The sequence below is a fragment of the Poeciliopsis prolifica genome, unplaced genomic scaffold (assembly GCF_027474105.1).
Source record: "Poeciliopsis prolifica strain line A6 unplaced genomic scaffold, Auburn_PproV2 SCAFFOLD005, whole genome shotgun sequence".
In the NCBI taxonomy this organism is placed as follows: Eukaryota; Metazoa; Chordata; class Actinopteri; order Cyprinodontiformes; family Poeciliidae; genus Poeciliopsis; species Poeciliopsis prolifica.
Window position 1 is genome coordinate 24,527 of NW_026562380.1, and position 72,089 is coordinate 96,615.

Consider the following 72,089-nt stretch of genomic DNA (forward strand, 5'->3'; position numbering starts at 1 on the left):
GAGGGAGGCAGTTTGAGTTCTGTCCCAGTTTAATCAATATTGCAGCTGTCACTTTATGGCTCCAGCTAATTAGGCACACATCATCACAAGTCACAGTCCACTGGAGCAGGTGACGTGTAAAAAGGCTGAGGTGTTTTTTTTTTAAAAGGGGCTCCTCCTGGTGGCCATTTAAATACTGATTATCAGATTTTATAAGACTCATTTAGGTTAGAAACTTGTTTAAGTGAGCTGGAAGAAGAATGTAAAATGAGCTGGCATAATTATTCTTGCTGTAAAACATCAACAAAAACAGAAGTGCATAAGGTCCAGAATCAAATCCATCTGTTCTCTGTTCTTTTTCCCTCATGCATTGAAGCAGAGAGCTGAGCAAAAAACAGAAAGTTCTTGAAGGCATGTCCGTTATAAGTTGGTGGTGGGGGGTAAATGGCTGCAGTATATCAATGTCCCCACACACCAAGCCTCCCTGCCTACCTTGTCTCCCCATTAATCAGATAAACGCATATGCAGGGTGTAGCCTGGAGCACGAACACCACATAACTGCTGCCGCAGCATGACAGCTGACAAAACGGCAAAGATCGAATGCGTGTATGAAGTTCCATTTTTCTACAGGTTAAGCAATTACATGGGAATGTTGGGTTGTTTTCTCTGCTCCATTAATTTCAAAAAGCTTAAGGGTCACCAAGGCTTAGTTACTCCAATTAATTTTTCTCTGTAATATAAAAGAAAGGTTTAAATCAAGAGCTCTTTGGAAAATTTTAATTTAAAACGGCTAATGGCTCACACAGCTTGTTAAAAGCATGGCTGATATTTGTTTTCTTCCAAAACCTTTTGTGTGAAACACTGGAAATCACAAACAAAACAATATAAACTATTGTTAACTAATGGGGTAACGTGGACAGGCTGATTAGTGTTTGTTTTTCACCTAAACTCACATATTTTGATCTTAAACTTTTCTGGTTTAAGAGCTTAAGATCAGTTAATTTATTAATTACATCAATTTAAGATCTTACTCTAAACTTTGAGCAAAAACAGTTTTATGTGAAAACTAAAAATTTACGGGACCAAAAACTGAGCCTTGCGGAACACCATAGTGTAAATCCTGTAGAAAGTCCTCTATTGGTTATGAGATGGAGATGTTGGGGCAGATTGAAGAATTTTATAGGTTATATTAGAGTTTGGCCATCGTAATTTATACTCCAGCTAACACCTTGGAATATGTATAAAATCTTGAACTATCTAAACTTGTGAAAATGTTTGTATGTGTAATTTTATATTCTCTTTTTCTATACAATAAGGCAGATTGTTACATATTCAAAAACAACTAAATAAGTAAAAAATATTATTAAAAAGTTGAACTGCTTGGAAGAAAAAGCACCAATGAAGCTGTTCTGACGTTTTTGTTCTTGTTCATGTTAAAACTAATGTTTAAAGTCAGCAGAGATGAATCTGTTTGCTGTACATTTTGAGAGTTTTATTTAAAAATCTCAAGTGCTAATTATCCAGAAACACATAAAATGTCATTATTTTTTATGGTGAAAAAAAAATGCCAAACTTCCCAAACTTTTCTTTTTCCCTTAAAGTGTCTGAGGATTTTCAGGGAAAGTGCTGAGACAGGTTGATGTGTTTATATCTAACATGCATATTTTTTCACAATGTCAAAGAAGTTTTAAAAAAATTAACGGAATCTGCCACCCTACAGGACCAATTAAAAAAGTTTGACAGGTGAACCAGTGGTTTATTATTTTGTTTACCATGGCTGCATTATGATTATGGCTTCTAATGCAGATTTAGGCTGCAGTACTTATGGAAAGTCTTTGCTAATCCACTCAGTCCATGTGTGCATGTGGCATCTGGAGGGGAGAAAATGTTAGTGCAACAGATGCAGAGTGTTGTCGACTCAGCTGGAAACATCTCCTATATGACACCAGGTTAGGTTGTTAAATTGGAAAACATTACACTGAAAATATTCAATCTATAATAAAAAAGCGAGAAATTAGCATAGCAGTGCCCTGAATCATCTTTTCCATTTGAAAACGACCCAATTACTGTGTTGTACTTGTTGTTTGGGATGCAATGTGCTCACAACACAGCCTTCCACAGCACCAGTCAGCCGTAAAACCTATGGAGTAACAAGCTTGAATTTCCTATTTGTTGCACGCTGAGAGGAGAGCCCAGCTGTTTGTGTGTGTGTGTGATGTAAAGGGTCGTTTTCTACCCATGTGCAGCAGTAAACAGGTCAGCGCCTCTCAGGGGCGAGCCGGGCTGAAGGCTGCAGGTCTGCTGCAGGACCACGGCCGGCGCAGTGACCTCACATTTCAGCTCAGCTGGAGGAGAGAAAAAGCAAACGTAAATGTGCTAAAGTCCAACTCTGCCGAGTTCGTAGCCTGAATTTCACTCTCTCCAACTTTAGTCCTCATATAGCAGCAGCCACTATTTTTTATTCAGGCGTAGTGCATCGGTGGAATGATTCAGCTGGTTGTTATTTTATAGATTAGTTTTTTTCCCCTTGCATTGCAAGTCTTATAGATATTCCCTGATCATAGATTTTATACCTTGGCTTTCCTTTTGCTAACCTCAGTGTCCAGAATGGAGGAAACTAAATACCCAAACTCATAAGACTTGATACTGACTCTTGCAACAAATGCATTGATACAAAACATTTAATATTCAATGATTTTGTGCAGCTTTCAACTGCAGTTCAAGAATTATTCAAATTCGTCTAATTGTTATTACTGATATCACTTTGTAACCACATTCTGTGCTCAAATCAGCTTTTATTTAATTTAGTAAACTATAGTTTATAAGTGAGAACAAATCTGCAATTTGAAAACTGAATGTCTTTCTTTTGTGTAAAATCTTTTTAAATGAATGAGATTCCTTTCCTGCGAAATAAAAAATAAAACAACAATAAAATAAGACTACTTTATTTGATTGTTTTTGTAGTTTTGCATTAAAGTAAAAAAAGTGATTTTAAAAAATTGTTGGTGCAGAATCAACAAAATTATGTGATAAAAACATAGCAACATGTTCTTTGATTTAAAAAAAATATTTTTTACAAATAGTGACAGTACATTTGTTGCTATTTGTGTTTTTTTTTTTTATCAAATCAAAATGTTAAAAAGGTTTCCTAAACATAATGTTGCAATGTTACAATTATAGTAATTTGATACCAGTTGCATACACACAACTGGAAGTACAGTTTTATGAACAAAATGAATCACAATTTTAAATAATGATTGAATAAACTTAATTTTCTTTCACTGTGATGTCAAAGAAAGCATCAGCAGCCAGCTCCAGTTCTTCTGGAGGATTTTATTGTTTAATCATTTTGTTTTCTGACATGATCTATCCTGAGGATCCTACGTTTTAAACCAATGTAACAACACACCTGCACTTCATTAGACCATATCGTGACAGAACAGGTCAAACCAAACAACAAAATCTAAACAAAGAAACAAAAATGAGATTATTAATCTAATTTACAAACTCATCTACATAAATAAACGATCTGCAAAGTAAAACGTGTAATACAGAGCAACTCAAAAGGTTAATTTAAAGAAAACAATACAAAACAACAAAGAAACCCCTCCACTGGTAAAAGCCAGTGATGTAATCAGTGACATCATCAAACAGGAAGTGCTGGTGCCTCCCATACACCAGCTCAGGTTTTAGCAGCTGAATGTTCAAACAGTGGTGAGTAAAAAGAAAACAACACCTATCTAGTTTATGAATAAACTAAATTACAATTTTAAATTGTAGAAAATTAAAGCAATTATTGGAAAGTTTTTAAACTTTTCACCAGTTTAATTGACAGATTAACCATTTATTTTTTATTTTTTTTACAGTTTATCTGGGAGTAACTGAAAACTGACCAACTATTGAAACTAAAAAACAACAAAAAGAATCAATACTTTATTTAAAAGTAGCTAAAAAAAGTTTTGCACTTTAGTTCATTTTCTGTATCAACTGAAATCTGTTCGTATGATGTCCGAACTAATGACCACAGAAACTGTTCAACTTTCCAGTACAGAAAATTTTTTCTAACAGGGAAAGTAAAATGTCAGAAACTCTAAATGAAGGAAGAAGATTCCCACAGCAGATTCTGTTCTGGTTCTAACACATATGAATGATGCTGGGACGTTTTGTTCTGTGACGCTAACAATAATAAACCCTAAAAATAAATTGTTGGAGGGAACGAATCACACTAACCTGATTTTCAAAGATGAGCAATTTGAGAGGAGACAGACCATTTCTGTTAAAAAGTGATACATTGGAATCACTGCAGTGTGCAGATGGACCAAATTATAACCTTCTGTTCAAACCTTTTATTGCTTTTTCTCTTTGGACATGAAGGCAGCTGGATATTGTTAACTTGACTTCATGTCCACCTCCAACACTCTTTTTGTTGTTCTATATTTAGCAGCTGTCTTTTCCTGGAAATTGCTGACTATTAGGAATAATTCATAACGCCAAGAAATTTCTCATAGCTCCTTTTTCATGGTTTTTCAGTTTGTGCCTATTTTTAAAAATGTAATTAACCACATGGAGGCCGTTAGCCTGTAGCTCTGCTCATGTTGGTCTTCACCTCATCTGCATGCAGGGCTCTAGTGTCTTATTTTTTTCTTTAGAATACTCCAAAGATTTTCTGTTGGCTTTGATTGGGCCATTTGGCTGACCAATTAAGAATAGTGATACACATTGCCATTGAAGCAATGTGTATCCGGCTCCCTGTAGCTCAGAGAATTGACGTTAAAGAACTGTTGTTAGCTTATAAATCACTAAATGGCTTAGCAACAAAATGAATCAAAGATCTGCTGTTGTACCATCCGATCAGGTCTCCTGGTTCTGGTCTGCTTTGCACCAGAACCAAACATGAAGATGTAGCATTCAGATTCTATGCACCAGAAATCTGGAACAAACTTCCAGAAAACTGTAAAACAGCTGAAAAACTGAGCACCTTTAAATATATCTGCTTCCAAAAACAATCCATGTGCTTCAAACAGCCACCCAGCTGTTTGTTGGGAATAAGTTTATGTTTTTTAGTGTCTGGAAAAGGAGCCATTTCAAATCAGCTGTTACTTAGCAACCCCAGAGAAGCCCAGCCTGTTACCTAGCAAACCAAGCTGAGCTCCCGGACATTTGATCAGCTGCTGTACGCGCTGGACAATGGCTGCTGGAAAACACAATGGCTGCTGGAAAACACAATGGCTGCTGGAAAACACAAGTGCTTTGTAGTTGACTTGCCATTCAGAAACCATTCTTGTTGGCTGTGCAGGAGGCTCCACTTCTGCTTTTCAAAGATGTACGGTTGTAGAATTGTTCATCATTTCCACATGAGTGTAAACTTTGAGACAAACGCCCTAAAACAGCTCAACATAGGCAGAACTGACCAGATTAAAATCATTATCTAAATAATTTTGTGTAAAAATTTAATGAATATGTTTGATATTGACCACAGATCTATGCTGACCTGCTGGAGAAAGCAGAATAGGTCACCTTTAAAACCTTTTATTATTTACAATTTAAATGCGTTGTCGTTTTGAATCTATATTTAAAAAGATTTTTGATACAATGAGAGATGAAGCAAAGTGTTAAAGAGAAGAGGGCAATCATGAAACAAGTAGGAAATTAAACTAAGAGAGTAAAAAGCATTATAATTATTGTACAATTAAATAAAAATAATCACAAAAACTGATCATCAACATGATCAGTTTTTGTAATATAACTTTATATTTTTGTGATAAAATGATCTGTGAAAACGTGAATTAGACACTCAGGACTCAGAGAGGTTCAAACTTTGGCAACGTGATATGAAAACATTTCTATGTTTTCTATTTTGACTTTATTTTTGTTTTGCACTCTTCAGGTTTGATTAAAGTAATTAGCTCTTTAAAGCCATGGAAAGATGTAAAATTTTGGCTCCTGGCTGTGGATATTTCATGCTAACATTAAATTTTACTTTTGGAAAAAAAAGAAGGTACTATCACCACAGAGCCTCTTACAAACATGTGGAAACCGTCTCCTGCATCTGTGCGTGTGTGTGTGTGTGCGTGTGTGTGTGTGTGTGTCCAAGAGAAAAGCAACATGCAGAAGGTTCTAGACAGAGACACTGATGGAGAAAAGACAGACAGAGGAGTGAAATGGAGCATGCGGTTATCTCTATCTGGTTTTCCTTTATGGTTGAGTGAAGAGAATCCTCACCTGGCATATTTTTTGCGCAACCTCATTTTCTCTCCTTTTCTTATCAGCTCCTCTCGTTGTAAAGCTTCACAATGGTTAATATGTCGTATCTTACGGAGGGAGGAAAAAGCTGCTCCTCTCTCCTACGTTATCCTCCAGCCTGCCTTAACCTGTCCTTGCCTTCATCCCTTTAGGACGCGTTTGAAGTTCTGGCGGAAAACTACGAATTCAATGACATTGAGGGACGGTGCCTGGCCTTCAGGAGGGCGGCCTCTGTGCTGAAGAGTCTTCCCTGGGCGGTGCGGAGTATCGGGGCCACGCAGGACCTGCCATGCCTGGGTGAACACACCAAGGCTGTCATGAAGGTAAGACCCAGAGAGGCTTGCTTCTTCGTGCAAACTGAGCTTTGATACAGACACTTCAGTGCAGCACAGTAGTAAATAATTAGTCAGTGGAAGGAAATATGTAGATGTTGAAAATTAAAAAAGTGACATGCTTTTGTATTTGAAGCTGCAGGATGTAATTTTTATATAAAAGCAGCATTCAGCTTCAATGCATCACAGATCTGGAACAAACTTCCAGAAAACTGCTAAACAGCTGAAACACTGAGTTCCTGTACATCCAGGCTACAAACCCAGCTGTCTGGAGTTGTTTTTAAAACATAACCCATGAAACATTAATCAACCCTCTGATGTGTAACGATGGTAAAATGTTTCAGTTGTTGACTGTGTGTTTTACGACTGTATTTTTGTGTTTTTCTGATGTAAAGTTCTTTGAATTGCCTCATTACTGAATCTATGCAATAAAATTGTATTTGATTATATGATATTTGTTGAAACTGGTATTTTGTGACAGTATGGTATGTTGCAGATGATTTGTGGAAAAATTGAGCTCCTCTACCTTCTCCCAGTGCTCCCATTGCTAACTAGAAACAACCAATCACAGCCAGGAGGCGGGTCTTAGTGCTGGCAGTCACAATCTTTTCTGGCATTGCTCATCCTCATAGCCTGCTATTAGCATAACCACTGGAGAAGTTGCAAAAACGGTTGTTCTGTTTCTCCTCAATTAGGAACATTTGGCAGTGCGTACCTGAGATTAATTGACTGCGCTAAGACCCGCCTTCTGGCTCTGATTGGCTGATTTTGGTTGGGAGCGAAGCATTTCTTCTGACAGCAACAGTATCTTATGAAGGAGTTGGAGGAGATAAATCTTTTTCACAGTTTGTCTCACAATAAACTGTCAAGACGTGGTGCAAATATGTAAAAAAACCCTTTTTCTCCTGTTACATACTGCAGTTTAACTCTTCAGTTCTTCACTTCAAATCAAATGACATTTCGTTTGAGCCGCTTTTGTTTTTAAGATACTAATCAATGTTTATGCAGCACAATTGATTGACACCATGCTTTGTTTGATTTTGCAGCTGTGGACTGGCTGGCTGACCTTTGACCTCTGGAAACATTTATTAGTATCTTTAAAATGATAGGAGCACAAAGAAAAATGTTTGTTGCTGAGACTAAATTACATGCACACAATTTTCTTAAGTGATATTTCCTGGTAGTTGTACTGAATTTGATTTTGATTAGATTTTTTTAACTTTTCCCCTTTAAAAAAACCAAGATTTGTGATGAAATGAGTAAGATTATTCTTTCAAAGCAGTGCAGAAATGTTTATCTTTTATTATTTGAGAATAACATGAATTGAAAATATAAGCCACTAAGAGTGAGATATTCTCCTGTGATTAGTTTCTCTGCTGATTTGGAATCAAATCAGAAGGAAAAGGGCAGAGAGTGGTCAGTGGTTTTAATAATGTGTGTGATTCAGTGGTGGTGAAGGACCCAAAGGAACATTTGTTTTTTGTAGTAGAATATGACCTTGAGAGTGTTTTTAATAATTCATTAGAAGAAGAAAACCATGATTGTAGTTTTAAAACTTATCTCTGACTCCTGCATCACTACTCGATCAATTATTAACTTAATATACATGTTTAATACTAAACTAAAAGCATTCCTTTACCAATACGCTGATTGAAAAAAACTTTTTCTTACACCTACTTATGGTTTCTCTGACAAGTTAGAGGGAATTTTTTATTGTTTTTTCATCATTTTCCGTTCAGTTGTAAGTAGTTTTAACAGATTTGTTCTGTTTTTTTTTCTGAATATTTCAGATCATAAGAAAAACTTTGACATCAAACAAAAATAATGAGATTAAAATGACATAAAATAATTTGTCTCCAAACAAATTCTATCTATTATCTATAAATCTATTGTCACTCTTAGAAACATTCATATTCATATCATACAGATCAGAAAAATGCTCCTCTATTTTGAAACTTTATTGAGGTTTCAGATTTGATTGCACAAGGCCAAGTCACTGTACTCACAATGCCCCAGAGAAAGTGCAACAATCATTCAGTGCACACATGGGATGACGTAAAGCAAATTCACAATGAGCGGTTATGAAAAACGCGGGGAGGGGAGCTGTGGTTTAGTCACCAGGAAGGCCGAGGCGCGCCAGGCTGTCTCTGCCTCGTGTTAACCTTGATGGCTGCTGCTGCTCAGACTGCTTTGTGAAAGTCATTCAGACTGTTGACGTACAAAGCAGCAAGCGCCTGTCAAAGCGCCGTCTCTCACAATGCGGCTGGCTTCTGGTTTCGGCCTTCTAAACCGTACCGACATTTCATGCAGTCAGAGCTTTCTTTATCCTGAACACCATCTTTGTTTTCTGCATTCTTGTACAAGAGACCACCGAGGCAACAGAAGAAGGACTTAGTTTATGGCGTGGCCTTGCCAGCCTGCAGGCCTGAGTCCAAAAGGAGAAACAAAACCTAAAAGTTTGACCAAACACAACGGCTGTTTTCACAGTTACAAAATTGTGTTGGTTTTCTTTACATTAGCAGAATATTGACAAAAGTTCGAGCACATTTGTAATGAAAACTTATCAACAGTTCAGTTCTCTTAAACACTTTGACATGACATTTGTTGTGAATGAGCTCTACACAAATAAACTGAATTGAATTTTTACAGATCTGATTTATTTTAAGCTTGCTCAATTAAATGAAAAATTTCTCAAAGTAGAAATTCAGAAAAGACAAATTTATTATCTGTCGAACTGAAATCTATTTACTTCATTGTAAATTTAGCGTACAGAATTACACAGTTTGTAGAGGACATGTATAAACCACTTTCCGTGTGAAAGAAGGCAGAAATAAAATGAACAATAATTGACTTTGAGTGAAAGTGCGGCTGTCCTCTTGGTTACCACACAGTTTGTTGGGTTTCTTGCTCTGTAAAATGAATATGAACACACTAATTACAGTCATTTGGTCCCAAATTGCTGCACGAGTTGGACAGTTGAGGATGAAAAAGGCTAAACATAAACCACACACAGAAAGATGAAAACATGCAAATATGACAAGCACACAAAGCCAATCGATGGTTTTCATCCTTGGAAGAAGAGGAGAACTCATTTCAGGGCTGATCAATTCAGATCCAAACACATAAATCACAAAATCTTTACTATATTTACTCTATACTCCATTTTGTTCATGACAAAGCAGAACACATTCAGCACATTTGGCAACAAATCTAAAGTGTGATAAAAACATGATATGCATGATCTTTAAAGGCACGAATAAAAACATATGAGGGATAAATTTACATAAAAACACTTACATCACTGCAGACGGGGTCTGGACTGCAGGGACGGCTCATAGTGAGTGTTGTAATAAAAATATTTATGGCACCATTTGGATGTTTCATAAACAAAAATTATTGGTGGTGCAATTATTGGGGCTCCCACTGTCAATATTTCTTGCCAACAGGACAAATCTTCAGTTTTAATCTAATTTCACAAATATTCCTCTTTGCACAAAATATCTTGGATCATCAAGAGTTTTGGGTTATTTCCTGAACTTTGCTCATCACGGTTTCCTTCCTGCCGTTTGCTAAACAGAGATTAGATCCGACATTTACATCAAAATACATAAAGCAAAACTAGTCAACAGTCAACATACAAGGAATGTTCTGCTTAGAAAGCAGCACTGTTAGCTGCAAAACTCTGAAATACCTTTAACTCTGCCAGGGAGACTTTAAGAGCCAGAGTACTCAGAAGGTTGCTTCACAAGCAAGGCGCAAAATAAGAAAAGTCAGTTCAGCCTTGATCAAAGAAAAATGTGCTACACTCCAAATAAAACTCAAGCAAGGACCAAAAATCACAGCAATATTTGAAGGTGTAAAGAAAGTATTTACAAAGGAGAGGAATTTAACCCAACACAGCTGGAATGTCCATGTTCTACACAGGGAATCAGTTATTAAACATCAATCAAGAGGGTTTCAAAATTACAATCTGGACGAGTTTTTCCCCAAAAAAGAAAGATCCAGTCAACCTTTCAGCGTTTTTATTAAATGTCCAGTAATTATTCTGAACTGGAAAGCATCCTCTGTCTCCCAGCGTCATAAAAACACCAACATTTTGCATCTACTTGTACTGCACATTTCAGCAGCAATGCAAGTCTAGATGCTTTACATGACGAAAGCATAGAAACAATAAACAAGTAACAAACATTACACATTTTCAAAATATCATCGAATTAATCAGAAATCATCACAAATGTTGGAATAAAGAGTAAAATGAATCAATATCCCAGTAATTCTTGATCAAACGAAGCTTTAAGCAAATGCATTTTTAGCCTTGATTTAAAGGAACTCGGTGTCTTGCAGTTTTCTGGAATTTGAAGCCGATCAATTGCCTGCTTGTAGTAAATCCAGCTTAGTAAAGTTTGGTGTTATCTGCATAATTATGCAGTACGTAGTTATTAAAATGTCATCAATAAAAATGGAAACTAAACGAGGTTTGAAAGTTTGACGTTAGGTTTTGTAAACAACTCAGAGGCGGAAGTGGGAACGTTGCGCAACATAAATAATCACCCGGTCATAACTCAGTGCACTGAATAATAAAATTATTTAATGAAGCTTCAAGGCAAATTTTAATAATTGAGGTACTAGAATCATTTGAGTTTCGGTAAACGGAAGGTTAAAATTTTCTTCATTTCTTTGTGTGACTTGAAGCTGTTGCACTAAAAAATAAATTCATTTCAAGGCGTCTTTTAAAACAAGTTTCCAGGGGTGTCAGTAAATGTGCTGTACAGTTTTGTTGAAGCTTATTTATAAACTCTCACCAGTACACAAGGATCACACCGCAGGAGAAAACAGACAAATGTTTGTCTGAGTGGAAAAAGTCTGCTAAACTTACTTCATCCTCTCACTTTGTCAAGCTCAGGTCAGAAATCATGGCAGCTTGTCAGAGAAAGTTTGCGTGGAGAGAGCGCAGAATCCCTGCAGATGAAAAAGTTAAAAAAGGGCAATCCAACTTTCTGACACGTTGAACCTAGCATCGTCACAGCGGGTCTAAGAGCAAGCCTCCAGATCTGTCAGAGCTGTCAGCGCTGAGGCAGAATTATAAAACAAAGAAACATAAATGTGCCGCGGAGACCAAATTAGACAGTCTGCGGATGACCTCTCGTCTTTGTTGTTTGCGCGCCAAGCAGACACCCACCTCACTCCGAGCTCTGTGCTCCCAGTGTTGTCGCTTTGAATGTATTGCCGCGTGAAAACAAGAGAAAAGACATGACATGAAAAACAAAGTGAAGCCGAATGGAGTTAAAAAGACAAAAGCAAAATGCTTGATGCGGCTGTGAACATCAGAGTGACACCATCAGCGGCGACTGAGCTCCTCACTGACAACTGAGCATCCAGAGTGTGGAGAGGACATAAGCATAGCGACATAAAAACGAGGCAGAAACTGAGCTTGTGAAGGAGCATATCTTTGCTGGTGCAGGAAGTGTGGTGAAGCATTTGAGGTTGGCCTTAGCTGGAGGCTTGAAAAGCAGAGGTGGACGGCTGGATGCTTCGCTGAGCAGTGAAGGCTGCTGCACACTGCTCTGTACTCACAACCTTCACCTTTGGATCAATAGTTCATCCATGCTGGTTGCCTTTCCTTTATGCTCAAGCTTAAAATGAGCACTAAGCCCTGCAGAATTGAAAAACATATCAATCTCAATTTCTTCTTTTTTTTTAAAATACTAGCCAGGTAACTGCCACTTGATTCAGACAATGGAGACGTTTAAAATGGAAGTGCAGACGATTTCATTTGGAGCAAATAATGGAGTCTGAGGGAAAAACCCTGTCACCCTGGGCGTTTAATGATTGTCATTAAGCTGGTGTTAATCTCAGGTATCACGGCAACAAAGATGTTATTTCTAGGAACAAAATGGAAATGACGACACCTCATTTAAGTGGAAATGGTTTGCAAATGAGCAGCAATTTGAGGGCATGTGATGACAGCAGACAGAAAAAATAGAAACCCAGGAAAACAGCGCTTTTGTCTCTAATCTCATTTGCTTTTATGTTTTACAGGAGATTCTTCAATATGGCCGCTCATTTGAGGTCGAGAAAATACTCTCTGATGAAAGATGTCAAACTCTCAAGGTTGGTAAATGAAAACCACCTTCAGTCAGTCACTCATTTGCTTTTTCAGAACATTTAAATCGACCCTCGTTCCCCGGCAGCTGTTCACGAGCGTGTTTGGGGTTGGACCTAAAACAGCCGAGAAGTGGTACCGCAGAGGGCTTCGCTCGTTCAGCGACGTTCTGGCGCAGCCCGCCATTCATCTGAACCGGATGCAGCAAAGTGGTACGTCAAAATTTTCCCCCGTCTTCAGAAAACCACTTTGCAAATTATAGATCGGGGAATTCAATACAAGCTTGCTTCCAAAAACACTCGGCAGCCTAATCGTTAAATTTCCAATTAATGTATCTCAATTAAACCATAAGAGGTTTTTACAGAGGTATTCACACTTTTTGATCTTACATTGCAATCCTCTGCCTGTTGAAGATTTCCTCTAATGAACATGGAGCAATTTAGTGTGATCATAAAAGTCTGCATTTATATTTAAACCCAGTTACTTTAATACCTCTAAATTAAATCCAGGGCAATCTAAACCCAAAACTTAGATTTTTCTTTTTTGTTAGTCATTTTTGATTTCTATCAATATCAAATAATTATTGACTTAAAACAAGATCCTGTATTTTACTGTAAAGTTACTTCTGAGTTAGTCTTGTCTTATTTCAAGTATATTTGACTAGAAACTACACAAAAATACTTGGTAAGATTTTGTGTTTTTACAGTGTAGGTGTGTCACATTTTGCTGCCTGATAAATTATTATTTGGAGACCATTTTCAAGTAGTAATTCAAGCACACCCTCTCAAAGAGCCTACAGTTTTTATTTCTAAGGAACATTTAACACCGAAACATATTTTATTTTTAAATAAACACCCAAAACAACAAATAAAATGGAAACAGCGTCACATTGAAGACTTTTGTCATCCAGCCTTTGGTAGAAGGAGAGACCCAAATGGAAACTGTTGAGCTTTTTGAAATTTATTATGTGATTAATTGATTCATGACTTGTTACGACAGGGTTAGCAAACTGTTGTGGTGACCAAAAAAGCTCAACCAAAAAGCAATTTTCTTTATTTATTGGTCCATCTACATTTCAGCCCTCCTGGTTATGAGATACTGAAAGGACTTGGTTTAGAATTGACCCTGGAACACAATTTTGAAAGGCAATAATGGGAGTTTAGTTTGTTTCTTTAATTATTTTCTTCATTTGCTTTTAAAAACGGTAAAGGTTATGAATTGTTGTCTTTACACTTCAGGCTGACGCATTATTTCAGGCTGTGTGCATAGTTTAGTTTGGAACTGCAGGTGGATAAATCACACAGACAAGCAGCTTTGCAATAGTTGAAACTTTCCAAAAGATGCTGCCAGTTGCACATAGTGTTACACTTCATGGCCGGGTGATTGAAAGCCTCAAATTGCTGTGTTCACAGGTCGCCATTCACGTCAAACTCCATTCAGTAGTTTATAATGCTGACAGACGCGTCCATCAAAACGGTCACAATCCATCATTTGGAACGCCGGATTCGTCACTTTGAATGGAGAAATGTCGCAGGTTTTTGAAGTGGAAAATGTCTTTGAACCCTAATCGCCTCGCCATATTCTGGAAATCTTTACTGAGCAGAAACAAGAGCCATCCCATTAATTTTCTGCAGCACCGACAGAAAAATCATTAAAGGTTTTGTAATTAATTGGAGGTGCATCGCTATTCGTCTGAAGAAAAGAAAGGAGAATTAAGTGCTTTTTAAGTGGCACAAAGACGGGAGAAAATGCAAAGTGAGATGCATAAAATGAGATAATCATCAATGCATCAATTATAATTAGGAACAGTTTGCAGATACAGTAATCCTCTTGTGTCTGCAGCCGGAGCATGCTGTTAGTCGGCTCCTATCAACAAGCGGAGTGTATCACATTTCTACCTTACTTTTAATCCACCCTGACTCTGTGCTTCCCCAGAGCAAATGGCTGTGATTGATGGCGAGCTGCCAGACTAATAACCATGTGGTCTTTTCCCTGCAGGTTTTCTGCATTATGGAGACATCTCCAGGGCTGTCAGTAAAGCGGAGGCACAGGCCGTGGGGAACATTATTGACGAGGCTGTCCATGTGATCACACCAAACGCCATACTAGCGCTGACAGGTGGCTTTCGGAGGTACAAGGCTTGTCTCCTTCTTTCAGCGTTGAAATTGCAGATGAAATAGAACAGCGCCTCTGCCTTTTTCTTCCCGCCGCTTTCCTTAAATATCTTTTTTGTAATGCACAGGAAAACACGAGTCTCAGGAGGTGTTGATTCCCATTTGAATATTCCCTGCTACCTTCTATCAGAGCAGAAACTGATGGAGTTAGTTTGGTGTTGAATCTGGATTCTTGGTCTCTGTAGAAAGAAAGAGCAGGTCAGTCCTGTTTTGCACCGAGTCTAGGTCACTCAAATGCATTACATTGTCAGTATCAGGGCGCATGGCGAGTGTTCTTGTAAAGCAACCTGCTGAGTGCAACTTTTTGGTCACAGACATCACCTCCCTCCGCTCCCACCTCTTTGTGCTGCTCTCTTTTTATGTGCGCTGCTTTGTGCCCGAGTAAGCAGGGAGCACTCTGCTCTGTGGCGCTGTAAAAATCCAGCCATAACCCAGCAGCGTGTGAGGTAAATAATTCAAGGCGCAGTCTGGCACTGAGGACATGCACTTGCTTCTCAACGGGGGTGAGAGAGCTGCAACAACTTAGCTGATGACCTTTAATGCTGTCTGGGCTACAAACATAATATACACTTTCTCCTCTTTCCTCCATAAACCTTAGAAAGGTTCATGTTTCATATTCTGGTTTTCCCGCTTGGCCGAAAATGACTTCAGATTGAGCATTACATGTAAATAAAGCAACTTGCTTAGTCTACGTCTCAAATTATGACAATCACTAAATAATAATAGGATGCTGTCACCATCCATTCATATAAATATCTGTAGTTTTTTTTTTCTCAATCCTTTAAGGGATCCATGATGACGGAGGAAGATCACAGAGTTGGCTGAAGAAGCAGGTGTTTCGCTGCTGCTGCTACTTTCAGCTTTGTAAATGAAACAATGATATCTCTGGTCAGACTTGGGGATCCATTAAGTACTTAATAAGCTTTGGGTCTGGTCTTTGTTCGAATGTAAACGGCAGTAGTTCCGCTGGTTCTACGACCGCAGAGCTCCGTTAGCATTTAAGATCTTCCATCACTGCTTGTCTGGTGTTTCTCCCAGAGTTTTTTGCTCTTTGGCCGGGCGTTTTGTCATAAACTGGATTTGTGGATAAAAACTGTCAGCACGGCATTTATTTTTAGCTCATTATGGTAACGTCACCTGTTTTAGCTTTTGTCAGTTTTGCTCTTACAAATGACTCAAAGTCTTCTGGAGAGAAATGTTGAGAGCATAAATGTAGGGCCTTTGGAAGATTGGTTCGGTTCTTTCCCACTGCACTCTTCTGTTTTTTTACACGTAGGATGCGATCCAGAATTTTCTTTTTAATTGCAGCCAACAGTGACACTGTGTGGCATTATCTAAAATTACACCAGCCAAGCACAGAATGGTTAGCCTTCCTGTGATTACTCTATATATTCCAGTACAGAATGGACCAAAAATACATCTTCAGCCCATATTATATTATATTTTTCACCTCCATCGGGTGAAAAATATAACAAAGATGTACATTTTTTGAATTAATTGTGAATTTTGTTGTGTCAGAAACAGCAATTTTTCAGCTTATAGGAAAATTGCAACATATTTAGGCCACCATGTTCAACTAATCCTGATTCACTTTAAAGTGTGGTAAATTCTGAAACACTGAATTTCTATTTACACTCTTAACATTCACATTTTCATCATAACATCTGTTCTGCAGTACACACAAAGAAAGTTTACAGCTTTTTCAAATTAATACCACATCAAACGCTGCCAGAGGAGGGAAAAAGTAAACATCCCTAATCTACAGAAGGACAGATGACAGCTGGAGAGATATCTGATTATGTAAATAATGGCTCCTCTATGAGGGAGTGTTGTAAAATGAGCTGAGGAAAGTGATTAGCACATCATGGATAGTTAACATCAAGAATGAAGGGGAGGAACCACTTACGATTTATGGGCCAGCAGCTCTCTGCAGAGCGTAAAGGGGCCTGTGAGTGAGACGTTATGGATTTAAACTCGACCAGATGAAGCACCCGTTTACCTCGCGTTAGATTTATGCAGACTTGAGGAGCAACATGAGACTTCATTGGAGCCATGCAGAGATGTAGCTGAAAAGTAATGATTTTTACTCCATCAGTCGCTAATTTAGCATGTTCTTGGTCAAAAGGAGACGATGTCTGGAATAGTTCAAACGCTCCGAGCTGCACCACTAATAATCGTCTGATTCTGTGCAGTGGGATATCTTTTTGAGCACACTGTCAAATCTTGATTTAATAACCTATAATTTGAGACTCTCATTAGCTTTGTGGCCAATAGCCCTTGTCAAAACTTACAAGTACAGTATAGCTCCTCGGATAGATATTTTCGGCTCTATCGCGTCTTTTATCTCTGGATAAGATGCACAGAAAATAACTCTGCTCCCAAAAGTTTTGCAAAATAAGGGCTGTACTTCATAGGCTGGAGTTGTCATGTACTTCAGAGGAAAGCAGCATGGCGGGGATTTGTTGATGCCACTGACATTAGGCTTATTGAAAGGACAGCTGTGGAAGGCGGGTGACAAGCCTTAAAAGCGGTTTTGTTAGGGTGGGGGGGGATTAAAAATAGATTAGGCGTGAAAATGCAGCTTCTACCAGCACTCTGCGTGAAAAGGCTCGCACAGTGTCAGTGGAGCGCTGTATTTATTTCAGCATGTTGCCAGCGATTCCCTGCTGTGGATCTTGTGTAACATCAGATTGTCTGGAATATTAACTCAAAGTGACACTGATGAGGGGGGGCTGGTGGTATCTGCTCTCCAAAGCCTCAAACAGGGGCTGATTCTTATGCTTTGTTTGCCTGCAACAGCAGCTCAGATAAGGATTCCTTATCGGCTTAATTCATGGTGTCGTGATTGTTCAGCCCAACTCTATCATCAGCTCACAGGAGGGGAGAGCAAAACAAGATGTCTGGTCTTAATGTATGAGCCAAAGTGTCTCTATGGCTTCATGTTGCATCCATAAAATCAGACAGAGCCGGAGTCAACATATTGCTCCTGGTGATTTAGCTTCTTGAGCGCGTTCCCAGGGAATGTTGGACTCTGCCAGGTCTGATTGCTGCTCTTGTTTGTGGTGTTGAGCCAGGACTTGAGTCAGCTCTTACCCGTGAGGTCATGGTTCACAGTAACGATTCCCCGAATGATTCAGGTTTTTAAAGAGAAAACTTCAAGACGTTAAATATCAAAGTCAAATTTCTTTGAGGTCATTTATATGTAGCATTTTAGTAACAGATGAAGGTGACTTAAATACTTCCCCTTTAAGCCATTTCTCCATTGATACGTCATCATCAGCGTGTTACTCACAGTCGTTGTCGTAAATATGGGCATGAATGTTGGACCGTGGGTGGGAGCTGTGCTTGAGTTTGTGGTTTTGATGCTCCCAGTAATTTCATTTTGTCTTATAGAAATTCATTTCCGGCCCAAACATAATGAAAACAGACCCAAGATTTAGTGGAGGAACTATTCGACTCTGGACACCTGGGTTTCCAGCTTACACCTGTTACCTTGGTGATCACAATGCATTGAATAAAGATAGTTCTGATTTCTTTTTCTGGACCACCTACTGCTGAGTGCAGCTGAGCTCTCTCCCTGCTGCAGATGACTTCATTCTGTGGATTTTCCATCAGCTGCAGCAGCAGCAACACTTCCCACTTCTTTATTATTCATACATGTCGCCTTGTCGTCCATAGAAATTTGTAAATAGCTATGTATATTTTATAGGCCTAGTGCATACCTGTGAATAATTTAGCACTTTCCCTCACGCAATAAAAAAGTAGACATGCTGAATTCACACCAGGTGTTCAAAATGTTCTTCACTTCAGCTCCGTGTTGCACCACGTGCTGAGAAACACATGGCTGCTACTCTACACTCTGCGTCAGTGAACAAGCAGAACCTTTGTTTCAGCCAAGAATAAAGAGGAAAATATCTGCTCTGCTACAGAAACGTTGCAGTGTCACATCACGCTTCAGACGACGACTTCTAATGCAAGGATCTTAGCAAACTTAAAATAACACAAAACTAACTTACAAGTAACTTTTTTTAGCAAGATTTAGAAGCTTCTGTTGTGTAAATAATTCCTTAATATTGATGAAAAAGTTCTAATTCCTTTGGCGATTTATTTAACTAACAACAAAATGTGTTCCCATGTTGTAAGTCAATCAATATTGAGGAATTATTTACTTAAAACAATCTTTTACATCTTGCTAAAAAGTCACTTTTAAGTTAAAGTTAGATATTTACACTAGAAACTAGACCAACAATACTTGAGTTTTTTTGTTGTGTTTTTGCAGTGCAACATAAAAGGCTAAATCTTCAATGTACACCTGATATGTAAAAGAAAAAGGTATAAATTATTATATTTCACATGTCAGTAAACAACTTTAATAAAAAAAAGTAGCGAGGGAGAAGGAAAAGCCACACTATTAGTTAATCAACTGTCACTGTATTCAGACTCGTTGATAATCACAAAATAAACATCATGCATGAAAACATAAAACTGTAACACACTGAATGTTCTGTTCTTTTTGTGGAAAATGTTTGCTTGTTTTTTTGTTTTTTGTTTGGTGTTGAATCCACTAGTGGAGCTGTTGTCAAAACTAGCGGTTTTGAGTTGTTGTTCAGTGATTTTTCTGTTTGTTTTTCACTTTGCTGTTGCAAGATGCACTAAGTTAATAATCTTCAGGTTTGATTTGGTTAACAGAATTGTATAAATGTGTAAAATTTCGGGACGTAAACAATAGCTTGGAATGTGTATGCGTGAACAGACATTTTTAATATCTTAAGTTCAATAATATAGTTGCATTGACCTGACAGATTTTACTAAAAGAAGTTAAAATTTAATGCCACAGTGTCTTTTCTACAGATTAGTATTAAATATCACACAGAGATCAGGTTCTTGCAACATGAATGTTTATTTTTTTTCCAGATTTTCCTCCATTCATAAAGCACATTCAAGCTGCACACTTGAGTGAGTTTTGCCTGCACAGCAGAAGCCAGCAGTAAAAGTAATTTGCAACATTAGCACAATGTACGTGCTGGAAACATTAGAGGATCTAAATTAGAGGAATGATTCTCGCTCCACAGGAAGAAATCTTTAATCTTTAAAACAGTTAAATCCTACAAGGCAAATATCCTTCTAACTTCCAGGTGGAATAAATTTTCAAAAATAAAGGGCAGACATATCATATGTTTAGCTAAACTTTCCATTCTCTGCTTTTTTTTGCTTGTTTTTGTTTCTTTGTCGTTCTTTTTATGTCTCCTCCTTTGTTCATAGACAAAACTGATAACTCATGAGCTGCAAGCATAAGCAAAACAGCAGAAAAAAAAACTTGTGAAAATGATGATGTATGCCCTTTATCCTCCGCAGACTCATCCGGATGCTCCATTAATGCCGCCATAACTGTAAGGGCTCAAACTTTTCTTATTTCTGACTTGCTACCTGATTTAGCCGTGTGAACCTTTGAAGCTTTCGCCTGCAGCTATCCTCAACCTCTCTCCATTCCTTTAATGTCACTCACACTGACTGCCATCAGTCATTTGCCAGTGGCGTGAAGAAGAGATCAAACACAGAGCCTTGTGGATGCAGAAGCTTCTTTGGAGCCGTATCGCCCACAACATTCACTGACATTTTGCTTTGTTGTAGCAGTGACACTGGAGCATACTTCTGCAGGATTTCGCCTGTTGTTTATCAAAGGGTTTCTGTGGGAAAGCGTGTGTAATGTGTGTGCGCGAGGTGATGATCAGCCTGAAATGAATCTTTTTGTTTGTTTCTTTATGGCAGGAAGGGCCAAGTTGATGCGGACAAGTCCATCATGATGAGCTTTTTTCTCCCACACAAAATCCTCTGTTAAAGCTGCTATTTTTCTGCCATTTTACTTACAAAGAAGGAAAAACATCCTGTGAATTATTGTAGATCAATTCTATAAACGGTTTAGATTCAATTTTTATGTAATTATTCCTGAAACAGAACAGTTCTTGTACACTGTAAAACACTTTAGTCGTCTAATTCTTCTCTTCAATAAATTTAGCGAGTTTTAGATTTTGAACAAAAATGTGAGTTTGTGAAAAAGTACATTTACAGTAGTAAGTTGTATTTCCCAGAATGCTTAGCAGCATGTTGATCAGACTCTTGTGTTATTAAGGCAAATTTTTATTTTAATGCACTAAATGTTTCTGAGCTGAATTTTTGTTCAATTTGAAACAAGAATTTAAATTATTCTAAAGTAAAATAAGTTATTTTAACTTGACATTGTGAGTGAAAATAAATGAAAAATGTGTCTCTTTAGGTGAAATAATTGAGTTAAAACTCACAATTCAAGATTAATAAACTTCAAAAACAAAAAAAAGTTTTTTCTTAAAACAACCTCAGGAGCTTTAATTTCTGAGTTTTATCGCTCCTGACTCTTTATGGTTATCATTTTGTCCCCATTCAGTTTTTATTTGAATCATGGATTATATTCTGATTATGTCACAATTATGCTCTACTTTGTTGTTGATATTTAAATATATGACATTAAAGTTTGAATAAACTGAATAGATTTGATCTTTACTCTGTTGTTTTCACTGATTCCTGGTCAGATCAGATCTGTTGTGTATTCTGGTTTGGTCTTGTTTTGCTCAGATTCTCTGCTTGTTTAGTGACATTATTTTACATCTTCAGTTTTCACTGAATGCAACACATCATGACTCAAAATACAAACATAAATTATTCAAAATCTATTAAGCTTGGAGGGAATGTTTTTGGGTTTGCCCAAAGAAATGGAGGAATGAGTTCAGAGTTACTGATTCAGGTGCCAGATAGACGCTCCGATACACCTTTTGTGTGCGTTCTGTTCCTGTGGGGTTCTGCTGAGTTTTATCTGACATCTGTTCCTGGCAGATACAGTAATCCTGTCATGATAACCTTACAGGACTGAAACCTCCCTTCAGCACAGCTGTACTGATGGATAAAGCATCACTTCAAGCAGAAAAAATGTGAATTCTTAGTACAACAAGCAAACAAAATATTTCAAACTACTCTAATGCCTCCTGCCTGTTTCCTTTGAGGATCGAACAGTATATACTGTAACAAGACTTTGTGTTTTATTTTTAGGGGGAAGGACTTTGGCCACGATGTCGACTTTATAGTGACCACAATGGAGCTGGGAAAGGAGGAAAACCTTCTGATCAGCATCATCCAAAGTCTGAAAAAACAAGTAAGAGACGCTTTTACTTGCCTGCAAGGTTTGGGGATTTGTGGCCAAAAAAGCAACAGAAAAAGAAATCGTTATTTTCAGACGTTTACTATAAATTGCAAAGTGAAGTTTGAACATTACTGCTCATCTTAAAGTTTACTGTGTCACTTTAGGTATGCAAAGATTTATTTCGAGATATAAACAAGAAAAACAAAATTATAAACTAAAATCATATCTGTTTTTTTTTGTCATGGCCTCACCAAACACAGATGTGCCTAAAATTTATATTTGCATTTACTCATTTGTGCTATTTTTCACCTATATTTCTATACTTTGTAAAAATTACCTTCTTTTATTTCCTCTTAAATTGTATTACATTTTGACTTTGTTCTAAGTCCTTATTTGACTTCTTCCGTAATTTTACACCATGAGTTGTGAAACAAAAGCTTTTAATTAATCCATTAGTTTTTAGTAACTAAAAAATAAAATAAGTTGTAGGCAATTATCTTCAACTAAAACTTCTTGACCTCAATTACTATTCAACTCACACGACTGAAAATTACATTAAATGGCAGAAAGAAACTTTTCAATGAAGCTCTACTGTTTCAGCTTGTTTGAGTGAAATGTTTGGAAAGGTAAGACGTGGGCAAACAGAGATGTCAACACATTCGCTCCGTTTCTGGAACCTACATAAAATCTCTCCTCACAGCTCAGCAGATGAGGCAATGCATGAGCTTAGCCACAAATCTTTCAAACACATCCACAGACAAAGAGAAAGTCTTCAACACTGGACACATTCAAAAACACTGTTTCATTATCAACATGTACGCACTGCTGACTTTCCTTGAAGAGATGTTAAAAATTACTGTGATTTTCCTGCATTGTGTGCAGCGGCGACAGCTGCTCCTCAGCAGACACCCCCCGATTCTCCAGCTGTAAGAGCACATCTCAAACACTCTGGAAAAAAAAAACAACAACATATATATATATATATATGTATATATATACATATATATATATATATATATATATATATATATATAAAAAAAAAAAAAAAAATTCCCTTCTCACCCACCGCGGGTGGTTCTTATCCTCTGAGCTCGGGTCCTCTACCAGAGGCCTGGGAGCTTGAGGGTTCTGCGCAGTATCTTGGCTGTGCCAAGGACTGCACATTTCTGGACTGAGATGTCTGATGTTGTTCCTGGGATCTGTTGTAGCCACTGCTCCAGTTTGGGGGTTACTGCCCCGAGGCCCCGATGACCACAGGCACCACTGTGGTCTTCATCTTCCAGGCCCTCTCCAGTTCTTCCCTGAGGCCCTGGTATTTCTCCAGTTTCTCGTGCTCCTTTTTCCTGATGTTGCAATCACTTGGTATTGCTACATCTACCACAACGGCTTTCCTCTGATGTTTATCCACTACGACAATGTCTGGTTGGTTCGCCATTACCATTTTGTCTGTCTGGATCTGGAAGTCCCACAGGATCTTAGCTCTGGCGTTCTCCACCACCTTTGGGGGTGTTTCCCACTTTGATCTTGGGGTTTCCAGTCCATATTCTGCACAGATGTTTCTGTACACTATGCCTGCCACTTGGTTATGTCGCTCCATGTACGCTTTCCCTGCCAGTATCTTGCACCCTGCTGTGATGTGCTGGACTGTCTCAGGGGCCTCCTTGCACAACCTACACCTTGGGTCTTGTCTGGTGTGGTAGATCTGGGCCTCTATTGCTCTGGTGTTTAGGGCCTGTTCCTGGGCGGCCAGGATGAGGGCCTCTGTGCTGTCCTTGAGTCCAGCTTTTTCCAGCCATTGGTAGGATTTACTGATATCAGCCACTTGGGTTATTTGCTGGTGGTACATCCCATGTAGGGGTTTGTCCTCCCATGATGGTATCTCTGGCACCTCAACCTCCGTTCCCTGTTGTCTGAGACATTCACTGAGCACATTGTCTGTTGAGGCTTTGTCCCTGATGTATTTATGGATCTTAGTTGTTTCGTCCTGGACAGTGGTTCTCACACTCACTAGTCCTCTGCCTCCTTCCTTGCGGCTCGTGTACAGTCTCAGCGTGCTATATATATATGGTATATATATGGTATATATATATATATATATATATATATATATATATATATATATATATATATATATATATATATATATAAATCTCCCTCCGTGATGCAGATGTGTGAATAGTAATGTGCCAAAACACAAAAATCTAAAGCAGATTGTCAGCACCTGCTCTGGAGCATCTTCTGTGCTGATGTGTGAAAATGGGATTGAGTTTGTTAAGAATGTGTTCACAAGCCATGTCTGTCTGCCAAAAATAATACAGCGAAGCGCTGATCATGTTCGAAGCTCAAATCTTTGCTCCAGGCCTTTTTTTTTTTTTTTGTTATTTTCAAACCGAATAGCCAAGTTTTACCCCAGATTGTGTGAAAGTAACACAAAATCTAAAACTTTCACACAAAAAAAGAATTGAAAGCACCAGAACATACTTTCAAATATTCATTCAATCTCGCCTTTGAAGTTTAAAACATTTTTTAAAACTTTGTTGGAGTTTCTAAGAAGTGAAATGTTGGCCTCCATGTGATCATCTGCTATGAAATATTCAGAATTAGTTTTTATTAACAAAAACAAAGTCTGCCTTTTATCACTGAAAGAAGATTTCCAGGATTAGAGGAACTGCAAGATCTAGAGCACATGTGTCAAACTGGAGGCTCGAGGGCCAAATCTGACCCACTCATGTTTTTTATGTGGCCCTCAAAAGTCTAACAGGACATGCAAATAAAACCTTCAAGATAACAGCTCAAATATCGTTTTATTAATCAAATTTAATCAGTTTCTATCTGTAGACTCCCAATTTACACGAATGTGAAAATATATTTAATATTATTTTACTTACTTACTGCTGGCAGAAATAGATATCTATTCACATTCTGGCTGAAACCAGGATGATGGAGCACATCTCAACAGTTCTACAGTCCTTACCATGTAGTTCAGAGAACAGACTTTAAAAGCTGTTCTTAGTTTATAAATCACTGAATGGCTTAATTCTGGTTCTGGTTCTGCTGTGCATCCACAGAACCAGCATTCAGCTTCCATGCACCACAAATCTGGAACAAACTTCCAGAAAACTGCAAAACAGGCAAAACACTGAGTTCCTTTAAATCTAGACTAAAAATCCACCTGTTCAAAGTTGTTTTGAAACTTAATATATAAAACATTGATAAACATTCTGATGTGTGACGACAGCAAAATGTTTCAGTTGTTGAAAGTCCTACGACTTTGTGTTTTTGTAAAGCACTTTGAAATGCCTTGTAGCTGAAATGTGCTACACAAATAAGTTTGACTTGACTTAAGCGACAGGGACGGATTTTACCAGAGTTCACCTGGTTGCTCATGTTAAATGGAACTAAGCAATTTACAGCTATTGTAACTGACTCCCATTAAAGTTTCTTTTTGTTCATTTTACTTGAAGAAAATAACAAGAGTTGTGGTACTTAAGTTATCTGAAATTGAAAGAATTAAAGAAATGTGGCTGAATTTAATAATAGATAACATACAATTGGTTATTTCACAAACTTGCTGCGGAGTGTTTAAGGCCACAGATCGCTCTGGACACCCTTTAATGGAAAATGAATCCTTTAATCAAAAGTGGGCGAGATGGAAAGGTGGCTGAAAGGATGAAAGGAAAAAGAAGGAGAGCATGGATGTAAAAGGCAGGCAGCTGGTGAAAGCAGAGCCATTAGAAAACGATAAAGTGAGAAAATGTGTCAGCCAAAGATAAAACATGGAGAGTCACAGTGTTAATAGCAGGTTATGTTTACATGCACTTGATGTTTTAATTAATAGCGGCATTAAAATGACGACAATTACTTTCTTCTAATTTAACAATAATTTGCTAAATATCGTTGTGCCGCAGGGGTGTCTAATTTAAGCGCTGCATGGAAACACTTTCCTCTGTGCTGAGAACGGGACGTAATTGGAAATGAGCAAACAATGAGAATTTTTAAAAGACTTAAAGAATCTGTTGAAGGGATTTGACACAAATTGTGATTTTTTCTCTCATTTGTTACCATAAATTTTCAACTGGGTGGTCAGAAATTTTCAAAGAACAACAATAATCCAAAAGAGTTTTTGTTTGATTGCATAAAGAAGGAAGTTGCGCACACATCTTTTTGTTTTGTTACCTTCAGCGGTTCTTGGTGCAGCGCCCCCACAGGTGAGGAGAGGAACAGGATTTTCAATTAGTTTTGTTTTTGTAGCATTGATTTTTGATTACTTAGCTTGCAGGTATTGGTCATACCTACAGAACTGCCTCTCATGAGGTAACTTATGGTCTGATCCAAGTATTTTGCTCAAAAATCAAATTTCTTTTATTTGTTGCATCTGACTGACTTGTGTTGCTTTGTTTGTGTCGTAGCGACTGTGAACTGAATGAATCTGAGGCTTGTTTCTTGATGCTCGTGTGAAGGATTACCAGGTATTGTTGTTTTCATCTTGCCTTCGGGTGTTTTTCCAAGCCAGAGTGTCAAACTGGAGCAGAGAGCCTCCAAATCCTTACATAGACAAGCTTATGGTGGGATGTTCCCCTCGTGATGCTCTGCCTCGCGATGTTTGTGTTTGGCACATATTTTTGTTTTTTTTAAAAACAAGAAACGCATGGATTTGCAACCAAACAACTTAATTGTATTGCCTTCTCTTAACAGATCCGTGTATTGCTACATATTCTTTGTGTTTCTGTTGTCTGTAATTAAATTGTGACTAAACTCCAGTTAATGTTACTGGGTCTTGTGGGAGGACCGTCCAGTACAAATCCTGGAGTATTTGCTCACTACTGACTTTCTAATTTAATGTGGTTCCAGTTAAAACTTTTGTCTTTGTGAATATTTGTTTTCCATAATCCATTATTCTGCAGTTTGCACCTTCCTTGGCAAGTAGAACATAAAACAAGCACCATTTTTTGTCTTCTTTTTTTAGAATCTACTGTTTTGCCATCTTATTAAGCAGCTAATGATGTGTTGCTAATGTTAGATCCCATTCTATATGAAGACATAGCCGGTTCTAATTATTCCCAATGCTCCGGTATGGACAGGTGAGTGTGTGTCTTTTTCATATGTGATCTTTAAAATCAGTCCATAACCTGAAAAGAAGCTGGACTTAGAGGTAGTGGCGTTAACCCAGCATTAATCAGTGACAGTCGTTATTCATTCATCATAGCCTGATTCTAAATTTAGCTAAATTAATCATCAGTTATTTAATCATCATTTCAGAGCCCATTAAACAAAACTCTCCTTAACCAACTGACTCAGAATAATAAATCTTACATTGTTCAATTGTGACCTTGAAAGTTTGCTATAAATCTACTAATAACAGTAGTGAAGTATATTTTTGCCTTTGCATGTTTCCAATTGTTTGAGGGTGGAAGACCATCTTGCCATCACCCTAACTTTTACTTTCTACTTTTTACACAAAATTATTGTTAGATAATGAGATTTTAGTCTGCTCAGTTCTGAACATGTTGAGCTCCTTTCAGAATGAGCTCTTGTCACTTTAAATCCAAATAAGGCGCTGCTGGCCACGCCCCCAAACTCAATGTTTACTCTTGTAAATGAAAGTTGACGCAGACAGATACGTATAATTATACAACTGTACATCTTTGAAAAGCAGAAATGCAGCGTCATGCACAAACAACAAGAATGGTAAGTAAAGAATAAAACACTTGTCTTCCAGCAGCCATTGTGCAGCGCATACAGGGTTAAAACCAGCTTGAGCTCAGCTTGGGCTGCTAAGTAATGGGCTGGGCTTTGCTGGTGCCGGCAGTGACTTCTCGTTTGCGACGTTACATTTGGAAGCTCATATTTCAGACACCAAAAAAACCATGAACTTACTACCAAAAAAGATGCACTTGGGCTGTTTTCAGAAGAAGCCCAGATAGAAGAACAAAAAAGTTCAAAATGTTAATTTTGCATCATAGTTCCCTTTTCAATGCTATTTACAGCCAGAAGAAATATGTCGGTAAAATTTAAAGATGTCTCAAAATCACTTGATTCATTTTCCAAGACTTGGTCTCCAAGGAGCTTTATTTGACACAGATTCAGAGTTGTGTAGAGATGTACAGTGTGAAACGGAGCAGTGAGGACCAGGGTGAATTGTTCTCACTGAATGCTGTTCTATACATAGTTTGAGAGGGTTATAACAGGAGATAAGTGCTTCACAGACCTGCACTGTCTAGCTACTCTCATCTTTTTGCACTCATTGGGTTTAAAAATAAATCCCTCCATCTTTATTCTCTGTTTCAACCATTGTGCCTTGTGTCTGCACCCCACCAGAGGTCTATCCTTATGATAATTACCTCCTACTTACTGTCTGCTATCACTGGGAACTCACATCTTGCAGCCATTTCCATTCACTGTCGGGAGACAGAGCAAGGTGAAGGTGTGAAAGTGTGCGGATAAGCGAGGACAGCGAATTAGATGGATAGGGCAGGTGTTAAAAAGGCTTTCAGAGCCTAAGAAAGGACAGCGTGATACGACTGGAAGCTTTCTTCTCAGCGGGGCAGACAGAAAAGGGACGGGGAGAGAGGGACTGCTCTGCAGGGACGAGGACACGAGAGGTAGTGATTAAGTGGAGGTAGCAAAGGTTGACTTTAAGTCGTGTAACCTTGTCATCTGCAATCGAGCCTCCAGGGGCCGTCGTGTCTTCACTCAGGCCTTGTGTCATAGGCAGGCCTAACACATCCGCACCCCGTCCAGTCCAGCCTGAAGACAAAAATACTTCCATCTAAAAATGTCCTTGTAAAATGGGGTTCATCATTTTTACCTGCCTCCTTCTGATGCTGGCGTTCAGGAAGCATGACTTGGGGGCCGAGTCAAGGTCAGCCAGGAACATCTTTATCAGACGGATGAGTTTTAGCTTCACCCGGCTAATGGCAATCGATGTCCATATGATGCCGTCGATCATCGTTGTCTCTAAATGTTGTCCTCTGTGGAACTACAGTAACTTCTGATTCTCATCATTAACCGAGTTCACATGATTACGTGTATTTACATGATAAGTCATTAAAGAACATGGCGCGTCATCACCCAGTCATCTTCTTCTTGGTTTGTGGCAACATCACAATTCATGATGGGAAAATGTTTCCAATACAAAACCATGATGGGAAAATGTTTCCAATACAAAACCCACTTGAGCCTAGAACCAAAACTTTTATCAACAAGCGAGAATTTTTATTTTAATTTCCATAGATCCATTAAGAAAATTTATGATCAAAATATCAAATTGTGCAGTTGTATTGTCAATGGAAATGCAGCTCTTGCTCCTAGGTATTGAGATCTTGGTCTGGTCACTTCTGCCTATTCTGAGCTCCTTTCAGAATGAGACATTTTAGGGACTCTGTCGCTTTAAATCCAAATAAGCTTCTCTGCACTTGTGAAATTATGCAACCAAACATCTTTGAAAAGCAAACACAGCAAGCTGTTTCCTGATGGAAAGTCAAAAACAAACACTTGTCTTTTCCAGCAGCTTTTGTACAGTGGTAAAACCAGCTGACCACATGTGCTGGAGTTCTGCGTGGGTAGGTAGGTAATGGACTAGACTTTACTGGAATTACTAGTGGCAGTGTTGCTGATTTGTGATGTTACACTTAGAAGGTTTTTGGAAACAGTTTTTTTTCCAGACACCAAAAAAACTTTAACTTGTTGCCCCAAAACTTGCTGGGTGTTTTTTTTAATGCACTAGAGATTAAAATTGAAGTAGAAAAGCATAAAAAAATATTTCTCAATATTGGTCAAAATTTTAACAATCATGTGTGTAAATATGACAACTTAACCTTAGAATCTGGAACATTTCAGTTTTATTGTGCTGCGTCTGTTTTAAATAATAATAATAAAACATTTTAGTTAATATGAAAAGCTCTCATGCAGCTGGGGTTGTTTAATCAAAATGAATCAATTTAGGACCTAAATGAAAGTTACAGTTACACACGAAATGTTCCACTTTTATCTCAGTAATCAGTCGCTTTAGTTCTGGCAAATCTCTGCTTCAAGGTCGCAGTGCAGTTCAAACACCCCTGGCTAACGCACATTAATCTACAACTTGAAGGTGACTTTTTTGTTTAAAGTCTCCGTTTTAGTGAGTCAGAGGGAATTCAAGATGAGATCAGAGCGCCTGGACGGCCCCTTACGACGTGCCGCTCATCTTTGGGTTCCAGGTGGCTGCTGGGGCCTCTCGTCGTCAGACTCCCTGAAGGAAAGGACCCGGCAAATCAAGCTAAAAGAAATTACAACAGCGTCGTCTTTAGATCACCTTCTCAGAGGGCTTGTTTACTCAACTTTTATTATTTATTTGTTAAACCACTGCTCAAAGAGAAGGCTTTAGGGAAAAGTTTATCCTCCTGCCAAACTCTTTTATGATTCTCTGTAAACAGTTCTGGTGGAATAAGCTTTCGCTCAGATGCTGGCTAACGCTACCTGCTGTGAGTGAGATGATTATAGAGAGCTGTTGGGCTAAACAGTTCCCGGAAATGCTGAGATGGGGAGCAGATTCTTGGTGACCGATTTAGATATTGATGGTTTAGTTTGTAGAGACGGGAAGATTAAATCTCACTGAACAGTTTATATAACAGTTTGAACAGTTTGTGTTCAAACTGTTCAACATTTGAACATTGTTCAAACTGTTCAACATTTGAACATTGTGCATTGCTAATGTTTCAGGTCTTCTGTAGCAGATGATGAATATTCTGCTTAGTATTTTATTAGTATGTTTATATCCATCTATACTGGCTCATCTTTGCAGGGTGGCATTTTTGCAAATCTGGAAAATAATGCTGCATGATTTTTTGTTTTATTTTTACAAATCGTATTTTTTTAACAACTTAATTAAAGATGTTTCTTGATCTAACTCTTGTTTGCGTTACATATATCTGAAGAGCTTCCATTGATTCAAATTTTATTTCAGCTGTTTGCTTAAATGGTTTTGTGATACACCAACTGTGAATAGGGAATATGATATTTTGGATATCTAAAACATACATTTTTAATATTTATAGGTGTACATATTAAATACAAAATGTCTTGCCATAATCCAAGAAACAGCTTTGTTTGTTTGTTTATATGAGACAGATACTGCAGTTTGGACACTCGTTTTTTTATTATTATTATTTCTATCACGTTTTAGGTTTGACTAAAATAAATTTTGACATTTAAATGTTATTTTTATATGGTTCATGTTTTCTTTTTTTGAGTGAATTCCTCTAAGATTTACTTAAAATTACGTTGCAGACCATGTTTCGTTTGCTTGGTCTGCGTTCACATGTGCTTGAATGAACTTTGGTTTATTTGAAGCGAACTGAACGGATATAATGAGAAAGATTTAAGACTACGGTTTTGAATTTTCTTCCAACAGAACAATGATCCTAACCATAGAAGCAAAGCTACAGTGAAATGTATAAAAATGGCCAAGTCAAAGTCCACTGTAATTTAGCTGTTTGAAAGCAAAAACTGCAAATGTTTTGTTTTGCGTACATAATACAAATAAATTCCAGGGACTTTAATATTGTAATTAGTTCAAAATTGCATGATTTGCCTTCCATGTTATAATTATGTGTGACTTTATTGCACAAATCGCAGTAAAACACATCACTTCTAAAAGTTAAAGGCTTATTATTTCTTTTGCAAAGCACTGCATTTTCTTAATACTACACATGTGCAATGCTCTGTATCTTTAGTTGGTTCTGCTGTCTGACTTGGAGAGGATTTTATTTTCAGATTGTCAGTATTTTAATGCTTTTATGCCTCATCTTAGTTTGTACTTTTAGTGCCTGCAGCTACACTATTACTGAGCATCAGGCGAACTTTAAGAATCCCAGGCTGGTCCTATTATTGGAGGGTGAATGGTTATCTGTAATTGCAGAGAGTTATCAGGGATGCAGACAAGGGGTGACATGGAGAATTTCTCCCTACAGTTGCACAAGAAATGACTCCACTTAGAAAGATAATTAGAGAGTGGAAGTAAAGACGGCCTGCCGGTTTCTTTGAGGTTTTTCCTCCCCATCTGTCACTCAAGTTTTCCAAACTGCCGCTAGATTTCTCATTGCCTTGTGAGAAACGTTGCTCCTTTCCAGTGACCTGAGCTCAGGAGCAGCAGTTCAGGCTGTGCTGACAAGGTGTTAAATGTTTTGTAATTACCCTCTCTCCTCAGATGAGCAGCTTCCTGGATTTACTTCCTCAGTTATTGGTCTTTAAGGAGAATGTGACACGTTTATGGGGAGCGTGAGGAAAGTAGCATCCCAAACAATCACGGTGGGCGCTGGAATTAAATTGAAAATTTGTAATCTAAAGCGCACTAACTCTGTTGGATATAGGAAAAACCTTAATCTTCCAGAGAGCGTCCCTAAGGAAATCAGTCTATTGACTTTTTTTGGTTTGTTGCCTCAATCTAAGTTGCACACTTTGTACTCAACTGTGCTTTAGTTTTTCCTCAAGGTTGAGCAATTTAATCTTTAAAAACAATGTTCTCAACTTTAATTTATTTCTGTTTCTCAGTAGCTTTCATCACGTTTGACTGTTTTTCACTGCTGCATCATATAAGAAGTGTTAAATCCATACATGTTTTAGCGTTTTTAACACATGATCAGCAAAGTTTGGCTTATTTGACAAAAGAACTTCTTTCAATGTGAAACTGAAACATGATTTCTACAAAATAGTGACAGTTATTTGGCCACATTCTGTTGAATTCAGTAAATAAAACTTAGATACTCTCAGTATTTCATCCGTCGTTATTCAAAGTAACCAGGAGAGGGAAAAGAGGCTCCTTCGATAGAGCACTAGGCTGTTATCAGGTGTCGTTGTTTGTTCAATAAAAACTGAACACAAAATGTTCAGCAAAGGCATCTGAGCCTCTGTTATGCTTGCAGAAGCTGTCACCACATAATATTGTGGTGCCACTCTCTCAATTTCATTCACCAATGAACAAAGAGACCAACAGCAGTTCCTCCCAATGCAAAATGAGCAAAAATGTCAAGCGTCTGACTTCAAAGTCAACTTGAAGCGTCTGAAGCGTTTTTGACACGAAACGTGTTCAGAGTGAACGCAGCAATATGCTGCATCAAGCGTCTTTACAAGCCTTTTTGCTTTTGTTCTGATATTGAAGCGTTTGGGTCACGTAACCCGTCTACTTCCTGAACAGTTTGATGGTTTTGCATTTCCACTTTTCAAACTATTACATAACTGAACAAATGAGCAAAGTACATTCAAGAGGCTGACCACTTTTAAGGTTAACACTTAAAGTGGCGTGAGAAAACTAGAAAATGACCATCATCAACTGCTGCAATTATTGCACATTCTGTATTTGGACCTTTAGTTTGTCGTCTGAAAAATCCACATTCATCTCTATGAAAGTTATTGTCCACAAACTCATCACTCATACATATTTGTTTTTTTTGGTCTGAAAATTAGCATTGAACCTTGTGGCAACACGAGATAATAAAAAAGAAGAAGAAACTTATTGCCTGCAGCAACGACATCCACTGGATAAATTAAGATTAGTTTTGCTATGAGGAAAAAACACAGATCAAAGTTTTTGTATAAATCCTGCGGCAGTGTAATTCACAGCAAATTTCATGCCAGTTATTTGAATAATTATCAGTCCAACTGACCATCAATAATAAACAAAAATCAGTCTAGATACTGGCTGAGAGCTGCAGTTACTGAGAGGATGTTGAGACTTTATCTTTATTCATCAGCTCACCTGAGAAAACAGAGGAATTAACCTCTTGTCAACAAGATTTTGTCGCTGAATTCTGCTCCTTCCTTTGTTCACTGCTTTAAAATGGTAAACATGTCCAGCCTTGTTTAAAGAAACTCAACCATTCTGAACACCAGAGGGTTTGTGTCTGAACTGACTTTTATCTCCAAGATTGGACTCGAACTGGCTCTGAAACATTCCCACTTGCAATATTTTGTAGGAAAGCATTTGAGTTTCCAACAAAACCACACGAGTCTCTCTTCAGCTGAGATTTTACAGACGTTCTGTAAAATCGCTCATGCTTCTGTTGCCAGAAAGTGGGACTTTTTAATAGTGTTACGGTATTTACACTAACATTCATGCCAAAAATGTGTTGCATAATCTAAAAGCTGTTACTAAAAACCTTTTGCTTCTGTGTGTAAAACATTATGTGTCAGAAAACTACAAGTCAAAAGTTTGGAGCTGAATCTAATCACAAAGTTGTTGCAATACTTTAAAATTGCTGCTGATTGATGCTCTCCATCCCTTCTGATATATCCTGAAATATTTTGCAAAAGAAAAAACTAGAAGGTCACTTCAAAGCTTTGAAAATCTGGGAGCTTTTCTGCAATTTGTCCTTCTGCAAAGAACTGATGTGGTGGCATGAAAATGAATGTTACCCACTATTTTCAGAGTTTTATTCATATGTATAATTGTGTGGATTATTTTCCTTCCGCTTCACAGTTGCACACTATTTTGTGTTGGACTAAAAATAAAAACACAACTAAAAAATATTTGAATTTGTGGCTGCAGTACGGTAAAAAAGAAAAAAGTCCAGTGGATGTATGAGAACAAAGATTTATATTGAGAATAAAATAATAATTTGGGAATAGTCATATTAATAATATTAAACCAATAAAGAAATTTTATGTTTTTATGTTTTTGATGTTCTTTTTCTTTAGAAATGACCCTTTATTATTTTAAGGGAACCTAATTACAACCCCCACATGTGAAATCTATGGCCTGGTTTCATTTTCAGAGTGAATCCTCTGCAAATGAGAGTTGAGTATTTTGGACCAGAGAGGAAACGTGTTGGAGTTTTCACTATTGAGGCCTGAAGGCTGAAAGAATTGTACGTCTTTTCCAGAAGAGGCAGAATTTTATCTTTAGAGCTCAACAGCCTACAACTTTTTGTTTTTGTCCATCAGGGTCTTCTGCTCTTCTCTGACTACCAGGCGTCGACCTTTGACCTATCAAAGCTTCCCAGCCACAGGTTTGAGGCCATGGATCACTTTGCGAAGTGCTTCCTGATCCTGCGTCTGGAGGGCAGCCGGGTGGAGGGAGGCCTTCAGAGAGCCCAGGGCGACGGCCGCGAGTGGAGAGCGGTGCGCGTGGACCTGGTGTCGCCGCCGGCGGATCGCTTCGCCTTCACGATGCTCGGCTGGACCGGCTCCCGGGTAAGGAAGCTTGTCACTGACGGTTTGGGTGGAATAAAGCTGCCATCACCCTTTAGACGTGATTATTTTCTAATATATCAAATGTTAGCCTTTCATTAGGGTAAAAATCTAAATATTCATTTCTGAATTACGTAAAACAAATGTTGACTTTAAGCTGCTAATTCCCTCTTTCACAGATGTTTGAGAGAGACTTACGAAGGTTTGCTCGACTGGAACGGCAGATGCTTCTGGACAACCATGCCTTGTATGACAAAACAAAGGTACTGTTATTTTTTTTAGGGCACATTAGAATATACTTCCAATGTAAAACTTAATTTTTTTCATGTTTCAAAGGTCATATTTCTTGCTGGAAAGTTGAAAATTTTTTTCTCTTTTTGTCATAAAACAAATATGAATTTCTATTTTAAAGGAAAAAAACGTTGATTATAATAGCAGCCATTTAAAAAAGACTCAGACATTTTAAACAAAGTTCAAATGTTCAAACGTCTGCAGCCAACGTGAATCTACATGCTGCTCCAGGTTTTGAATTAATTTAGATTTATGCAAAGTGTGTTGGTTTTTTCAGATCTTTTAGGATTCTTTTCGTTGTCAGATGTTTTTTTTTAATGTGATTTCTTGATTGTACAGGTGTAGCAATATTCAGGCCTGGGTGTCGCTAATGAAATTTAACCAAAAAATGTGTTTAATTGCATTTAATTCATGATCTCATCAATCATAAAAATTGATTTCAGTATATTATGTTAGTCTGGTATCAGTTTATTTGGTGATGTAAAATATGTAAGTATTGACAAAGGCAGCTAGAAAACCGTCTCTGCTTTCTTTGCGGCCGTGAACTGAAACAGTTCATGTCTGCATGGTGACTTCAAAGACGCCAACATTTGGCTTATTATTCTGTAAACTGACGGGAGAACAACCAAATTCACTGGAACCATCAATCTCACTGACAGCCATCTTCCAGCCTGGGCTTTTTTCCTGAGCTTGCGACTATTCATCACCCGACTTATTTCCGATGCATGGAGCAGACAGGCGAGCCGATCGGGTTTTGAGTCGAGTGGGACAAGGGTGTTAGGTGGATCAGTGTGCAGATCGACAGGGAAGAAACCCTGTCACTGCAGCGTCCCGTCAGCTGCTCCCCGGGGACGGAGGTCGGAGTCCCCGGGATCTGCGGGCGGCAGCTCCCTGACAGATATTATACACGGCCAGCCAACTCAGATGGTGTTTATTCAAATGCAAGGGCAGAGCTGCGCCTGCTGACAGTGCAGTCACCCGTGCACTGGGGTGGATAAGAGGGTAAAACACACAAACAATCTTTCCTTTCCTTCACGTTTTGCTGAGTTCTTTACTTTTTCTGGTGCATTCGCCACTCTCCTGTCACTTCTTCTCTCTGAACCGTCAAGGTCAACAGAAAGCTTCACATGTTGCACTCACAAAGCTCTTCACGACCCGTTTCTCATTCTGATCCCAGCATCACAGCCATAATTAACCTAATGAAGATCAATTAAGTGTCTCTGCGTCTGTCCTTCCTCTGCCTTCACACAACATGGCTCATGTTCTTTCGTTCTCACTTTGCCTTGGGCAAAAGGGACTTTTATTTTTATTTTTTTTGTCCATACAGGCTGCAGTTAATTGGTTGAACGTATGGCTTAGGACAACGTGATAATAGGGCTTTCATCTTTTCCTTGTCCGTTCTAATTGGCCGTCAGTTTTGAAGGGACTTCTGCGTTGCTTGTGTGACTGGTGTCACAGAAACAGGGGGAGCGATGAGGACTTATGTCTGATTAAAAGGGAAACATCTCAGCTAAGGACCAAAGGCGGTCGTTTAGAGGACTTTAATCATCCGGGTCTCTGGGAGACTCTCAGTGGACACCAGCTGGTCTCTGTCTTATTATAAAATGCTTTAAAAAAGATTAGAAGTCTACAGCATCCTAATGATCTCCACTCAATTATGAACAGACTCCGGGGAAGTCCTTGAACCGCCCTGGGAGTGTCGCACAGAAACACGCCGACTTGGGGTTCGTACATGTCAAATAGATTCTTGATGTTACACGTTCACCGAGAGTCAGTTTCACTGGCAGAGAATGTGGTTATTGGCCATTGTCGAAACATAACCCAAACCAATTACGAAAAATAACACGATAACACAAAACTTTATGAGCGTAAGGTGATGGATGTTGACAGCTTTACTCATAAAGGTTCACATTATACAATATTCACACTGGTGTTGAGAGTACGAGCAGAAAAGCTACTTATTGTGTGGGGGGATAATAGAAAGCAGTACGTCTTAGTAAGGCTGGGAATGGTTGCCACAGTGTAACAGGACCATTGTAGATAAAAAAAAAAAGAAGCAAATACATTTGAGTTTGAAAAATCAAAACTTGGCTAGAAAAAAACCCAAAAAACTTTCAGATTCATCATTGAAATTTTCCAGTGAAAAATCACATTTTTCTGACTTTCCAGTGTCTAAAATTTTTGACATTTAAATTTTCAAATTTTTTGACGTTAACCCTCAAAAACATTTCTGAGTATTTTCTTAGAAATTTTGAGATGAAGCTCTGAAATCAGTGAGAAAAAAAACATGGAAATGTCTGAGTTTAAGAAGTCCAAAATTTATGAGATTTTGTAGAAATTTTCTGATATTAATCTAAAAATGTAGTTTTTTGGTGGAAATGTACTCATTTTTTAAAAATGATCTATAATGGTTCTAATGGTTGAATGTATTTCACTTTTCTATGTTTATTGACTTATTTTTTATTCCAAGAATCCTAAGAAATTATCAGAATTAAAAACTCTCTTGAAACTAAAGGAAATTGTCATAATTAGTCCTTTATACACATGTGCAATAAAAAACCTGAGAGTTTTCTCTGCGATTTATAACTAAAGGGACATAGAGATGCACTACATTTATTTGTTCAGTGAAAATTTTCGTGCCTCAATAGTGAATAGTATTGATAATTAGACCAAACGATATTTCCTGAGCAGCTCAGCTGATGAACTGAAGTCTGTGATGTTAGCTTGGGTGGTGGACCGTCCAATGGAGGCTGCTGTGTGTGTGTGTGTGTGTGTGTGTGTGTGTGTGTGTGTGTGTGTGTGTGTGTGTGTGTGTGTCCTCTGCTGTAACTCTGAAGGTTTGTGATAATTAATATGTGTTGTGGGTTTGATGAATGAGGACAGGTGGAGGATTTCATCATTCCTAGACAGACTGACTCCCTCCCTGGGCAGTAGGGATCCATGACCCTGCCCAGAACCTCTAAAAACACACACACACACACACCTCTGAACGTGGCTGGATCTACCCTTGAAACTTGCTGCGTACGTGTGTGAACGATCAGCGATGCGACTCCGCCATCGCCTCGATCAAAACCCAGGCACTCTTGTTAAAGATGTTTGAGCTCATTAAATTCGCCGTCATTTGTTCCGACTGTTCCTGCATCCTTTCACACACCGAATGCACGGAGTGCATTGAACGCAGTGAATGAGGGTGTGTGCATGTGTGTCTTTCTGTGCAGGTAATTACTCTACGTCATGTGTAGGAGTGTGATTAATGAAGCTCCGGTCAAAAGGCTGTGAGCGTAGATGTCCTGGCTTTGGTCCTGAAGCACACGTTCAGATATGAAAGGTTCATTTATATTTTCTTTCTTTTTCCGTCGACATCCTCCAGCTCTGCGGTTCAGCTTCAAACGAACCATCAAACACGAATAGAAAACTGCTGAAACGACAGCCAGGGATCAAGTCAGAACAGCGACTCAGGCAGACGGAGGAAAGTTGTTTTGGCTTTCTCAAACTGTTTTGGACCCCCTGCCCATCATCCAGGTCCCTCACCGCCCACCAGCAGAGAATATGCACTCAATATTACTATCACTATTGTTGCTGTTTTGATTTTTATGGTTGTGTCTGTATTTATCATCAAAAATAATTTCCCAGAGAACAAAAAAGCCACGTGAATAGAAATTATTTTTACAGGCATCTACGAAAAATGCAATGAACATCCAACTTACGATCGGAAAGCCGAACAGTAGCCAGTCAGAGTGGGAAAAAAATAAATAAAAACCACCATTTTAATTGTTAAATCTTTCACAAAATGACCAGATAAAAGATGTACAACAATGCCAGTTCAAATATTACATACATGTGACACACATGAAAATGACTGTATGCAAACATTTCAATAAACTCTACAAAACCATAATACAAAAACACACTGGCAATAATCTACTTAAAATACTCAGTGATTCTAAAAATCTCAACAGTCTAAGTTACAAACCAGCCACCAAAATACAGCAAAATAACTCTTTTCTTAGTAGCCAAGACAAAATAAAAATAAAAAAATCATAAATATTGGTTGTTATGGAAATAGAAACACAAAAAGGACATTTTTAATTAATCACAAACTGAAACTTCAGGAGCCGCTGGAGATTCTTTTCGAGGAATTTTCATTTACTAAATGTAAATTATTCTGCAGGTTGGTCCCCCAATTTTTGATGAAAGTCATAAAATCTTTAATTTAAAAGTGCTGATAATTTTAAGTTAATTCGCTTATTCTCAGGGAACTTCAGTCGTAGTACTTCTGTGTCGAGCACAGGGCTAAAAGCTAAATTTAATTCAACTCTCTCTGTCAAATTATCGTATCTTTGATTTGAAGTTCCAGCATGCGGCTCCCCTCCTCCACCGCCCTTCCAGCAGTGGATGAGTGGACAATGGCGGGGCAATTGCACTGGGCTTTGGGGAGCAGCCGTTCTGAAAGTTCTCCCCTCGCCCCCCAGCCGGCCGGTTGGTGCTCACAGGTGGCGTCTGCGTTGAGGACAGCAGGCCCGCCTGGAAGGAGGGCCTCGGTCTGCGAGCTGAGAGCGAGGGAGGAGAAGTTTAATTTAGCTGTTGTTGGCATGTGGACTCTAAGGGGTGTCACAAGCACACTTCCTGACAGACAAGTCAGCCAAAATGGGGGTTATATTGAGGCTTCTGCCCTCTAAATACCCTCCTGGCATGTGAGGAGAGATGGGAAAAGTGCCATTCAGACAGAGACATGAGGTTATATTTTGACACCATGCCCTGCAAAAGCTAAAAATGTTTTAAGTTATTGCAAAAAGTGAAAAAAATATTTATTCTCTGGCATTGTGGAACTCAAAATTGTTGTCTGATTGTCGATATTTACCTTCACAAGAAGAACATGGAGGCTTTTGTCATGATGTTTCACTTGGTTCATTGCTGGCTTAAAGACATGTGACCTGGATGATGCACGAAATTCAGACGGGGTTCAGGAAGTGGATTTCACTGGTTCAAAACGTCGCAAAACGGATCACAGCGATGCTAATGCTCCAAATGGGCTGAAACGGACAAGGCATCTTGAAACAATACACGAATATTTAGGAGATGATCTATATTGTCTCAGTAAGAAAAGACTTGATATAATTTTGAGGATTTATTTGCGTCGGGGCGATCCACATAGCTTACGATCTGGTGCTGCAGATCTCATATTTTATGACCAACCATAATAAAGCTTTAAAAAGTCCGGACAATACAATCATTTAGTTTCAGGTTGGGTCAAATATTTAGAATTAAAAAAAAGCATTAAATGACTGTCGACTTGTTTCTTCTGCCTGGGTGAGAAGTGAATTGTGGTATTTTAAGTAACTAGTCTATGATAACAATGCTATTGGTAACAACAAGCAACCGTACACGTTTCTCTAAATGTTTATTTTTACCAGTAGTAATACTAAAGATAGAATTGTGGAGCAGAAAAATACATTTAAAAATCAACAAGAACAGGAGATGTAATGTAAAAGTTATTTTGAACCTACTGGTTTTATCAGCTTTGAACACCTTCCTTATGGACACTGTTACATTTTTATCCAGTAACAGCGCAGATGACCATGTCTCAAATTAAAAGTTTGCTGCACCAATCCAACAAGCTTTAATTCAATAAGCTTCAAGTTATCTATTTATAGGAAACACATGTTTACCGTATGCAATGGATAGATCTGTGTGGAAGTCAAGTAGTGAACTGCTTTGTCTACAAATCATCCGTATGAAACGGGGCTGAGAAGGGCGGCGTGTAGATAATCAAAAGCCAGAGGGAAAGTTTATTTTTTGCTCTCCATCTTGTCTTATATTTGCCACAAACAAGATGCTGCATTTCATTAGACGTCCTTAGCGGCTCTCAGGCCGAATTATTGTCAATGTTTATTACTGCTGAGCAATCCTGGAGCATTAACCTGGTAATTGCTACATGGGCAAAACTATTTTCCGGTACCGAAACTGATTTAAAGTTTTTGTTTGCTTCTTTCCTTCCCTTAGACTTTCCCCAGTTTGGTCTATTTTATGATGGGCTGCGTGTGGTTTATTAGTGGTTGATTTTGCCCACTGAACTGAATTGTTTTCCCTTTTGCACAGACGCTCACATTGCATCGAGGCACAACAAGATTCGACTAAACAGGCAAAAGAACAAATCTGGTGCTGCTATTGTTCTTTTTCTGAGGAGTGGTTAAAAAAAATCATAAAACAGCAGGAATAATAAAATTATTTCTGCATGGGTTTACAGAAATGTGGAGTGAGTTAAATATTAAGGTGATGACAAGCGTGATTTCCAACCTGAAGGTCTGTGAGGTCAGCATCAAGAAGAGGAGAAAAATCTGGCCTGCAGCTGAATGAACAGATTTAAGCAATTCAAAATCAAACCCTTATTACTTAAATGTCATTTTTTGAACTCCCCTGACTAATTTAGATCCGTCTTTCTCAAACTGCAGTGCGCCCCCTAGTGGTCCACAAGGTGCTGCATGTCACCATGACGTCACAGCTGCAGCTAGCCTATCACTCAAAAGAAAAACTGAAGCTGCTGGTGGAAAGAAAGTGATGCTCTGTGCGGACGTCAATGGCTATTGCTAATGTTATTTAATTAAAATTATTAAATTAAATGAATTGAAAGGAACATATAATAAACATTTGATAAGAGTTTATATTTTTTATATTTAATGGTGCAGAAGAGGATATTTGATTCTGCCGAAGCAACTCAAGTATATTTTTATTTTATTGCTTCTAAATGACAAATAGGCCTAAATGTTATTAATGCATACAACACTCGGTAGAAAAGAGATTCTTTTCCGACTTCCATGAGTTTGACGTTATTAGGAAGCGTAGATTATACCATTTTTAAAATCTGTAAGTAACTCAAAACGCCTCGAGTGGAGAAGAGTTCATGACTTTTTTTTGTGTCCATTCTCATTTACATTTTGGGGCAGTTTTCATGTTAAGTGTTTGTTAAGTGGATTAAATGGTCCTCAGCCTGAAAAAGGTTGAGGAGCGAATTACATTGTTAGAAAGATTGAAAGACCTTTCCTATAAAGACTGAGTAAAAACCTAGAAGTCAGCGGCTGTAGTGTGACAAACTGTGGAAAAGTTCAAGGTGTAAGAACACCTCACACCTTGAGGTGTAACGTATGGCCGGAGGCAAATGTCAACCTTTACCTAACGGCTATCAGCTATGCCGACCTCTGACCTTAACAAAAAGTAATTACAGAAGGTGTTAAATTATAAACTCTGTATTTTTTTTGGATGGAGAATACCAGCGAGAATCCACGGCTGTTTATTATTGAGTGTGTGAGACCACGCAGGATCAGAAGCCTAAAGTCTCAAAATATAAGTGAGCATTAAAATAAAGAATCTACACGAAAAAGGACATTTGATTGGTTTAGTAATCTGTGTTAAAATATTGTCACCATGAGAGGAAAGTTTCTCACAGTGGGTCGAACCGCCACTCCTGTAAACTCAAATATTATCACTGCAGATAGAAACGTCATCACCATAGGTATCAATGTCAAACATACAGGTGAGGGTATCACCCTGGGTAATAACAGGTCTTCAACTGCTTGTCACATTTCAGAAAGTATCCAATTATTACCCCCAGAGCCAGCTAAAGACTTAAAAAGACACGACTCCATGTTGTGAAAACACTGCCCAGTAAAAAACGGGCATCTAGAAATGGACCGATTCACTGCATTTAAGTCATCTTTAAGCAGAGGTGGATGAGGAATAGCTTCCTAAGCTGGGATCAGAGTGGAGGATTTAAAGAAACTCAACATATCTCATATTTTCAGGCCTGCAGATTTAACTCGTAATACCTTGTCTTACGCTCCACGAGAAGCTTGCACCTACCAGTGAGATAAGGACGGGAAATGACAGATTACAAGAGTCACTCGGATTTGTAAATGGGATTTGGAAAATTAGACCACCTCGAATGCTGCAAACATGAGCATTCTCTCTGCAAGCCGTCACAAAGTCGAGACAAGCACGGCGCTAACATTTCCAACAGATATGAACTATTTGGAGGAAAACTTATCAGGGTGAACAGTTTAAAAAAGGAAAACATTTTATCATTCTCAACTTTATCACTTCTTAGCCTTTATAGTTACCCCAAAAAATCACTTTTCTGATAGAATGTCCTCGTTAAAGTTTAAGGCAGAAATTAAGTCAGAATCTTTATAGAAACTTGATTAAATATATATATATATATATATATATATATATATATATATATATATATATATATATAAATAATGCTTTCAGTGAGAAGGTTATCCCCCTATTAATGAATCAATCAGAACCATAAGTTCATTTGATCAGTAGAAACAACCATCTTTGTTCTGCTCTCTTTCTACATGCAAATGTTTTCTCTTCTTTCACCAAAATAAAATCAGAAATAGCAGACAGTCATCAGACAAACAATTTATTGATCTCAAACATATTTCAAAGTGCAGTGGAAGTATTTTTTTCTTGTTCATTACAGACTTTGTTTAAAGAAACGGGCAGCAGTAGGTAAAAACAGAGAAGGTCTGGTGGAACATTTCTCTGCCCTTCGTCTTGCTTGTCATTACTGATTCCCATTCATTCGCCTCCAGTCTGTGTCCAGGCGCTGTAATTAGGATGAATGTGTTTATCAGTTCCCTGTCCATGTTAATACGGTGGCCGCGCAACAGGTCCGACTTCAGTTTTTCTGCTTCCTTCTCCTCCTCTAAGAGAACTGTCACTCAGCATTACCACTACTGGAGTTTCTTTGTTTGCACAAATTTCAATTTTTTTCTCTGTCAGTCAAAAACGGGTTTAAGGAATTTTTCATTTCAGGGATTTGCTTTGATCAGAGCAGTCCGAATGGTTTCTCCGGTATGTCGCTGAGTTGGTTATGAAAGACTAGCAGCCTTGCAGAAAGGTAAATCAAAGTGGACTCAGAATGGATAAAATGGAGCCGAAGTTTATCATCTGAAATGTTAAAAAGTGTTTATCTTGCACTCCAAATATACTCTGAAATGCCTTGTCAGTTTATATTTTCTCCTAGAAATATCTAAAAGGTCTGTTTCACCCTCCAGATGAGCTGTTGAATTAATTTCATTCTGCCTGAAAACGAAGATGACTGTCAGCTGCAGCTGCCAGGAAACGATGTTCCCATGACAGGCGGACAGTGCAAATACGAAACGTTAATTTTAAGGTAGAGTTGCCATGTGACTGGGTCGTTTCTCTTAGAGGTCAGAGAAACAATTAAGACACTTTAATGAGGAGGATTGGGGAGTGTGAAATGGGAGGGCTGCTGTAATAATGGAGGACAGTGATGGAGCAAGCCTGGTCATGTGGAGCCAGTTAAAAATGCCCTGACTTTGCTGGTTCCATTCTGTTTGACCAACATCGACAGTTTTATCTTTAAAGCAGATTTGAGACTGTATCTACACTTTGGATTTGGAGAATGAGAATAGTTCTTGAGTTCTGGTCAATCTTTTTGTTGTTGTGTCGACACTTCTTGGCAACAAATCCTTCACAGTTGAAAAAAAGATTTCTTAATTCCCTTTAAACGTTTGAATGGAAAATGCATTTCTGGATTGCGTCCATTAAGTTCTTGCTAAATCATTTCTGCCAAAGCCAAACATCATTTGAAGGCATGGTGGGGGATCATCTCCCTTTCTGGAAAATAAGGCTAATCACCACTGGAGGCAAACCCAACCCTCAGAGATATCAAGATGAGATTCTGCAACCAGTAGCAACACATTTCTTCACTCTTAGGGACCAAACTGGATCTTTCAAGATGAAAACGCTCTCCTCCACTTAGTGTGGTCAACTAAAGTATCTCCAGATTAACTTACTCGCTCAGGTTAAGCATAAGGTATTGATTATCTCTGCACTTTGACGGGTTGTGAATAACATTGTCATGACACCATCATAAACATAACACCTGTTATGAACATGAGTGAATATTTATGAATATTTATGACTGTTGTCATAAAGTGTCATTCGGTAAATCATGGCACTTTTAATACAAAGCTGACATTATTCAAAATGTCTGTTATCTCAAAAGTATTACTGATTAAACTTTAGATGTAATAACATAAAACTACATAATTTTTAAAGTTTAATGTAACTGATTTCTGTGGTTCTAAATATAAAGTCAGATAATCTGACACCCATCACATTCATCTAGTTCAGTGCAAAAAATAAATTTTCCATGACAAACATGGTTGTTGAGACATCCAAACATTGTCAACAAATATGATTTCTACATGTAAAATTAGGTATAATTTGACAGTAAAAGTGTTTGACTGTGATGAATATTGGTAAACTTTCCTTGACGGTGATGGCGGCCATCTTGAATTTTTTGCTATTGTTGAAGTTACAGGAAGACGTAAAAAATCTGTCATTTTGTTGAATGGTTTCCCTGTTTCTCAGCTACAATTGAATATTTCATTACGTTTATGCATTAATGTGTTTACTGCATAAAAATTGAGGTAAATTGATTCTTTAGAGAGGAAGAATTACTGAAATGAACTGACTGCGCTTGTACTCATCACCGTAGATCAGCAGGTCAGCAGGTCAGCAGGTCAGAGGTTGTTCTCAGAGAAATGATCTCGACTGGATAAGCAGAATGTATCCAATTTCTGGACAATCCATTCTGCTCAGATGCTTTACTCAAATTCAAAAGGTGAGGTGGAGGAGAAACCAGCACATCACCAGGACTCTGATGTCTGGATTTGGTTTCAAACATAAAATAATCGTTGAGATATTTCAGTCTGGAACGAAGCCATAAAGCTATCACTTACCAATACTATTCCTGTGAAAAACAGGCATCTTTCTGCAAATAATACTGCAAAAATCAAAGCTGAATGCAATCAGATATAATCAGATATCCTTCGCTATCAAAATAGATGAAAACAAATGGTGAAGCAAATGAATGAGGAGCATTTTACTGTTGTTTAAAGAAGATAAAACCCAGAGCAAACACTGGTTGTTTTGCTTGCACCAACAGGTTTCTACTCCAACATCACATTTTGTGTGTCAAACAAGGCAACCCTGTAACATCAAAGAGAACGGAGCAAATACACAAAAAAATAAAATAAACATGAGCTGCAATTTATATGCTAACAGGACGGGAGTATTTCTGAATAGTTTTCATGTGAAGCATGAAAGGGGAGGCAGCTCGGGGCAACAACATTTAATATGAACATAAAGTGAAGAAACAAAGGAAAAAGACAACAGGAAAGTTTAGGAAGAATTAGCATTGGCTCAGAATGGAGACTGGATTTAAGAATGTTGATTTTTCAATCCCAAGCTTCCTTTTTTTCTGATTTCCTCATTTCTATAAATTGATAGGGAAGATACTTTTGCTTCAAGGTGTACCAGGCTCCAACCGAACAGGTAACCCAACAATTCAACCAGGTAATATCAACGCTGGTCCTTTTGTACTTAGTAGAGGGTAGAATGGCAAAAAGATGCTATAGTCTGTCACAAGTAATTTATTTTTTATTTTTTGAGGAGTCAATGTCTCAGAATCTGAACAATAAATACATAAATATTATTATTGTGCAGGGTTCTGCCACACAGGATTAATTGGAAACACATAAGAAATTTGAGCTAAATCATCAACAAGTCATATGAAAACATGGAGGAGAGGAACTAATGTTCAGTAAACAACAGGATGTTCTGTGTGTTGAGCCAGAAAGCTTTTTAAATCACTTTCAGTTTATAGTTTTTGCTTTAAATGTGATCCATCAACACAACTTACTGTAAGTTTTAACGTGTTTTAGATTAAGTGTTATCAGTTTATTGAATTCAAGCCAGAGTAACGTATACCTTGTTCTAGCTGCTGATTTACACACCATGCCATTTACAAGAAAACAGAAAGAAAAAATAATAATGTGGGAACGAGGGACAAAGAAAACAACAACTGAACAAACAGAAATAACAGTGAAAATATTCACTTTTAGTTAGCATGCTAACTTCACTAGACTGAAAATGACCACTGTGCAGCTTTTAAATAATGAAGGAAAATAAGACATTTACTAAAAGTTTCTAGCAAATATTACAAAGAACTCATGTAGTTGCTGTATGCTTGTAATTGTGCAATTGTTTTGTTTTTTTCTGCAAATTGGTGTTTGTAAAAATGTTCCAAAAATTATCACTTTACAACTAAAGATAAAGCAAACAAACTGCTGTAACTATTCAGAGGAATTTCTTTTGCTTGAAAGTTGTAACAAAATTTGATGAAATGGATTTAGACTTTTGAATATGGAGCAGAATATAGACCATTATATATTATTGTTTTAAATACATGCAATCATTGTATTTGTGATGTAAAACTGGTACTTTTTAAGGCTTGTGATACAATAGTGATCTCATACCGGCCTGACAGGTCTGTGGTTTGCTGTGTGAAAGTCAGTCAGTCTCTAAGACCGAGTGCTAAATAAATCAGAATGGTCATCCATTCAGTTTTCACAGCAGGACAAGTGACCTCAGTGATAAATCACATTGCTTCCTGCTGCGCAGTGAAGGGAAGGAGTGCTGGCAGCACGGCCAGTTTGGAGCAGTTGAAAAATAGACCAAAAATTAAGCTGAATTACAAGCTGAGGAAGAATGATGAACGCATGCAGCAGAGGGGAAATCTGAGTAATGTAAAAGAACATTATCTTTTCCCTTAAACTCTCCCATCTCTTTCCCCCTGTCACCATTCCCAGCTCATCCTCCTCCAGCCTCCCATCCACCCACACGCTGCCTGTTACCACAGCCTAATGGGTGAAAATAAAGGATGGGAAGTATTTATAGATCCCATTGAGCTTGTGTTTTGCATTACTAAAGAATGGAATTCAATAGCAAGCTATTATCCTCTAAATCCTGCAACCTGCAGTCTGTCTTTTTTTGTCCTTTTTCTCTACTGCATGAAGACGAGAAGCAGTTTGAGTCTGTGAACTCATGGAAGATGCGAGATTCCTGGTTGAGGGTTGGGAATGTTCCTGGACAAGGACATGAATCGGTTCGTTCGGCAGACGCGTCCACGTCCATTATTGATGAAACCAAATGGCAGAGGATTTTCAGGAAGGCCTGGTGGTTAGTTGTGTCTGCCTGTCATGTAACATTAATTGACGCTGCTGCTGCTGTTGCTCTGAGAAGCCCTCAGTCCAGAACTCCTATTTCAGTTTACCCCATGATTTATTTACAGCAACACTCAACTGAACAGTCATTAGGTTGCTTCTGGTTGGCTCTGTAGTGTCGGCTCCGACTTGCTTCTGAAAATGGACAGATTCAGTGAGGAGCCTGGAAAAGTGAAGAGAAATATTCACCATTGAACTGCCTGAACTAAACCGCAGAATATCATCACTGACAGACAAGCAACGAATTAATTAATTGCACGACAAATTAAAACGAGCTCCAATAATTTCCATTCTGATTATTAATATTTTTTGAAGGGGAATTTTATTAAGAGGCTTAATAATCCATTTTATTTATGGCTTTGCTTGTTTGGTGTTTTTTAAATTATTTATTTTTATGCATTATTGTGTCACAAATCTTCCAGTTCCAGAGTGAAGTCTTTACAAAATTAAAGTTTTTTTTAATTTGAGACAGTAAATTGAAAGTTATTATGCCATTATCAATACTTTGCTTGAAGATGGTTTCAAAACAATACATTTATCAAAGCAAACTTTCAATGTTGTTTCAATAAAACTTTCAATTAAAATTAAGGTTTTTTTGTTTTAGCGTGTTTTTTTTTTTGTATTTTTTCAAGTAGTCACTTTGTGTATATATCATGGTAAATATCGCCATATTTATGTTTTTATTGTATTTCTTCCACTGTCTGCACTGGTCTTTAATCTCATTATAAATTATTATATTAACAGTAAATTTATTAATTCACTTTCATCCGATATATTCAACATTTGTTCCATACGTTCAAACTCCAGACAATATAAACACAGGATTCCCTGAATGCCATCCCATAATATATTTATATAAATGAACATGAAAGCACTCAAGGAAGCAGCACAGCTTTTATCTGCTGATGTCATGAGGCAGTGATTCAGTCTGCACCCGATTCATAAAAGGTCGAGCAGAATCTATTCCGAGTGCGGCTTGTTGATTAGAGTCCGTCTGCACAAACATGAGAGCGAAAAGCAAAGCGGCGATGCGACGCTCTCCTTCACGCAGGGCACCGCTTCCATTATGATGCAGCCGCACAGGATGTGGCTCGTCACCTCCTGGCCTCGGTGACCAATACAGTACGCAGTCTGTGCTAAACAGGAATACATTAATCAGAACGCGTGGGCTTTGACAGGAGTCAGACCAAATGAGAACCTTTTCCCCTCTATTCTTTTCAGATGCAGTCCATTCACAACGACAGTTTAGTGATTCAGAGAACAGTTTAGAAGATAAAACCCACAATCACTGATGCACAACTTAGAAGCCTTCCTTTGTGTGAACTGTGATTTATCTACAAGTTTCAAACTAGATGCATTTCTGTACAATTTAACAGTGAAAAATGAAGGTGAGAATGGGAATACTGTTTACCTTGTCTTGTTATGGCTGTTGATTTTTCAGCCAAATCCACATTTTAAAGCTGTAAACACTCTTGGGGAATTCCTTTGAGCACTTTGTGCTCATCTGTGCAGTAGATTCACTCCAACAAGCCCAGCAGATTTGGACCCGGTTGCAGCTTTTCAGGCACCAATAAAGGAGATATCATGAAGTGAACATACAGTTGGAATATGTTTCAGAATTATTTCAGTACACAGAAAAGAGTTGGTTCTTACCATCAGAGGCACCTCATTGAGTCCGAACGGTGTTTCTAAATCAGTAAACGATGCTGCAAAATGTAAAGGAGAGTAGAATGATGCATCTTTTATTGGTTTATTTATATAAAGAAATAAAGTTTTATTTAAATGTGTCGGCACACATCGATGCTGTTTGCTTAATAGAAGTGTCGCTGTCTTGTTTTAATTTAGGAGGGCATAAAAATTAGGTTTGCCCCTCTGGCTCCTCAAACTTTATTCCAAGATTCAGGTAATAATGGACTCCTTATAGATTCCTAACGAGGCAGGGGAAGGCTACAAACGTAACACAATTAGCCGCTGCCTAAATTAGTCAGGAAATTAAGAAGTAGCTGTTAACAAGACATCCGACAAGGTGATTTATGGGAGATCAGAAACACATTTTGAGTGAGTGCGTTTAGTTTTCCAGGGAGGATGAATCAAAGGCCTTGTTTACAACCATCAGAGAAATGCAGCGGGCTCTGATAATGACATGTTGCTGCGCAACATCACTGCAAATGGACAAAGAAATGAGAAAAAACTCATTTTTATGTTCTTACTGCAAACGCTTTGGTCAGTTTCCAAAACATTTGACCAAATATACCTCATGAAGTCTTTTTCTTTATTTAAAATTATGTGATGTGAATTTGTAGGACTAGAAGCGGCTCTGCTTTAGTTCCCCGTGATGACTGAGCTCCTAATCTTGTATTCAGCGCTAAGCCCCTCGTATTTCAGCTGCTGGATTTAATGTTTTTGGATTTAATGTTTTCGATCTTATCGCCATCTTTAAATATGGCAGAATAATGCATCACAATAAAAGTGATACAGTATTGCCAAAACGAGTGACACTTTATCCAGTTTCCTCTCGTTCTGTTGTAATAATTTTTTTTCTGTCATTCCATACTGCTGTTTTATTTTATTTTATTTTTAAGGAGTTACGATGGAGTCTTAAACTGCTACTGCGCCAGTTACGCGACTGGTTGTTGCTACGTAAGAGTGAGTGAGTTAGTTGATGCCACAACCCTTACGCGTCCCGGATTGACCCCAGATTGACATTCAACCTTTATGAACTTGATCATTTTAACCCAGAATGAGAAAAAACATCAAAAGGAGAAGTTATTTTGCAGAAGTTCACTGGATAAATATTCCCCGGAAGACTTGAGGCTCTCACTGCTGCCAAAACGTTGCTGCAAACATCTCAGAGAAGAAAACATACAAATATAGTTAAGAAATTATTCCAAGGACCTGTAAATGAAAATGTCAGTGCTCAGATCAACAAAAAGGTGAGAGGATAATTCACAAACAAAGCTCAGATTTGCCCGTGGGTTGCTTTAATTAGGCAGAATGAGAAGAACGCTGACGATGCAGGATCCACTTGCTCTGTCTGAAACAGAAAGCTAATTGGTTGTGCAAAGTTAGCCCCTCTTCAACAAGCCGATTCATTATTTATAAGCTTCAGTGGAGCAAAGAAAGTTAATTTATTGTTATCATTAGAACACTGTTTTGTGAGGGTCCGTTTGAGAGGAAGTGGAGAGACGGCAACAGGCGCTGCCAGTCTGAGTTGACACCACGCTGCAGACAATAACGTCCGTTTTAATGGAAAAGGTTCAGCAAAAAACAACAAATGTCATCACCAGCAAACTTTCAACACAAATAGAGCCAAGTGTACAAGAATAATAACATTGCGCTTCGAAATGCCAAGCAAAAATTTTGTATTATTTGCAGAAAATGGTCAAAATAACTAAAAAGACGCAGTGCTTTCAGACGCCAAAGAAATGCAAAGAAAACAAGTTCATATTCATTTAGAAACATCAGTATTAATGTTTTAACTTGGGTAGAGTTCAGAAATCAATAGTTGGAGTTCAAAGGAGTGGTAGCTTAATTCTTTCCTGAGCTGTGTATAACATTTTTATGACAACTGAAGTCATTGTGCTGTAAAGTATCATTATGTGCCTGGAAAATACATATTTCTGCCCCTTTAATAAAGAAACACATCTAAAATATATGACAACAATACTCATTTATAAATGGCCGTGGTCAACAGGAGGCGTTGTGCAGCAGGAATGAAGGATGTTCTGTTAGAAGTGGTTAAGATTTCTGTTTCAAGATTTTAATGCATCCAAATGTTGCATTAACAGTGGACTGTCTGCAGATAATGTCTGAGCTCATCCAAAGCTCTGTGTTATGGGTTGAAATTAAAGTGAGTGAAGATTGAGCAAAACTTTGTGTAATTCATTCCTACATATAGCCTCAAAAGTGAATTGAATTTTCACCTGAAACATAACTATTCTGTTAGAGGAATAAAGACCTTTAATGTGTCAAACATGTTGTCTTCGCCTTCACTGTGAAGATGAAAGTTTTACCAAGGAGCGAAATGTTGCAACTATGTGCAATGCATTGTCATTGCTTGCTTCAAGTTCCTTTTATCAATGAGGATGTACGCAAATGGAAGCATGAACTTTGAAGTTTCAAACTAATGCTTTGGTGACATTAGGAAGGCACCGAAGAAGCATTAAGCTTTTATTGCACCTCTCCCCGGCGCTTTATGCGCCTGTTCATTGCCTTTGGGCAGCCTAATCAGCTAAATAACTTTGATTTGCAAATGTTTACTCCTCCATGGGAGCAGAGCACCATAACACCGCAGATGTCAAGTGAAGATCCCATTGTTTCTGATTAGAAAAATCATTATTTTCTACCTGTCTGCCTCTCTGCCCTGTGCACCGGCTGATTAGCAAGCCGGAGAAGAATAAGTAATGACGATAACACTAAACTCGATAGCTCTTTTATAGACAGCGGTGCTTTATGATGCTTGGACTAATTGCTGGTGTGATTAGTGAGGTGTCAGTCCCCTCCCTGGTTTCTCAGGCTGTCCTGTGAGCTGAGGGCTAGCAGGACGCAGCCGCGGAGAGACGAGGGCGTGCCGCAGATTGTTACGGGGGGAACACACTGGGGCATAATTCACCTCCTGCTTTTTCTGCCCCCGTCAGCCCTTTCCTGCACACTGTAATAAAACCAGATTTAATTAGTCAAAATCAAACATTTTTTTCTTATCTCCTGACAATAGTCTATTTCTAACAGTGAAAGGTAGACACAGAAACCTAAAATGAAAGAAGTGGATGTAGAATTAACCAAGCTTTCTTAATAAAAGGTACTAAACTTGCATATGAAATACAACCTCTTGAACCAACAGATCTATAAAAAGACAAGCTAAAACATTTGGGTTATTAAAGTTTTATGTACAGCACATCTTTGACTTCTTAATATCTGGCACTTAATGATTTCTGCTGTGGACAAGCAAAGTCAAAGCCGGAAAAGAGATGACCACACAGGATGAAGTCTGAGTGCAGATAAATTTTCTTGCTAGAGAACTTCCAAGAGAGTATTTGCATAGATTTGAGTCGTGTTTGCATATTTATTTGCCTGACCTTTAGCTCAGCTCCCTTAGCTGACTTCCTTTTTATTTTGTATTGCAGTTCCCCTACACTGGTTTCCTGGTCTTATGTAACGTCATTGCAGCAGAGTGCAAACGTTGACATGTCACTGAAGATGCAGTAATCTGTCAAAATTTAAAATTATTTATGGACCGAAAACTGTTTGAATGTTTTCTATTTAGTCAGGAGATGGATGATGTCAAGAAACATTGACATACAGCTTTTACATTTTAAGTTCAGCTCCAAAAATTAGAAACTTATGAATACCGTTTCTTTAGCCGAGCAAATATGTCGGTAAAACCACAGAAAGAATAATGAACCTGATTGTGTATTGTTTATTGTAGTTTAATACTTCATTAAATTACAATTCAGAGTTTCCATAGTTCATTTTTTTAGTGGATGTTTCACAAAATTCAAATATATTTTGCATAACAAATATAAATTCAGTCTGTGATTGTCTTTATTCTTTAATACTTACATCTTCTGATAACTAATTTGTAATAAGACTGATTAAGTTTTCTATTGACACAATTTACCTAAAATAATGTCTCCATAAATTAATATATTTCCTCAGATCAACAAAAATACATATTTTTAACAAATGTCCAGCTTCTGGAAAGTATGTTAATTTCTGCACATCTAAAACAAAATGATTACATTTTGACTCTTCAAAAATGAGGAATGTGGGCCTTGATATTCCCACATTCCTCATTTTTCCATGGAGATGGGAAAGTTTCTCATCCTTAACATGCCAGGTAGTGATGATGGTGTCATCAGCCGCCAGCTACATGTTGGTGAACGAGCTGGAATAAAGCAAGCAGCTTAAATAGACCTCCCACAGTGGGATGCTAGCGATCTGGGCTAGCACATCCAGCTAGAGCCGCTTCACTGAAATTTCTCGTTGCCTTATTTAACGCACATTAAAGACCTTCTGGCCATTGAGTGTCTAATTTCAGGGCAACAAATAGTGAAACTCATCTTGAATCCAAACCGCTAATCGAAGCGCTGGGCACCATTGACATCAGAGGGTGACTTTAATTTGGAGGAGAATTGTTTCAGATGATACAAAATATGCAGCAGCTCAAATAATCGCTCACTACAGGCAAGCAAGATGGAGTAGCTTCTCTGTATGCACAGCAGGTTCATGCCTTAAAGTAGACCACACCAGACAAAACAAAAAGCACAAGCAGAACTGAACACCTGGTAAATTTCTATAAGAATGCTTGAAGGCGTGTGTATGAAAATGACAAACGCCCTCATAGAGCTCTTTCAGCAGAGGAAAGCGTGAAGTGCTTTACATTCCTGGTAGATCTAGTAAAATACTCTGGACTAACGCAGCACATCATGACATGACTCCACAAATTGTTGTTAGCTGTGGAAACTTCACAAAAGACCTTCAACAGCTTTGATTCTGAGTTTTAGATTGTTTGACTCAATGCAGTGTGAAAGTGAAAACTGCAGCAAAGGCTGGAGTTTTGTTCCCTAGTTGAAGCAAGTCTACTGGACTATCAGTTTAGCAATCTAGTCAACAGTCTTAATCTAAGTTCAAGTTTGATTTCTAAGTATTTTCATCTTGTTCTGTGTAGAAATTCACTTTTTTCACTCTCTGTGTCCCACATGCCTCCCCATTTGCCTCCTGGCAGGGTTAGCGTTGACCAGCGATCCTAGTTTTCCTCTCCATCACTCTGTCTCCTTCTCCCGGCTTCGTGTGTCAGGTGATTCGGCCCAGAGGCGGGCAGCCAGCCATGTCCATCAGCTCCTTCCATCAAGCGCTTCGCCAGGTGGCGGCGAGAGGATGACGGGCAGCAGAGGCGCAGCAGATGTTTTGCAGGAGCTGATATGTGTTCACGTCCATGAGGGATGTCATTATGCGGTGGACGGAGGAACGTGTAGCTGATTAGTGCCTTATTAATTCAAGGACACAGGCTCCAGGAACACACACTGCCGCCTCTCTGGCATGTGGCGCTGATGGTTTGCCAGTCGCAGACAACATGAGTGTCTTAGAAAGATAACCCCTCTTCCTAATTAACTGCCTCTCTGTTCCTCAACACTCAGCTCCTTCTGAAGTTCCATAAAGCTCTGAAATAAAAGCAGCCTTTTGCCGTTTTAAGGGCTGGCTTCCTGTTGGTGCCCAAAGGGGAGAATTTAGAGGTACAGAAGGTTTGTGGATTCATCTCCCATGGAGCCTGTGCTGTGCTGGGGTAAGTAAATAAAGCAGCATCTACCTGAGGGCATGTGAGGGAATTGAGGGTCTGGGACGGCACAGTGAACCGAGGACAATGGCTAAACTGGTGATGTTAGAATCTCCCCTGTGCTCCTGTTTTTCTCTTTTTCTCCCTCGATTCCCTTCTGCACAACGAGCCTCAACACGTGATGTTTTCTCCACAATACACATTGACCTTGTCATATACTCTTATTTGTTCCTGTTTTCTTTTATTCTCCTTCCACTGCTTTTAATCACGTGTTTGTTTGATGCAGTAAACTGTGGCCATGTGTGTATTTGCTGCTGTGTTCAGTGGTAGGAGCCAGAAATAGGCTCAAAGTTATGAGAGCAATAAAGAAAACACAGGCAGCGGTGAGGAGGTTAATGGACCTCAGGATGGTTTTAGCCAAACCAAAAACCAGCAGTACGCTGTTCCTGTGAGGAAAGAGCAGCTTTCACCTGGAAAATGGGAATCTGGAGCTGTTGTTTGCAAGAACAAATGCTAAAACTAGTGGTAAGACTTGATTTATTTTTTTTATGTAAGCTCATTTTAGGCTTTGTGATTAATTAATAATCATACTACAATCAAAAATACAAAACCTGTTCAATTCAAAAACTAAATTATGGACTAAATATATATATGAGCCCAACAACAAACATACTTACTGTTTTTAATCTACTATTTAGGTTATTCAACCATCAGGTTGCTGCAACTTGCCGTTACATCTGTTGGGTTTCAGAAATCCCTGATAACTCATGGAGCGTCTTTGAAAAAGATTTATTTAGAAAAGTAAACACTGATGTTAGCTTTGGGTCGTCTATGCTGTTGCTACATGTTTAGCATTGAGATGCTATTTTAGGCTAGCTCTGTTTAGCACAACTTCAACACAATAATCTTTTCCAGCATCCAGTCAGATCGTCTTTTTGAAGCCAACATTTTAATGAAATGAATTTATCAATAACACCCTCAAGATTTTTGACACCCTGTGTTATGCTGTCTAATTTTTATTTTTATAATTTCATTTCAAACTATGTATCATTTTAGCTTTGGCTTTTTTTCTACCATCTTCTCCAGTTAAGAAAACGAATATCAATCCAATACACTCTCTAGAAATTACTTTGTGATAATGTCACAAAGCATATACATCTTGCCTTCAGGCAGTTTGTTTGTCTGAATTTTTAGCTTCGGTTTTCTGTTCTTGGACTCGGTTTGGTCTTCTGCTGCTGTAGCCCAGCTACTACCTCGGTTGCATTCACTGATATGCCCCCTACCTTTGTTATCCCATTTGAATTTGTGTTTGCTTTTTATCATCTCGAATGAGTTTGACAATTTTCTTCTGGCCTCTGAAATGAAAAGTGAACGGGTTTTGTGTGAGAAACGTTTTGTGTTTCCTTCTCACTTCAGGGGAATTGAAGTGGCATCACAAAGTCACTTCAATTCCCTTCCTTTGCTTTTCTGATTGAATAGTTTGAACTTCGGTTAGTCATCTTCACTGAGCCTGTCTGAATGAATGACTCACTAATTTATTAATTCAACAAGCGTCGGCTCAGTTGTGCAGAAAATGCACTAATTTTATTTTTTAAATAGGTTTCGCCATCATGCTTGAAGGTTAACCTGGACAGTCTGAGATGTATTTGCAATGAGGTCCTCTGCTTTCTTTAGCCACATTTTGCAACACATACAAGTAAACCCCAGAAAAACTAATGAAAGTGGAACCAAAACCATACAAGGTGCCACACTTTGACCTGTACAACAGCAAAACTAAATCAAAGTTATGAGAACAAAGTAATAAAATTACAAGAATAAAGTAGTGGGACGATGAGAATAAAGCTGCATGAGAATAATTTGAAATAATACAGGAATAACGTTGTAGTATTTCCGTAATTCTTTATAATTCTCAATATTGTATATTGTAATACTCTTAATATTAAAATTTTAATTTCAAATGACTTTTTTGTGGAATATCATAACTTTATACCCTAGTATACCTTTTTTTTTTTTTTTTTACCTTTTTTATGGGAAGCTTAAAAATGACAGAAAATAAATTGAATGTTTTCATTGCCAGACTTTCTTCTCCTAATTTGATTTTTTTTACATTTTCTTTAGTTTCGCTGTGATACGCCGTCGTCCTGACGAAAAAACTGCAGTGCAGTTTCCAAATATAAATGGTGCAATTTCAACCAAACTCCCGTCTGGAAAAGATTTAAACAGGTCTGATATGAGCAGAGCTTCCTGCCGAGCGCTCGACTCTCCCTGCAGCATGACCAACCTGTCATTTGCATTAAAAATAACAAAGCTCTATAGAGGGAGACGTGCCTTGTGGTGGTTTTTCCTTCCCCTCGCCCTCTGTGAGTTTCCCTCAGTTAACTCTGCCTTTGGCTGGCAGTGGGAGCTGACAAGCTCTGGTGTCAGGTCCAGTTTAGCACTTGAAGGCAGTGCGTGTCACAATCACAGGCCGCTTTCTCTCCCTCTCTCTCTGCAGGCTGCTTCACTCCCAAGGTGAGTCATGCCTCGTCACCACTCCTATAGAGACATAAGCCTTCACATTGTGCTGGTAGACGGCCGGGACCTAATAGCCCTGCCGTGATTTGTCAGGGAAAATACTCATCTGCTGAAGAGAGCAATCACTTACCGTGGAGCAAGGTTAAAGTGTTTATGTGTTGGAGGAGAGTGGGATTCTAAATCCACGCAGCCTCGGCATGTCTCGGTGTTTGTGCAGCCAGGGTTCAAGTAGACCTTAAGTGATATTGGCAGTTTGAAATCGAGGTAAAGTTCCTACGGAAATAAAGGAAGAAGTTAAAAACCATGTTTTACTTTTCTTTTGTTGGTTCATCTGTTGGTTGTGTTTATTCCAAAAAACTCCAACCAGTTTTCTTTACGTTGCTAAAGAAAAGCAGCCTCAGCATGATGCTGCCACCACCATGTTTCACATGGGTGTGGTCTGATCAGTGTCACATACAGTCCCTGTCCTTTCTGGTTTAGTTTGATGGTCGGTGTGCAGATGTGCAAATGCACAGCACAGTTTTTAGCTTTTATTTAAGAAGCTAAAAGGAAAGCAGTGCAATATTCTACTATTATTTCATAATTATCCTCTACTTCATGCAGGTGCCGCAATGTTTTAAGTTCAGAAACCAAAAATTTCTAATAAAGGCCGTTGGCGGTTGGTTTGGTGTTTGCACACGCTTATATGTGGTTAAAGGCAGGTGAGCGAATATTTTGGTATTATAGTGTATACTCTGACTACCAAAGAAAAACTAAATTGATGGACCTTATTATTTACAAAAAGTCAACATAAATGTATTGAAATCTTTGCTGCAACGCACGGTAAAGACCCGTTTATTGCACATTTGTGATCAAGCCGGTGTTTGCTTGTCCTGTCTCTAGAAGGAGTTCCTGACAGCGACGACTGAAAAGGACATCTTTGACCATCTGGGCCTTGAGTACATCGAGCCTTGGCAGAGGAATGCGTAGGCCTCCGCTCCTCCCTAGATGGATGGTACCCTGTGCGCACATCAATGATCATCCCATCTGCTTGCTGCTCTCAGGCCTCTCCCGTGATTTACTTTCTAACTGCTTCTGATTCCCGTGTCTCCTTTGTGTTGTTGTTGCTGTTGTCGCCTGAATTACACGCTGATGCGCGATTCATAATTCATAATTCATAATTCGCTCTTGTTCGCTATTGTCTGGCAGAGAATAAAAAATTATCCCATACCATTCATGGCCTGCTTGTGTCTAAGTATTGTAATCATGGGCAGGACAAAGAGGCAAAACAGCCGCCGTAGGAAAATCGCCCGCAGTGTCTGAGAAGATGCAGGAGACAGGGGAGCGGTAACAGGGTTGACCAGTCAGAGAAGAAAAGGATGAGGGAGAAAACAGGAAACGAAGAGAGAGGCGAGGGGGAGGGGAGCTTTTTTGTCAAGCAAAATGTTGTAATCACCCTCCTCCTGGCAGGAAAGTGCTCAGTGTGAAGCTGAGCCAGGTCTCCGGGGGACTGGAGAGGCGGGTAATGAGCATCAGATAGAGGAGTGCTTCGCGTCGCATTTAGCTTCCATTTAAGCTTTCGTCCACAGGAGATCATTTAGCTGACATTCCCCAATCCGAAGACCCGTAGTCTCAGCTCATTGTTCCACAATGAATCCCTTTCCCCGGGTAGTCGGCTGAATTGGAGGTAATCAGCTGCACTGGGAAATCAGGAAGAATTCAGACGGAAGTTAAATGAGTCCAATGAACACATGCATAGATCCTGGCACAGCGGATTCATTATCCCAGTGCTTCCACTGATGCTGCTACATGCATTGTGATTGTTTTTATGAATTTTGTCCTTCTTTATCAGGATTCACTGATGAGTAAAGTCGATCGATCCTAACCAGACATGTCAGCAATGACAACGCTGGAAAATCAAGTACTTCTTCCACTGGTAGCTTATTTAACTTATAACAAAACATCTTCCCATGTTGTAAATTAATTTATCTGCTAATAGAACTTTTCATCAATATTAAGGAATCATTTACTTAAAACAAGCATTTATATCTTGCTGAAAAGTTACTTAGTAAGTTATCTTATAAGATCACTTGTCTTTTTTCAAGTGATCTAAGAAACTCGACCAAAAATACTCTTTAAGATTTTGTGTTGTTCCATAAAACAACTTATCTTGAAATAAGACAGAACTCATTTAAAAGTACATTTTCAGCGAGCAAAAAGCTTTGATTTAATGTTTAAAATGGAAAACAAGTTCTTGTTTCAAAGGGAGATTTTTCCATTCATAACAAAACATTTTCTCCATGTTATAAGTAAAATATTCCCCATAGAGGAACTTTTATATTTTAAATCAGTATTAAGGAATATGGTTAAAAAATAGCAGCTTTTCTGCAGAAAACCTCAGAACTGCTGAAACACTGAGTTTCTTTAAATCAAGGCTAAAAACCAAACTGTTTGTTACTTTTGAGGTTTAATGAATGAACAATGACCAGCATATTTGATGTGTGTTGATGGTTTTAGCCCTTGACAAAATGTCTATTTGTTTTCACAACTCTTGACTACATGACACATTTATGATGAAAGCAAAACAATTTTCTTGTCGACTTAAATTGCATTTTCAAGTCAGCCGGTGGACTTCAATTTTCAAGTTAAACCTCCTTCAAATGTTTCACAGTGTGTACAAATTAAATTAGTTTGTCTCACTTCAGATTTTCTAAAATACTTGGGTCGGATTTTGTGGTTTTGCAGTGGAGATGCAGCCTCCTGTTTCCAACTCAACCCATTTTACCATGACGCCTGGCCCCCAGTTTATCCCATGGTGCCTCAACAAGAGCAGAGACAGATGAGAGCAAAGCATTCTTGTGAATAACCCTATTTAAAGATCTTTAACTAGAACAGTCCTCCACTTTGAGGACTTGACCCAGGCCTCAAACGCTCCACCTCTTCCTTCTTGCTCCCTCTTGGTCTCTTGCTTTCTCTCTCTCCTGTGGTGTAACTCACCTCTTTCAGCTTCACAAGCACAAACAAACTTTATAGCTTCCACGCTGCAAGACTGTGAGCTCCAGCACCCTGATGTTCTGGGTTTTTCTATTATTATTATTATTTTTTTAATGTCGGAACTTTATAACGAAGGAAAATCCTGCTTTTGCTTCGCTGAAACCTCCCCAGAGTGAAATGAAACCAAGCTGACCTCAATACATTTGCATCAGTCCTGCTCTCTTTTCCCTAATTGTTTTTCAAGTGCAGATGGGATCTCCCTCCACGTTCACATTGAACATTCGTTAAAAATAAAATTGTCATATTTTGGTTGTAGAAACTAACACAATTCCTGAAAATTAAAGAATTAAATGCAATATAGAAACAATCTGCTCCCAGCAGAATACTTATAGAGCAATTCACTTGTGTGATATTACATGTTTTTCAGTTTTGCCCTAAACTATTAGACACAACAGGAGATAGCTCTGAATTACATTTGATCTTTTTTACATATTGTCAAATTAAATCCACACTTTTTAATGCATTTCAAAAGTGATTAATGTGACAGAAAAACCCAAAGTAGTGTGCAATCGTAGAGCAGAAGGAAAGGCTTTCAAAATTTGCCTGTCATTTTATTCTAGTATAAATCCTGATGTTCGAAGGTCTCAGAGGTTCGTTAGAGGAGATTAGAGGACAAACAGCCTTATGAAGACTTAAAAACACAGCAGGGAGGAAGTTGCGGAGGAATCAGTTTATAAAAAAATATCAGAAACTATTCGACATCTCACAGAACTTTCTTAAGTCCGCCATTAAGCAAAGCACTTCAGGACAGAGCTATATAGTTAATCTAGCAGAGAGGACAAGCAGACTATTGTTACTCTGAAGGAGCTGCTTAAGGCCAGGGTTAGTCACAAATCTGGCCTTCGTGAAAGCATGGCAACAAAAAAGCACTAGCTGAAAGAAGAAACTCTCATTTCTTATGAACTCTGTGGGGTTGAGCCAAACTTTTGAAATCGGTTCTCATGTTCACAAGATATGTGATAAAAATTGTGCTGTTTTTGTTCTCATCCTCATCCAGAACTCGCCTGCTGAACTTTTTGCTCATTTCTCCATGTGAACTTATTGAGTGATTGGTGTGAATTTTGTGGGTGTTTGTTGAGGGGGGAGGAAAACCCAACTGCTCAACGTCCAGATGGCAGTTTTTCCGCCCCTGAGCAGAATGGGTAGTTTTTAGGAGCAATTGTAAGATTATATGAACGCAAACATTAAACTCCCGCTTCTTGGTAGGTTTAGGCCCCAAGCAGCGAGCTATGGCTGAAATCTTAGCCTGGTGCTAAGATGTTAGTATTGGCTAATGAGATGTTAGCATCCTAGGCCACTGCTGTGTTTTTAGTCTTAGCAAATGCTACGATTGTATTTTTCTGACATGAGAATATAAAATGAGATATTCCAGCTCATCAATCATTGTTTTTATTTGTGAACTTGTGTAAGGGCCATTACTGAAAACAGCGAACATGCACTGGAAGTTGCTCTGGTCAGATGAAACCAAAATATCTTTTTGGCCTTGTTGAACTTAGAGGAATAAATTTACTTGGCTCGTTTATTTTCCTCTAATCTCCCGGATCCAGAAACTCCACATGCAGGAGCGGAAAACATAGAGAACAACCATTCAACATCAAACTTCAGACATATCTAGAGTTTTATCCAGAGAATTCAATGCATACGAAATGTCACATCAGCATTACTCCCAGATTATCAAGAAATCCAAACACATAACAAAACATACAATTACCTGCAACGAGTTGGAAAGGAAAACATAATAGGAGAGACACAAGAATGCATTCTTGGGAATTGCTCTCACGGCTGCAAACAAAACAATTCGCAATTCTGCTGTAAAACAGACATTTTATAAGAAGGTGTATTCCCTCATTTAAATATATGCATCTGAAGGTGTGTCCTCCTCTTGTAGGGCTGTTTAAAGTTAACTTTATTACCTTCTTTGAGACCTGTTCAAACCCAAAAGCAAATATATGGAGAGAACAAAGGTCATTCTCAAACAGGGTCTTCCCGTACCAGTCTCTTCCTTTAAACACTCCAGACCAAAATTTATGCTCCAGCCAGAGACCTGGTGGTTTTTCTGCTTCAGCGATTCATCAAGAAACTGATTCCTGTTATAAACACACTGACACAGAAATCTGGTGTCAGATGATAACTGTGAGTTTGGATCTAAAAATTACAGGATTATCTTCTTTTAGAAAAAACTCTTAGAATACCTGAAATATTTTACTTCTAAAACTTTAGTTTCCTAATCCTGTTCTAAGATTAGTAATCTAAGATGCATGCAAATTAGTATGGTTAGACCCTAACTAGTTCAGAACATGCTGTTAATAATTTAAGAACATATCTTAATACATTTGATTATACTTGTAGAATAATTTTCTAAAGGTTTTAGTGTTTTACTGAACTCCTAAACAAATGCCAAAGAATTTGACTCATCTTGTCAGACAGACAGACCCACTCTGACCTCTGACCTATCCGCTAGTACAACACTCTTTCTGAAGGCCCTGTTTAGTAATTTACGTAAGTTCAGAAAGTCAGCAGTTGTTTTACTTTGAATCTTTATCTAAATCTACCTAACCTAAAATCTACTCAAAATATTCATGCTACAGCTAATATTTTATATGCACAAAGGTTAACTGTTTCTAAAATTAAAATAACCAAACTTATACTCCCAACAGCCTCAATGCAAAATGCTCTTTAAAATGCCCACAATCCCTTCATGCCTTCTGTCGAAAGACAGCAGAAAGGCTGCATTCAAGCTTCTAAACACGCAGGAAAAATTCATTCCAAAGGCCGTCTGATAAAAATGTTTGGAGCATCGTCACCCTGGATTTAGTTCAGGCTAGAAGTAATCAGATGACCAGCATAAATGTTAGCTCCAGATCTCATAAGTCAAGCACCACCACAGCACAAGTACAAAACGTAGAGCTTGAGGGTCCTTTAGAAAAGCCGGTGGCACATTGAATCAGCCACTGGGCCACAATAGAGACACACTGTAGCAAAAAACACTTTCTGAAGGTACACAACAGGAATCCTCTAATGGCTTCTTTATTGCACCTTGGTGCAAGCTATATTTATTGCACCAAGGTGCAATAAATAAGCCATTAGTGGAGACTGGCACTGTGCAGACTTCTTTTGTATTTTTGCTACAGTTGGATCTGAGGTGAGCAATTATTCTCAAGTTTTAGGTTTTGGTAGCAGAAATACTGCAAATTAACCTCAAGTGCCCAAAATAATCTCTAATCAACATACTGAACAACAATTGATCAGAGTCACGCCCCTGAGTGCTTTGATTCGGTCTGTGCACAATAAATACTTGAAGAAATCTGTTGTTTTTCAGCAGGTCAAACCTCCTGTTATTTCTGGCTCTCTGCAGATCTGACTCTTTTGTTCTTCACCTTTGGACAGTCGCATGCACCTCTGGCTATGTTTCCATTAGACTGCCATGCAAATTTTAAGTGGACTTTTAAAATTTTGCAAAAAAAAAAGAAGAAATCTACTGGTTTGGAGTGAATCAACCTGGGTTTATCAGGTTTCATTCATATAATAAATAAGATGACACATCTCAGAAAAATCCAGTCCTCTCCTGAAATTTAGAAATTTCTCCATGTTTCGTGCCTCTGGTAAGGCACCAGTTTATGGGAAAGTTCAATGTGTTAGAACTTATTCTACAAATGTGTTTCCATCTTCCTCTTCCAATTTCGGATTTTGACGTTTTTGTCAACTGTTTTTAATGAAACAATTCAAAAGGTGCATAAAAAATGTTGATGGAAACACGACTTGTATTCTATAGTGATCATTTCAGCTGACTCCTTTTTTACATGCTCGATGTTTGAGGTCTGACTGGAATCAAAGATGTGTGGGGAAATGAATAAAAAATGCTGGAGAAATTTGCATAGGGTGCTTGATTTGCTGACGCCATGTTTTTTCTCTCCATTCAATCGGTTTTTATTTCTACCTAAGCAATCATTTTCCTCCCCCAGTTTTCTGTCGTAGATGTTCGCTGCTCAAAGCCCTCAATCATCCCTGTCAGACGACCAATTCTTTAACTTGCACAGATCCATCACAACACAGGAGTTTCACATGGACATCTTTCAGCCTCACTCTCTGACCTTTTAATAAACATGAGCTCTGTGATACAGACATGGACAGATTACTAAATGGACTCCCTGGACGCTGGGACGATACGGGGCGATGAGAAGTTTAGGATCAACAATGATTTCAGCAGAAACGACGACACTCAAGTCATTAATTGAAAAAGAAACAGGAAAAAAAACTACAAACTAAAAGAAAGGTGACAGTGACTTTCTGACTTTAAACAAACTAGTATTCTTGCTGAAACGTTACTTGTTAGTTAGTTTTGTCTTATTTTAAGCGCAATAAGACATTTGCACCAGAAACTATACAAAATACTTGCCAAGATTGTGTTATTGCAGTGTATGAACAAATGCATTTTAAGGTATGTGGGTGTAAAGTCACTATAATATATAGCCTGAATGATTTTACTGCATTTGCTAGATCGAATGGCAAGACGGCTGCAGAGAGAAAGAAAACAACAGGAGATGTTCGAGGACATCTAAACGTCAAACCAGCAAATTTATGTGCAGGTTGTAACTTCTTTAATTAACTGAAGTCATGGATTTATTTTCCCAGGGCCAGCTGGCAGAATTAGTTTGAAAACTGAACCAGAAATATCACCCAGTGTGAGGAAAAAGTAAGAGCAACACGTTTTATGGCTACAGAACCACAGGGTGGAAACATTGTAGTTATAATGTTTGTTTTTTTCTCTGTTTGGAACCGAATCAGATGAGTCGATAACGCAGCTGTGTCTCGATGCGTCTTCCTGATAAAAAAAAAACCTCTAAAGCAAAGTGTAATATTTTATAATAAGACATTCTCATTCATGGTTGGGTCAAAGCTGCACAGTGGGTCAGTTTTGAACTTTGTTACTCTGCAGCCGTAACATCTCTGGTTCAAACCCGTTTGTTTGTGTGGATGGTTCTTCCTGAGACAAATAAACATGAAAATACTGCGCTCTTTTGAACTGGTTTTTGAAGGGAGCATATCCACAAATTCCTCGAAATATTTTCTCTTCAGCCATTTTGCCAAACTAACTTTATGAGCACTTTAAAAACTAGAAAACTACCACTGCAAGAAAATGTATAAAATATGTTATAAAACTGCTTGAACAACTAAAATGTTGATTTTTGATCAAAAGCCATTGAAAATAATCAAATAATCTGAGTTTTCAGAGCAGATATAAAAATACAAAGTGATCAAATTGAACTTGCTTTGCCACTCATGACTGATCTGAATTAAAGTAACTAAAATATAACTAAATATATATTTCATTCATACATTAGTTAGTTACTAGGAAGATATTGCCCAAATAATGATATCATGATATAAATACTTCAATAACAGCATCACAGTTGATATTTCACATTTTCTGCTTAATTAAAATTAGATTTGGTCAAACTACTAAAATTCTGTTTCTTCACTGAATGAAAAACTATTTTTATTTGAACCAAAAATTGACTAGACTCAGACACACACCTGCAGTTTTAATTAATGTTTTAAATTAGTTTTTATATTGAAAGAAACTGATTTGGAAAAATTTTCTTTTTCTTGATTTTACTTTTTACTTAGATTAATTATTGCCATTTTATTTGTTTAAATATCAAAATGTCCACTTTATATTTTGGTCCATTTGATTATGTATTTTTAAAATATGAAATGATTGATGCTTTACTCAGTACTTGAGCAGATTTTTTACAAAACACTTTCTAACTCTCGAGTCATTTCTTGGACTCAAGTACTTTTACTTTCACTTGAGTAAAAATTTGTTGAAGTAGTGCTACTCTTACTTGGTTATACTTGGTTATAATTTATTCTGTCTGTCCCACATTAGTAATTTTGTCTGTTTATATTTGTCGCCATGATTTGGATTATCATCCCGGTAACTGATTAATGTGCAACATTTTCTTTACTTTTAAACGTCAAAAGCATCAAATCTGCCAAAACACATAAAACCCACATGTCTCATAATTCGTCCAGAGACACATTGCAATGCAAAATGATGGAAGGTCATTCTACAACTCCATCAGTTTGTCACTGTATATATCATGAAGTTGACTTCGAGTGCTGATGATGTGAAGATGAGTTGCGTTCATAAGAAGCGGTCAAAGATTAATAGGAGGCTCTCAGAGGAGGAGAAATGCATCAGCAGCAGAGCTTCCCCAGAGACTGAAGTGCCACCTTTTTCTCAAAGTTACATTATATAAAGGTCATTAATAGTGTGTAAATGCAATGCATCTATAAATTAAATTACTCGATTCTCTGTTGCGTGAAGACACCATTTGAGCCAAAAGCATATTTCTACTTTTTTGAGAAATGGGCGGAAAGGAAGAAGGCCAACACATGCAGGGACCAAACATAGACTCTGTCTGGGCTGCGTTCCTTCAGCTAACTTTTCATTTCGTTGTATCAGAAGACAGTGATTTATTGGCTGCGCTGCAGAGGCTTTAAAGGAAGTGTTGGGGCCAGTTAAAGCCAGTTGGGAAAGGTGACAGAATAAGGACGCTCGCTGTTTCTGCCTCTCAAGGCGTGTCAAAGAAGTGAAGCCGACGCAAAACGCAAAAAAACAAAACGGGGAAGAGAAGAAGACATTTTAAAGATAATTTAAAAATAAGTTTTTTTTTTCCGTCATTTTTTTAAAGAAAAGAAAATAGGCTTTCTGAAAACTTGTGATAATCAGAGATATCTGCAACAGATCTTAGAGATAAAAACGAAAAACTCCCATTGGTGTCACAGTGACTTTCAAACTGCCGAATGAGGAGTTATGCACAGAGAGCGAAAGAAACAAACTTTAATTTGAGGTCAGCTGCTCCTTTCGTGATGAACGACCTACCTCACAGCTTTCAGGAGGGTAGGCGGTTTTCAGAGTGATATGTCCACCTTCACATGTGGCACAGGTACGGGAGGAAGACACAAAGGATGAAGAGGAGGCGGAGACGGCCCATCTGCTGCCGCTTCCCATCCCAAACCTTCTGCTTTTGTCTAAAAGAAACAGGAACTGACCTGATCGAGTTGCTTTGAATAACATTATGTTTGCATTTAGGCTCTTTTGAAAACCTTTTTCCCACAGTATAAGTTAATTTGTCTGCACCTTTTCATCAACATTAATGACATATTTATTTATCAAGTATCTATATCTTGCTGAAAAGTCACTTGTAAAATACAAGTAAAATAGCAGAAAACTGGAATAAGTATTCAGATTAAGCTTGTTATTTAGATTAAAAGTACTTTTAAAAAATAATCTTTAAGCAGGTACGGAACATACTTTTCATTAAGCAGAACTTTCTATACTAAAATTGTTTTGATGAAACATTCTAAATTGAAAACTGTAAATGTTATTAGCTTTAAATGGAAAATCATCACAATTAGCAGAAAGACTTTTCTTTAATATTCTGATTTATTCAGATTTAATGCTCCATACCAGTTCAGAGTAATTAAAACAATCTGATAGTCATTTAGTTGAGATGCTTAATTAACAGTTACCCAGTCATAGTAACTGTCCTCACATTCCGACATGTTTTCTTTCTCTGCTTATTCATTTCCACAATAAGAAGGACTTCAAATTAAATTGTTTCAGCTTGCCCTACCAAGAAATCCTTGTTTTCTTATTTCAGAATGAAAGTCTCAGACAGAACTGGAGTATCAAGCTTGAAGCTGTCATCTCCATAGCAGTCATTTACAATTACTTCCCCAGACTCACACTGCTGATAGCAAAGGGACGGCACTTTGTGAGACTGAAGTGCCATCCAGTCAAAGTGAAGCAAGTCTCAAAGTAATGAAGCATTACAATATTGGAGTGAGATCTTTTTACACTTCTAGCATTGCTGCTGCTGCAAGTCATACAATATACGTTTAAATTGAAACTATTTTGAACCCTAGAGTTACTTTTGAACCATAATAAATGAAATACTAATCAACATTTTGATGCGCAATGATGTAAATGTAATGTTCCAGTTGTTGATTTTTGTGTTTTTATGACATAAAGCACTTTGAATTGCCTTGTTGTTGAAATGTGCTATACAAATAAAATTGATTTACTAATTCAATTTGTCTATTCCTCCAATAGAAAGCATATTTTCTAAGTTATTCACATTTTAATGTCAGTTAATTCATAAAATTGACAAAAGGTAAAAAGTGTCACAAGTTTAGAGAGGAATTTCTGTTTCAAATTTTCAAACAAATTTTTCAGAAAAGCTCAATACATGGAAATGAGTAGTTTTCAAGGAACTCTAAGAGGCCATCAGTAAGGATATATCTCTGCACACACCCGGTTTTGAGAAGCCTCTTACTCTCCAAACAAATGCATCTGGAGTCGGCTTCAGCGAGGTCTTGTTACTGCAGAAATAAAGCCACTTATGTCTCAGAGATGCACAGAAATGCAATATATTCTGCTGCTGTGAAAAATGTTTTAAACCTTATGGCCTGAAACTCAGTGAATGCAACAAAGAGCAGAAGGTAATCTGGACATCGAGGGAGAGAATCCAGCTCCCTTATCCAGAAGTTTCACAACACAATGTAGATAAGAGAAACCATACACTCTCTGTTGATCTATTTATTCTGAGAAAGAGATGAGAATTACAGGCGATTTCCAGTTGCAAGTCCCAAAAGAGTGGAAATTAGCTATAAAAGTGATAACAGCATGTTTTACTTTTGCACATTTAGCAGGAAAATATAATACAGCATTATGTCTAACACTAGTTCAATGAGTTTTAGAATGAGGTACAAGAAAAAGTGAAATTAAATAGCTAATATGAGCAACTTGTTGTATTTACACTTTCCCACACTGACACAAAAACAACAATAAAACATTAGAAGGTGGTTCAAGTCCATCTGCTGCCTTGAAAATGCAATTTAAGTCAACAAGAAAATTGTTTTGGTTTTAACAGCAAGGAATAAATTGTCTAAACATTGTTTTGTTTTTTAAGTTCACTAATTTTGAATTGAGTTTTGACTTAATGCTGCAATTTAAACCAAATAAGAAAACGCCCTCATCCAGTTAAAGAGCCACATTTCTCTATCACTGTATTTCACTCACAACATCAAGTTAAAATAACTACTTATTTTACTTCTGAATAATTTAAATTCTTGTTTCAAACTGCATGAACAAAGTTTTGGATTTGAAAATGAATTTTCTTAAACATCACAGTGAATTCTGCTCAAAAACATTTAGTGAGAACAGGACATAAAAAATGAACATTCGCCTTAATAACACCAGAGTCAGATCAATGTTTCATCTCAGGATACAAAATCATGCCGCTAAGCATTCTGGGAAATAGTTCCCACTCTTTTCTTTTTCTTCTTTCAGTTTTTTTAAGTGCTAACCTGAAAACTCTTGGAGGTTTGACATAATTGGAAAAATATTAACACAACTTACTACTGTACAAAAACTCACACATTTAGGTTCAAATCTAAAACTGGCTGAATTTATTCAGTAACTACAACTGAATGTAGTTCAAATGAGTTACAGTGAACTTGTGTGTTAAATAGTTTTGGTGTCTCTGCAGCCCAGCCTGCTTCTCTCCGGTCAGAAAGACGTTTTTTCATGAGCACTCATTGTGTCAATCCCGTTGATTGCTGCCTGTTAAATGGATGTAAAAGAGGAAACTGATGTTATAACTTTGAGAATCCCAAGGCATCTTTAAAAGTCAGTCTGGCACAAAATGAGCCCCTGTCCTAATTTATTTGACTTAATTTATCAACACGCTGGCGTTGCATTCACATGGGAAACGGCAGCTGTTGCATTAGTCTCTGCCCACATGCTGCTACACTTTGCTTTTAATAGTAATCGTTCTAGAGAACTGACAAGACACTTCTTCCTGCTCCATTTCATTACATCCATTCAGCGCTGATCACAGAGTAAAGTGTTATTTAGTCCATCAACTTCAACACAGCCGATGTTCGGCTGCAATAAAACAAGAAGGCCAACACGGACACAGCATCTCCTTTTCTTTATTCTTCTCTCTGTCTCCTCTAATCCTTTTTGCAAACACAGATTAGCCGAGCAGCAAGAGCTGATAATATTTCGCTTGATGCAGTAATGGCGTCCTCAAATCTTTGGCTTGTCAAGGGGACAGAGCAAACATTTTCTAATGAGAGAGATTTATTTTTTTTACTAGCCCGTTTTGACTGTTATGGTAACAGTAAATATGGATGAGTGTTTCTCAATATATATTTGTTTATTTTTTTGTTTGAATTTAATCCAAAGTTGAAAATAAACTCCACATTAAAAGCAGAAACTACACAATTTGTTTTTAGAACAAGAAAAGAACATTTCTATAAGGTTGAGATGAAAAACATTAAACATGGAGATCAATAGGCTCAATAACTCTTAAAGGTGAAACACACAAAAGTTATGTGGATGCCTTTAACTCCTTTAGACTAACAGGAAACACCAGGAGGTTAAAGACACATTGGTGCTTGTAATTGTTAAATCATGTTTTCAGTCGTTATAAAGAAGCCAGGGTTTGTTTTCTAGAATCAAACTCAGTTAAACACAACCTGGATATAGAGATGATGAACTATTAAAAAAATCTTTAGACTTAAAAATGATGTGTGCATCAAATCAATAACAGAAATGAGTAGTTATTGTTCTAGGGGAGCAGTAAAGTCTCCTTCACTTTGTCTCGAGTGCCGCTCTGTCTCTCCTGACG

The 72,089-nt window shown here is 38.0% G+C and overlaps 1 protein-coding gene across 1 annotated transcript; it reads left to right on the plus strand.

Moving 5' to 3' along the window:
- The first annotated feature begins 6,135 nt into the window (after positions 1 to 6,135).
- Positions 6,136 to 59,544, plus strand: LOC129359536 (DNA nucleotidylexotransferase-like). Its single transcript, XM_055029159.1, has 9 exons — positions 6,136 to 6,275; positions 6,375 to 6,545; positions 12,594 to 12,665; positions 12,746 to 12,869; positions 14,656 to 14,788; positions 21,912 to 22,014; positions 34,921 to 35,169; positions 35,346 to 35,429; positions 59,233 to 59,544. Exons 1-9 carry the CDS (start codon positions 6,273 to 6,275, stop codon positions 59,317 to 59,319), a joined length of 1,026 nt encoding a protein of 341 aa, XP_054885134.1. The 5' UTR covers positions 6,136 to 6,272; the 3' UTR covers positions 59,320 to 59,544.
- The last annotated feature ends 12,545 nt before the right edge of the window (positions 59,545 to 72,089 follow it).

Coding starts and splice junctions, on each gene's coding strand:
- LOC129359536 (XM_055029159.1), top strand. Junction 12,666..12,745: donor AAAGATGTCAAACTCTCAAG/GTTGGTAAATGA, acceptor GTTCCCCGGCAG/CTGTTCACGAGCGTGTTTGG. Junction 22,015..34,920: donor TCCAAAGTCTGAAAAAACAA/GTAAGAGACGCT, acceptor TTTGTCCATCAG/GGTCTTCTGCTCTTCTCTGA.